Source organism: Emys orbicularis, chromosome 2 (genome assembly GCF_028017835.1).
Source record: "Emys orbicularis isolate rEmyOrb1 chromosome 2, rEmyOrb1.hap1, whole genome shotgun sequence".
Classification (NCBI taxonomy): Eukaryota; Metazoa; Chordata; order Testudines; family Emydidae; genus Emys; species Emys orbicularis.
This window is the reverse complement of record NC_088684.1, coordinates 285,611,055-285,679,306: the sequence shown is the minus strand read 5'-3', so window position 1 is coordinate 285,679,306 and position 68,252 is coordinate 285,611,055. Positions and strand designations below refer to the sequence as shown.

Below are 68,252 nucleotides of genomic sequence, written 5' to 3'. Positions count from 1 at the left end.
ATAGAAGATTAGGATTGGAAGAGACCTCAGGAGGTCATCTAGTCCAACCCTCTGCTCAAAGCAGGACCAACTCACCCTTGTGGCCACTGTCCTTCCTGTTTCCTCTGAGCCAGGGAGTTCTGCCACTCCCACTGCATCCTCTGGCCTCTGGAGAGTCTTTCCCACAGGACTCCTCCTGCCTCAGCCCCTGGACTCACAACTCTTTTCTCTTGATTAAGGGATTCCGCAGCCCTTTCATGGGTCTGTGCTGTGATTCAAGCAGGTTTTGCCAGCCCAGGCCACCAGAATCCAAGTTCTTGCTCCATTCTCTTTCACACAATGCACAATTAACCTGTGGAACTCGTTGCCATGAGATGTTGTGATGGACAAAAGTATAGCTGGGTTCAAAAAGTACTAGATAATTTTATGGAGGACAGGTCCATTAATAGCTATTAGGATGGTCAGGGATGCAACCCCAGGTGACCCTAAATCTGTCTGCTAGAAGACAGGAGGGGAAGACGGGGTGGATCACTCTAACTGCCCTGTTCTGTACACTCTCCCTGAAATTCTGGTACTGGCTACTGTCAGAAGGCAGGATACTGGGCAAGGTGGACCATTGGTCTGACCCAGTATAGCAATTCTTATGTTCTGATTCCATGGAGCCTCCCTTGATCCTTGGACTCACACACTTCTTCTCCTTGGTTCCAGGGCTCCTCAGCCCTCCTTCCTGGGGCTGGGCTGTAATTCAGGCAGGCTTCCCCAGCCCACCAGTCTCTGTTCTAGTTTGCACCCCAGGGAACAGCTCTCCTGACTTGATACTCCCCTGTAATTCCCTCTCCAGTCTGTCTTTTTTCCTGGGAGTCACCTATCAGCTGGGTTTTATTCTTTTAAGGAGGTAGCTACCTGATTAACACCAGGTAACCTACTGCTCCATTGAATTCCTGCTTCCTTAAAGGGGCCATGCTATAGAACACAGATTGGTCAGCTCTAGGTCCCACAACCCCTTAAAGGAGACACACTGTAAGAAGGCAGTCTATCAGTTCCTACATGTACCACAGTTTAAAGAACCTTTGCCTTAAAGCTTTCTGCAGGACACTGACATAGTCAGTTTCCCTTCTCACAGAGTTATCATCGATGGAGTAAATTTCCTGAAGGCAAATCCCTGACATTGCTTTAAAGCAGTGATATCTTTTCTCATTTACTTTCAGATAAAATGTGCCACTTTGATTTCTAGGGGCCTAGTGAATGCTTGTTCTGATAAATGCTAGGAGCTTCTTCACAAGCATTCTCTGGATGGGAATGTGAGTGTCGTTGTCAACCTGAAAGATGCGGTAAAATATGCTCACGACCATAGGACTATCGTTAGGAGAGTGAAGCCTCAAGACTCTGGAGAATCCACTTAGTAGCTTAGTGCTCCCAATACATGGAACATTTAATTTTCCGTTCATTTTTGCATGCCAAAGCACTAACACCATTGAAGTCAGCTAAGAGAAGAACAGGAACTGTCCTAAGTATTTGCCTAAGCAAATATAATTTTTCAGCAATTTTTCAGTGAGAGAGACTTCTTTTGAGCTAGGGAACACAAATGTAGGCAGTTATTAATGTCTTAGCCCAAGATCCTCTTTCTGGATGCTGAATTTTTTTTTTTTCTTGTTTGTCACTTTATTGGCAGGTAAAGAATTCCTGGCTAAGTAAATGCATTCCAATTGGATTGGTATCTTTAGCTTGACTGACCTTCATCAAAATAATATGGAGATAGAAGAGGACAGAAAAGCTTTATTTTTAAAGTAAATGTCAATATTGGTTTAGGGAGTAGGCCAAAAGAGTCTGGGAAGGGTCTCCAGCAAAAGTTAGTTTCATCTCGTAATCTTTGACTTCTCTTGTTGAGATGTCTGTTGAGGGTTAGCGAGAGATTGCACTTGGATTAAAACAAGGATTGGGTGGTGAACTGATGAAATTTAAGTTTGGTCTTTATTTATGAATCTTGAGTACTCAAGAGTACAAAGAATTGTGCTTAAATGCAGCATTCTCAGATATTTTTCTAATCTAAACACAAATCATTTTACCTTGCATTTTTTCCTGAGTTAAATTTTTCACTCTAATTGTTGGACAGTTTATCTAGCTGTGAATGCAGGTGACCTGTATCATTCTTTTACAGGACGTAGAACCCACTTCCCCTGCAGCTCTAGCTGGTCTGCAGCCCCACACAGACTACATTGTTGGATCAGATCAGATACTTCAGGAGGTAGAGCATAGTTTTCCTTTTTTTGGATCTAACTATTGCAGTTCTTTGTGCGTATGCTGTGAAGTGTGAATTGCAACTGCTTTAATTGGTTATGCATCCCTCAAATTTACGTAGCTCTGGGAGGAGGCAATGATAGCCACCTCTTTATGACCAACTTAGTCATTACCTCTTTATACCAGACAATGAAATTAGCTGCCTTTCAAGATCAAATGTCACCAGCAATTTAGTCCTCTTCTTTAATCCTTTGGAGTAGTGAGTGTGATCTTTCTCTTCATTGATAACTGCTTATATCTGCAAAGTGGGGAGCTGGGGATAAAATAACCTGTTTTAAGAGCTAACACGCTATCTTTTTGTGATCAGTCAGAGGATTTCTTCTCACTGATTGAATCCCATGAGGGGAAGCCATTGAAGCTGTTGGTGTATAACACGGAAACCGATTCCTGCCGAGAGCTATTCGTAACTCCCAATGGAGCCTGGGGTGGAGAAGGAAGGTATTGATTTGTGATTAGTCTTTGCCTGATTATAGGGTATGTTTTGTAAATAAATTCCTCTGTAAAATAACATCACCAGTTGTTATAGCTTTCCACTTTTCAGTTGAGTCTTATTTTCCTCAACATTCTCACATAAAATTTCTCTGCTCTGAGGTTTTAAATAATGGAGAGCAGCTGTGGAGTGTGAATTTGGCATAACGGAGGTCTAATCCTGCTCCTGTTGAAGCCAATGATAAAATTCCCATTGACTTCAATAGTAGCAGGAGTGGACCCTTTATGCCCTGCCATAGTGTCTCATTTGGAATTAATTTGGGGTTTTTCCTGCTCTCAGCTCCTGTATTTTGTAAGGATGGTGGAAATGAAGCGCTTGAGGTTTTTGAGTCACACAAGGCTAAAGCTGAACTGCAAAGTACTTCGTGGCCTCAGTATTGCAACAGTTAGGTTTGGTCTACACGACATACTTATTTCGGTATAACAGTTGTGTGAAAAATCCACATCCTGAGGGATGTAGTTATACCAACCTTAACTCCCCCGTGTAGACAGTGCTATGTCGGCGGGAGAGCGTCTCCTGCTGACATAGCTACCGCCTCTCGTGGAGGTGGAGTTATTAAGCCGACAGGAGAGCTCTCTTCCGTCTGTTTAGAGTGTCTTCACCAGATGTGCTACAGCAGTGCAGCTGCATCGATGTAAATTTGTAGTGTGGATCTGGCCTTAGTCATGACTACAATTCCTGCAATGCCATATTTCTTCCCATAGGTTAAGAAAATTAAATCTCTACCAGGCTTCTGCTTAGAGATTCCTAACTTAAAACACTTACAAAGTCAGCTGTAGAAAAGCACACTGTAGTCTATCAGGTTTCTTTTACTTTGCTTTTCTCATGCAGTTTAGGATGTGGTATTGGATATGGCTATTTGCACAGAATTCCAACACAGCCTGTTATGCCAAAGAAGAAGCAAGAAGAAATCAAACCACCTTCACCTTTGCCATTGGAAGACAGATCCCCTGTGCCATCTACAAATGGCTACATAGAGGTACATAAGAAATTTGTTCATATCTGCAGGGTACCTTCTGAGGTTATTTGGGGGGTTTTATGAATGTCTAACAGGTGAGGTTCCATGAGCTAAAGGCTTGAGTAAAAGTAGGCTTGGTGAAGGCCAAGCCAAATGAGAGGTGATACTACTAGAATGGGGGATATGACAACAGAGGAGATTCCATCAAGCTGTGCCTTTTATCACTCAAGATTGAAAGCTGAGATCCTCTTAGATTCACCGTACTATGAATACTTCATGTTTCACCTGCAGTTGGTGAAGAGATTGCGAGCTTTCTTTATGTGGATAAACATAACCAGTTATCGATCTGACTGAGGCTAATGTGCTTCACATGGGTCTACCCCTGAAGACCATTCTGTCAGAAGTTTCAGCCCACTTAGCAATGCATCTTGTGTGCTACATATTATACCTGTTCTCCAGAGAATACACTGGCTTCCAGATGGTTTCTAAACCCAATCCAAGGTGCTGATCATGATTATTTAATGCCCTTTATGGTTTTGGGGCATGTTGGAACCCATCTCTCTCCTCTTTTATCACTCAGCAGTTAGAGCTGCTGGGATGCTCAAGCTGACACCCCCTGAATTTGTTTTTGGGAACAGTGGGGCAGAGCATTCACAGTGACAGACCTTTGTCAGATTGACCAGAGATGGTGTGAACCGGAAACTTCTCTGTTATTTTAGGCTCCATTGTTGGCACCTAATTCCCAAAGGCACAGCTCTGACGAAGTTATGAATTTGGATGAATCCACAGGTCAAGAAATGAATATGTATTCAATGGAAAATGCACTTCTCCCTCCTCCTCCTCCTCCTGTCCAGAGAGTTATGGATCCAGGTAAGCACTTCAGTTATTCCTCTTCAGTAAATACAGTTAAATTTGTAATTGCAGTTTAATTCTCACTTCCCCTAGCCTCCAGTCCACCATTTTTTATTTAAATATAGAATAAGCGTGACCTTTGATGTTCTTACTAGAAATCTGGCAGAACTTTAACACTCAGGTGTTGATTATGGGCCTGATCCAAAATCCACTGAAATCAATGGGAGTTTCTACATTGACTTCAGTGGACTTTGGAGCAAGCCCTATTTCAGAATGGTACCTTCTGTGAATTCTTTCTTGGTGCTTTAATAGCTCTATTGCTTGCAATTACTCAGGGGGGAGGAGGGGGAAAGCTGTGTACAGGAGGGGGAAAATCCACTGATTCCAGGAATCTGGGTGTCATTTTTCTTGATGGTCTAGAGTTTCATACTGTGTTTAAAGGACCATTGTTGATTCCTCCTTCAGGTTTTCTAGATGAGTCTGGTGTTTCATTTCCTGAAATTGTTGACTTAACGAAAATGCCTAACTTACCTTCCTCTGCCCCCTTCAACATGTCAGCTGCAGAATCTTTGGCAGGGACTGAAAGTTTAATACCTAACGATGGAACAACTACTTATTTTGGTGAGTTCGTTTAAAATTGTCAGCCTGTTGGCTTGATATTGGTGACCACTCAGGAGACTGTGGAGTTCATGACTGAACTACAGAGTCAAACTTTTGGGGATGTCTTATATATTATTCTTAGGAAAACCTCCTTCTAGCTGAAAAATCATACAGAAAGCACAGCTAAAATGAGAGGGAGATAGAATTAGGATATAAAAGACAAGGAAAATGGTAGCCAAGCATGAATGGGTTAGCTAAAGTCAGCGGATTCCAAATTTGATAAGGCCAATGTCATAGGTTTTTTTTATTTTTGTTTTTTTTTTTAATATCAGGAATATGGTTTGCTCTTTGAGACATTTATTTTCAGAGTGTGGTAAATGTGAGGATCCCCATTCAAGCGCTTAGGTCCTCCCAATGCGAGAATTAACATACAGATCTTGTAAATCTTTGCTGCAAGGAGATTTTCATATGAAGCAGCCCAATTTTCACAGAGCTGGAAAACTGTTGTTTTAGCAAGGCTGCTGTCTATTTATAATGAATGAAAATGTAACTAAAAATATTCAAGAGTATTTCACTTTTTATTTTAAAGGAAAATTTCTTTGTAGGAAGACACTGTTCCCTTTTTTAAGGGGGGGGGAACATTCCAAGAATAAAGACAAGATTTTAGCTTATAAAAACAAAATTGGGCCCTTTGTAGTGAGGCTGAAATGTCAAAAAAGTAAAGTAAAATGTTTAATTTAGCATGTCTTCTAATCTTAAAATATTGAGCTGTACCTTCTGGGGATCTGAATTTTAGAAGTACTGAGCATTCACAGCTCACTTGTCTTTAATGGGAGTTGTGGGTGCTCAGCATCTGAACACAAAAGGCTGCTCATTTCTGAAGGATGATGATAAAGCTTTAGAAGAATCATTAAGTAATCCTTGTGTATTATCTTAGTGCCAAGGAGTTCTAGTCATAGATCAGGAACCCACTGTATTGCTGTGTATTAGAGTAGTCCGTCAGCTGCATTGCATCCAAGCTTATGCTATAGAAATACAGCCACAAAATTAGTCTCTGGTAGGTGTCTGGCAAGTTTTGGTTTGTTTGTTTAACTTACTCTTTTATTTTCTCAGAGCCTGCCATGGCTTCAGTCCCTGCAGATCTAACCACATATGCTGAGGGCTCACTTACACAGTCACAGTTGGACCATTTAATGCCTTCACTGTCCCCTTTACCATCCTTTGCTCTTCCTAATGATATTTCTTCAAAGGCAACACTAAGAACAGATTCTGATGCTCAAGAAACTGAACTACTTGAGGGCTCACTATCCACTAACCCACTGAAACTTGACAGCGATGAAAAGACACATGAACTGAAAGAAGCTATACAAGACTAGCACTAAAAAGGACACTTCCTTATGTCGTCAATCTGCAGTCTGCCATATGCTGTCATGCTACATCTCGAATGTTGACTTTTTGATCTCTAGAGATAACTACAACTATTCTATTTTGTTAGCATAGGCAATGCTGTAAGAGTATATAGGTCCCATACGCAGCACTTGTTCTCTTATTATCTCTTCTTGGCATTGTTTGATAGATGGAACTTTTATTTAAATGTTATGCAAACTCGGATTAGTCTATTGATCATGCATCTATTTGTCCTTTCAAAAATATCAGTTTTTAAAAATTGAATAATCTGCTGGGGATTAGAAAAACTCACTAATTTTTCCTCTATTAACAAGCATTATTACAATTGTTTTTAATTTGTTGATCCAAAGGCATAATTGCCTTTATGTAAAGAATAAGCTAAATTTTAATGACTATATTTCCCTGGTATCTTTTACAGCATTTAAGAAAAATGCTAGTCATAATTTTGACTTTCCGGAAAACAATTTTTACATCTTGACCCAATTTTCCTGAACACACACATCACATTTTTAGATCATATAGTTCCAAAAGAAACTTTGTTTTATACAGACTTCTTAATTAACATGAAAGTAATGCAAACTTTATTTAACTTGTTTTGGAACTAACTAAGTGTTCCACTGCCTTTCATTTAGGGAGTCAATGGGAGTGAATTTACTGGTTGCCATAAAGTTATTTTTGCAGGAAATAGTATACGTTAGAAAGTGCAACATATACTGGGTGACACAGAACTGCAAGTGGCTGTGATTGGCATTCAATAGATTGTTCATTGGTCTAGATGGTGGTCTTTTACAAAGAACTTTTTTAAATGAAGAAGTTGTAAGGGAAATGTTTTTGTGGAGTTAAAAATTAACTAAATTGATTTCTGTTTAATCAGACTATGGTTTTAAGATGAAGCACATGGTTTGCTTCTGGGATGACTAAAATTTTATGTTAAATGGACATGAATATTCTGTTAGAGGTAATGGGTTGACAGTGAATAGTCTTGGTACTGATTTTTATTAATCTATTGTGTATTTTCCCATTTCTTAACTATTTTTGATATAAATCTATGTAAAACACTGGAATAGAACATGTTATGTAATAATCTGTACTGCTTTTATAGATTTTGTTTTGTTTTCAAACACTTCCTATACTTTTAAACACTTACCTTACTTTATGAATATTTGCTATTACTGTTCAGCCAATTGTCAAGCTACCACCAGGGGATCCTTCTCATTACTTAGGTGACAACTTCTTTGACATTTTTAAGTACAATGGAGTGGTTCTAATTCTCTTCTCAACAGGTGTTAATCGGGAATAACTTCACTGTGGTCATTTGTGCTGATGTAAATCCAATATAAATGAAGAGAATGAGGTCCAGTGAAGTCTAAAATGCATCCTAGTTGGAAAACAGTTTGTAGCAATGGAAAATGTTAACTGGCATTTTTCCACCATCCTACATAAGATATTGTGTATTTCATAGATATTGTGTATTTCATAGGATAATGTCTTTGAGCCAGGCTGTCTTGGTCAGATGGCTTTGTCTGTTGTCCTCACATGTAGTAATCAGGATTTAGAAGAGTGTTGTAGATGAAGCCACAACACAAGGAGGCAGATCCTGAGCTAGTGTAGGTCGTCATAGCCACAGTGGAGCTATGACCGCTTGCATCAGTTGAGGGTCCTCTGCAAAGTTCCTTAGATCACTGTGCAATTTCTTATTAAACTCTAGTTTGACAGGACATCTGGTATCTGTATAAACAGGATGGCCAACATATTTTTACCCTTTATAGAGAAGAACATATCAAGCATTAAGTACAGGGGATTTTCAATTAAAATATTTGCAGTTATCGTTTGATATGCATTGCGTAATTTGCTTCTCACTCCATTATATTAGCAGAATACTGTATTTGCAAAATGAAAGCCCACATGAGTGAATATTCAACGTTTATAAAGTAAAAATCATACAACTTAAGCTACTGGTCAATTTATTTTTCTTGTCCAGTCCTTCTGTTTTCAGAGCGTGGTGAAAGAACTAGCCACCCTTATGTAAAGGAGGATCTAGGTAGACAAGTATCATGTTCTCATTAACAGGTGTGGAGTGGAGTTTTGGTTGTGTTTTTTTTTTTTTTTTTTTTTTTTTTTTAAGCTAATGGCAGTTCAGCTAAAGGAGTGGTGGGGATTTTAGGTCCTTCACAAACCTAGAGCTACTGCTTGGCACCCTAGATATAGCAAGAGGTCCCTTTTTAGGAATTCCAAAACAGAACAGGAAATATCAACCCTAATCTTAAATTTCAAATATAAGAGTAATAAATAGCTTAGCTACTTATATGGTGTTTTGGGTGTTCACAGCATTTAACATTAGCTAACCTAGGACTGGTTGAAAAACAGAATTTGAACTTTTTTGTGACAATTACAAAGATCTCATTCTTGATGAAAAATTATCTAAAATGTGAATTTTGAAAATGTCTGACCTACTCCAAACTTTTATTTGACTGTAGCCCCTAGTATTCTGAACGACTGATTATCTTAGCCTCTGCCTCAGGCGCTTCATCTGTAAAAATTTGTGGGTTGAAGCTAAATTCACCATTTATAAAGCACTTATGCTGAAAGATCTCTAAAGATGTGAAGTCTTGTTTTTGTGATTTCCTTATAACAGATAAGCTGTGAATTACGTTCTTGAGAACAGCTGAACACCCTTTGCACCGCTAACATTAATGAAAGATAAATTGATATTTTTGTGAATATGACTTCAAAATTTTAACTCTTCCAGCATAGAATTTATGTCTAAGTATCAAGTTTGAAAAATACTTAATTGTTGCTCTATCAAGTCCCAAGGGTGCATGGTCTGTCAGATAGAAGGTGTGTCCACCTGGCTAATACAAATGCTGGAGTTAGTAGGATGTGCTAGCTGGGGGTGTCTCTAGTGCTCTTTTCTGTAACAGCAGAAAAGTTCCTTGCCAAACATTTACTCATCCCACTGCCCTGCCTGGCAGATTACCATGCTGGAAAACACCTGGACAGGACTTGACATAGAATCATAGGGTTAGAAGGGACCACAAGGGTTGTCTAGTCTAACCCCTGCCAAGATGCAGGATTTGTTATGTCTAAGCCTTCCAAAACAACTGGCTATCCAGCCTCTTTTTGAAAACCTCCAGTGAAGGAGCTTCCATAACCTCCCTAGGCAGTCTGTTCCATTGTCCTACTGTTCCTACAGTTAGATTAAATCTCAGGAAAAACTTCCTAAATCTGCTATGGCATCTTGTCCTGCCCTCTGTGGCAAAAGAGAACATTTTTTCTCCATCTTTCTTATGGCAGCCTTTCAAGTATTTGAAGACCGATATCATGTCCCCCTCCTTAACCTCCTCTTTTTCAAACTAAACATATCCAGTTCCTTCAGCCTTTGCTCATATGGCTCGCATTCCATCCCTTTGATGATCTTGTCTTTCATCTCTACATCCTTTCTATATAGTGGTGACCAAATTGGACACAGTACTCCGGCTGAAGCCTAACCAGCGCCAAGTAGAGCAGTACTATCACCTACTCTGATTTGCATGCTCTACCTCTGTTAATGCAACCCAAAATAGCATTTGCTTTTTTTTTAAATAGCATCGCATAGTTGACTCATGTTGAGGCTGTGATCCACCACAACTCCCAGATCCTTTGCAGCAGCACTGCTGCCAAGCCAGTTATCCCTAATTCTGTATTTGTGCATTTGGTTTTTCCTCCCTAAGTTTAGCACCTGACATTTGTCTTTGTTGAATTTCATTTTGTTGTCTATAGCCCAGTTCTCCAATTTATCAAGCTCTCTTTGAATTTTAGTTCTATCCTCCAAAGTGTTTGAAAACACCCCCCACCCCCAGCTTTGTGTCATCTGCAAATTTGATCAGTATGCTCTCTATTCCTACATCCAGGTCATTAATAAAGAGTTAAATAACACCTGACCCAGAACAGACCCCTGTAGAGAGACCCCTTTCCAATCTGATGTCATTCCATTAATAGTTACTGTGTGTGCAGTTGTTTAACCAATTATGTATCCACATTTGTGAAATGTCTGGGGAAACCACAGAATTCAAATATATAGTGTGAGAGAAGTAACTAAAACGCCTCTTTTATTGTACTCCATTACTACTTGCTTGGACTACATGTCACTTTCTTTCAGACTCTTCAAACAGCAGGGCTAAACCTATTTCTCCTCCCGCTGTATTATACGTTGTACAGCACTCTGGTCCATCCTCAGACATTATACAAGTACCAATGTCTCCTACTCCTAGTATTCGCCACCTCTCACACTCAGAATTCCCTCTCCCAACACCTTAGTTCCTGTTTAGCTGTTGGGAGTTTCCATGGCCATCTGCAGCAGCAGCAGGACTCTAAGGTGGAGAAGTACATGAGGCTCTGCAGTGGAATCAGACTTTAGGGAAACCTCAGACACACCTGCTCCAACAGCAACTAACTTAAGGACAACAGCAGTTCCTTCCAGATATTGAATTACACGAATAAGCAAACACCACACATATTCATGAGTATATTCCCCTACTGTGTTGGTTGGTTCAAAGAACAACTGAGTGTTTTAATGCTTCTGATTTTTTTTAAGTGTATAGAAGCACTAATGGGGAACTGCTTTCATATGGATGCTAAAAATAGAAGTATGACCCCTGAAGTGGTTGGTGGCTTAAACTTGCTATAATGCACATTTTAAACAGTCTAAAATATTCACTTATTGTTCTCCTGTTTTGGTTAATGACTTTTTTTCATGTTCTTGTAAAACCTTTATAAATATCTAAGTTTCATGTCACTGATTTATTCAAATGCCTTGTGTTGCTAAATTAGTGTGGGTAACTTTCTGCATTGCATTGTTTTAGGAGGATGTGTGAAATGAAGCCAATCTAGGAAGACTGTAGAGAGGTGGGGCTGCAGTTTTGATCATTTGCTTGGAATGCATTTTCAAATTCACAGTACTTAGGGGCAAGTGATCTGTTTTAAAACTCATTATGAAGGCAGAAGGAGTTGTTACAATAAGTAATGATTTCAAAGTATAATTCTGTGTCCTAAGCCCGAAGAATCCAAAACCAGCTTTTTATATTATATAAAGGGGATAGGGGAAGACATTCAAGTGAATTTGGTCCAGTGTTTAAGTTGTATAAATTTAAACTTCTGAAACATATACCCAGTTAATCTGCTGCAATATCTTGGAACACGTTGTACAGTGCCAGTGCATGAGAAGGGGGGGGGGGATCCAATCTTAATAATCTCTGCTTGTAGAAGCAAAGACAAAGGTCTACTTCAGTGGAGAGAAGCATCTTCCTTCCCTCCCCACATCTGCTCTGTATATTTAATTTGTAGACACTCAAGTAATTTTGTGCTGATGACAGGGAAGTGTGTGTAAGGAAGTGAAACAGTGATTAGATGAACTTACCTCATGTAAGATAGTACAGACTTAGTGTATTTAGTGGATTATGTATATCACATATTAGCTAATAATACATAAGCAATATAATTGTTAGCCTAGTTTTTAGTGTGGTTAATAAGATCTTTGAATAACTGTTTGGGGAAAGGAGTGCAAACAAAACCTTTTTGCTTTACTAGATACGCTGCTGTTCAGTTTTTACAATGTCCCTGATTTGGGTACAGGACAAGGATGAAGTTACTGTGACCTGCCAGGGGGATAAACAAGGAAAGTCCCTGTCAGATAATGAGATTAATAGCTTGTTATTGCTAGTAAGTAGATACACACTAGATTATATAACATGTTTAATGTGGATTTTCATATTTGGTCATAATTTATTATATAATGAATCGGGGGGGGGGGGGGTGATAAAAGTAGGGGGTCATCTTGGGTATAAAAACATTGTACTGAGACTTAACCTTGTTTGTGTACATGTAACCACTCCATTGGCCTATCACCCTCAATTGATCACTGGGGGTTGGCATTCTGTACCTATGCTACAACAAACTTCTTCCTTGGATTTGAAGTTAGAGTTAGCAGTGGTTTTTGTCTGCTACAGCAAGCAGTGGTGGTCTGCTTTGCTGTGCCTTCCTCCCTTATACAGCTTCCGCCCTCCTGCCACTCACCAAATAAAAGGTAACATGCAATGGATGCAAGTCTGACTACCTTGGATATTGCCACTAATCCTTAAATACTCTCCAGCTCTGCTTTTGTCTTACACCAGGGGTAGTCAACCTGTGGCCCCGGAGCCACATGCGGCTCTTCAGAGGTTAATATGTGGCTCCTTGCATAGATGCCAACTCCAGGGCTGGAGCTACAGGCGCCAACTTTCCACAGTGCTACACAGTGCTCACTGCTCAACCCCTGGTTCTGCCCCAGGCCCCGGCCCCACTCCACTCCTTCCCCAAGGCCCCCGCCCCTTCCCCTGAGTCCACTGCACCCTTGCTCCTCCTCCTCCCCTCCCGCCCCCCGAGCCTTCTGCACACCACAAAACAGCTGATCGCAGTGAGTGGGAGGCGCACAGATGGATGGTGACTGGCGGTGCTGCTGGCGGGTGGGAAACACTGGGGGTAGGGGTGGGGGGAGCTGACAGGGGGTTTCTGACATGTTACTGTGGCTCTTTGGCAATGCACATTGACAAATTCTGGCTCCTTCTCAGGCGCAGGTTGGCCACCCCTGTCTTAAACCATGGTATTCTCAGAGACGCATCTGCTGTAATTCCTTCTGTCAGTTTCATTCTGGAGATAGACCTTAGCCTGAAGAATCTTTAAAAATAAGCCTGGCTGTGGTAAATGTTGTGGAAATGTTAAGTTTTTAATGACCAACAGAAGAGGCTTTTGTCCCTGTGATGGAACACACCTCTGTATTCGCATTCTCTTGTAATAATCTTACCTTACAATGCATACCTTGTACTATCATTTGAAAACTCAATGTGCTGGTCAGTATTGTCCTGGTCACATACAGTGTTGCCATACACATTTTAAGTTATAAGATTCCTCTGAATAATAACACATCTTCCAAACCCCACAGCCCTGCCCAAGCAGACATTGGCAAACAGGTCTGTGCTAAACAAAGGAATGTGTGCTTGCCTCCATTTGCATTTAAGCAGTAAACAGTCATCAAGCAGGAAGGGAAAACAAAGGAAGTTCAAACAGGTTAAATAAAACTCAGCAGGAAATACCCTTCCACCTCCACTCTTTGTCTTTTAGTTCTCACAGCTGGGCCTAGTCTAAACTGGGGGGGAGGAGAAATAGATCTAAGTTACACAACTTCAGCTACATGAATAACATAGCTGAAGTCAACATACTTAGATCTTCTTATCGCGGTGTCTTCACTGCAGTAAGTCAACGGCTGACGCTCTCCCGTCGACTCCGCCTGCGCCTTTCACCCTGGTGGAGTACCGGAGTTGATGGGAGAGCGCTCGGTGGTCGATTTATTGCGTCTAGTCTAAACGCGATAAATCGCCCCCCACTGGATTGATCGCTGCCCATCGATCCAGCCGGTAATGTAGACAAGCCCCTGGCAATGTTTTTCAAGAGGGGGACAAACTATAAAAAGGAGAGATAAATGCCTCTCTCCCTGCCCACCTCATTCTCTGCACCTGAGAAGACAAAAGGAAACAGCTGTTGGACTCTGGGGGCAGGGTCCTGACCTGAAGAGTTTGATCAGTAACCTTGCTCGAAATGGGGTGAGAAAGTTTGCTTTACAATTAAGTTAGTTTCTTAAGTAGATACTAGTAAGCGTTTATTTTTCTTGTAACCATTTCTGACTTTTATGCCTCATTACTTATATGCACTGAATCTCTTCGTAGTTAATAAACTTGTTTTGTTTTATCTAATTCAGTGAGTTTAATTTGAAGTGTCTGGGTAGCTCTTTAAGATAAAGTGGCATATTATTCCCCTAAAGAAATGGATTTAATATATTTGTACTGTCCAGCAGGGGCTGGGAAGTACAGGACATATTTCTGGGGGAAGATCTGGGATTGGGTGTGTGTTGGGGTCACCCTGTAGTATAACCAAGGCTGTTGAGAGCCAGCGTATAGCTGGCAGGCTGCAGTTATACAGACACTCAGCGTGTGACCTGCATGCTGTTTCTGAGCAGCCCAGATGGAGAGCTACAACAACAGAGCAATGTGAGGCACCCAAGGTTGCAAGGCAGGGGGGACAATCCCCCCCTACTCTGAATTGCACTCCTGGTATGTCACAGTCCCCCATTAGAAATTACAGGTAGCACAAGCTCTTCCCCCTTTGCCTGGTACAGGCCTCTAGATGGTGTTCCCTATCAGATGTCACTTCTTACAAAATCAGAAAAACAGTGCAAATATTGCAGGAAGTGTTGGTGCAGACATTGACTAGCTCCCTCTCAGAGCAGCATTTAATTTTTTGCTCATCAATTATAGTCCTTTCTGGCCTTCTGGATATGCTTAACACAGGCCATAGAACTTCACCCAGTAATTCTTGCATCAAGCCTATTACTGCTGGCTAAACTAGAGTATTTTCTAGACAGATGCACAATCTTGATTTAAAAATTAAGTGCTGGAGAATCCACCACATCCCTTGGTAAATTCCAATGGTTAGTTACCCTCACTTAAAAATATGTATCTTAGTCCCAGTGTGAATTCAACTTCCAGCCATTACTCTTTCTAGTTTGCTTGAGCCCTGCTGTAAGTTATGTTTGCTACCTTTACTATGAGTGTTTATCAAATCCCTTCAACTAGTGATACAAAATTGGGGCTTGTCTCATAGCAAGTGGTCCCTCTGAGGCCTAAGATATGGCAACAAAGAAAAGGAGACTCAAATTTAACCCAGATTGAACTGATTCTGGTAAGAATGGATATTACAAGATACAGTGATAGGCAAAAATTCCTAGGGAATCATACCTAGTTAAGTCAGCCTTGCAAAACTCATTAAAGTTCAGCAGCCCAGGCAAGGTTTAGCCACCTACACCAATAGATAATGAGTAAAAATAACAGCATTAACTTGCCTATCAAAATTATTCCCCTCCCCCCAGGCAAGCAGAGTTTTGCAGGGTTGCAAGAAGCTAATGTTAACCCTGTGAGTATACTAGGTCTTCCAGAGTTTCCTTGCTAAATATACTCCGCTATGCTGGTGAGACCCAGTGAAAGGGCAGAATGCTGGAAGAACAGTAGCGTGATGTACTACACTGTCCTGTTCCAGGTCTCCTTTACAGTGGAGCTATGCTGGCTTACACCAATTGATGATTTCACCTTGATGGTCTGTGCCTGGTTATCTTAGATCCCACTTCTTTCTTAATCTAAGGCAGCAACTGAGATGACTTGTGATTTTCACTTGACAGAGACCAGGCTGAAGCTCTTGCAGGCTAGGAATTTACAATGGAAGGTAACAGACTATGGAACTTACTTCACCAGAGATCAGGATGTGCTTGAATCTTGCTACATTGGAGCATAAAAGTAAAGCCCATGTCTTTGCAATATGTCTTTCCTTCCATTACCTCAGAATAGTTCAGTAATATTTTCCTGAGGCACGAAGGGGAACGAAACAGGGATTTCTAATGCACACAGAGTTTATGCTCCCTTCGGATATAATTCACTGCTCTCCCTTAACTTCCCAAATTCAGCTAGGACAGAGATACTCAAACTTTTTCCATACAGTGGATCATAGCTTGAGTCTGCATCATGAGCACCTCCCTCTTCAGGATGTAATAACATGTTAAGGTTTATCTTCGCTGGGAAACTTCATTTAAATACTTACATTTAACAGTCTAGGTAAGCAGCATGCTGATCATGACTGACTAGCTGTGTAGACAAGAACAAGTTCAGCATCATGTCAGCTGCTCATTGGTAAATGCTGATCAAAGTTTACCAACAACTTGTGCTTGACTATGAGTAGTCAGACGTGGTCAGCATCGTATCTTCTAACTTGATTGTTAAGAATCATGTTTGAACTCATTTTAAATGACTGTTCATACATATTCCATTCTTGGTGCGCACACAGTCCACATGCTCAAGATCGGAAACCTTTTGCCAGCGGTGTCAGAACTTCTGCTCCAGAGTCATGCAAGCCCTGGCTCAGATGCTTTCCTCATTCCCTGCATGCTGGGACAACATAAGCATGTTTGCCAATTTCTTAACTACTGAAGGTCTTGAAAAAAAACAACTCAGGCACCACATGGTGGTAATGATCCTGATAGCACCACATTGGCCCAGACTATTTTGATGTCCGGATCTAAAAAGACCATCCATCCAACAATAACACTGCTTCAGATTATAATCTCCCAGAATAGACAGATCCCTCATCCTGACCCAATCTCATTGCATCTCACAGCATGGGTGCTGGCTAACAGAGGTGGAAAGATGCTCATGTTCAACACATTTTAACTCAAAGCAGAAAAGACTCCACATGACTGACATATAGTTAAATGGAAAAGTTTCCCTACTTGGGCAGAGCAGTATCACCTTTCTCCCATGGAGACTCAGACCCCCTTTGTTTTGGACTATATCATCTTAACTCTGATCTATTAATTCTATCACAGTGTACCTGGTAGCAATATCAGCCCACCATCCTCCAAGTCAAGGTCACATGATATTCTCACATCCACCAGTAGCTAGGTTCCTCAAAGGCCTAGTTCATGTATTTCCTTCAGTCTAAGATTCCCTCTTTCCTAGGATGTTAATGTGATTTTTAACTAGATAGGTTCCCTTTCTCCCCCCTCTTTGAGCCCTTGGCATCATGCTGGCTACAGCATCTTTCAATGAAGACAGCCTTTTTAGTGGCAATCACATCATCCCAAAGCATAGGGGAGATGAGGCACTTACAGCAAGGCCATCATACACTGTCTTCCACAAAGTTACCCTTAGCACCCATCCTCGTGTATCTTGAGATCTACTTCCATCTGAACCAGATAATCTACTTGTTTTCTTCCCTAAGCCAGATGGCAATCAACGGGAGGCTAGGCTCCATACTTCAGATGTACTCTGGGCTCTATCCTTTTGCCTTGATAGAACCCAAACATTCAGGGTCTTACCTAGAGTGTTTACTACTTTTGCAGATAGGGTTAACGGTCAGGCTATATTATCCCAAAGACTTTCAAAATGGGTCTCCAATTGCAATAAACTATATTATCTAGCCAGTTTAGACCTCCCCATCAAAGTCAGGTCAGAGCTCATTCAGCTAAAGTGCAGGCAGCATCCGTGGCTTCTCGAAGAGGTGTTCCAATCTCTGAAATGTGTAGGGCAGCTACCTGGGATCAACACATACCTGTACAAGACCCTATTCCCTTGTAGAGGCATTTAGGTTGGATGCCTGTTTTGGCAGAGCCATTTTAGTTATTTAGATTCTGAGCATGCACCTTCTGTACATTAGGTTATTGCTTGCAAGTCACCAAGAGTTGAATACCTATGGACAATCACTTGAATAAAAAACAATTACTTAACTACAATTACTGTAAGGTCTGAGATGTGTTGTCCATATATATATATTCCATGGCCCACGCTCTTTTCCCACTAGTACGGAATCTGACAACACCTGGATTCTGTACTTGTGAAGGCACTGTGAGACAGTTGGCCTCGCTCTGCTCTTTATGCTGTTGGGGACACAAGGGCATTCAGGGCTCAGTGCTAGCCAAAAGACAATTCTAGCAAAAGATTCCTAACTCAAGTGTGTTGGGCACCAAGAGTGGAATACATTTAGACAGCACATCTTGAAGAAGTACAGTTGCTATAAGGTAAGTAGAAGTCTTTTTCTAGTCATGGCAAGCAGCAACTATAGCCATTGCTTACATGAAAAAGGTGAAGACCGTAGTGTATTTGTAGATGTCTTAGTGGAATTTAGGAGCTGAAAATGGGAACATGTGACCAAGTCCCCTCTGCTGGCTCACCAGAGGTCCAAAGAACAGGGTTTGGGAACCTCTGTCTAGGAAATTAAAACAAGCCACTCGTCTGTAAACTTTAGTTTGTGAAAATATGAATGCTGACAGCAAAAGGATTGTGAATTGCTCGTTTAATGAGCTACAACTCATGTTTTAATGAAGGTAAACACTTGTGATTAATTACAATACAGTACCACCCTAGGGCCCCCACCCTCCATCAGGGTCTATAGCAAGTGAACTTGTTTGTAAACGTATTCTTGGGTAAAGGAGAGTTTAAACTCAGCTCTGCTGCCTCCTCCCATTGTACAGATGCTTGGGGTAAAGGGCTACTTTGGCAACAGAGTAGGGACAATGTCTTTGGGAAAACAGAGCTCTGCTCCCAGGGTCAGTAAGCCTGGGATGAACCACACGCTAAGGAGTCTTTTCCACTTTTTCCTGCTTATGTTCCCTTATTTTGTTTTCTTGTTGCAAGCATTATCCCTTGAGAAACAACATATATTTTTTCCTGTAGTCACATTCAACCATCTTATGCTGCATTACAAAATCTGCATAAATTACTGTGTGCATTTCACTGCAATTATTTTTAAGCTACTGGGAACCCGACTGAGCAACTTCTTTAAAAATTAGAGAAGGATTTATATGTCCTTTGGGAAAAGGGTGAAAAAAATGACAACCCCAGGGTTGCATAAGCGAACCAACGAATGATCAAAACAACTTTTAAATATTTTAACTAAAGCCTTTTATTCTGTACAACTGTGAAATACAGATCATTTACCCTTTTGGCATTGCAGACTCCCTTCAATCTTTCCTGAAACTGCATTATTGGGATGGTTGGAAGTGTAACCTTGGCTGATTTCAGACAAAAAAAAAAAAAAAAGAACGAATGAACGAACGAACTGGGAGCAGTTACAATGTATACAAAGGGACAGCAAGACAACCAGAAAGAATCACTGTCTATTAGAACAAAGCATAGAACTCTGCTATTAATAAATACAATTCAGGACAATTTAGTAATAAAAGTTACACAGTTCTGCTAAACATTTTAATTCACAAATATCACTAAAAATGTGCAATATAGCACAATTGTGTCAAATGGAGTATGCACAGAAATGGGGCTTAAAAATTAAATTTGACTTTCTTTCAAGGAAGGGAAAAAGACATGCTAGCTTAATTCTTAACCATACCCTCTTGTTTAAGTGGTGACTTTGTCCAGGACATAATGTATTTGGATATTTTTCAAACAACATATGACAGTGGAAATTTTTTTTTTTGTCATTTGATCACTATAAAATCCCAGTAAACTAATGTATCTGGGACTTTCTGTAGGCCCCAGCCTAAATCCTGATAGCAAAACACAGGAAGGGCAAGAGCACATGTCTCCTGAAGAAACTTGAATAAATATACTGCCCTCTGAAGGCACTTGTGCTTCTATTTCAGACAAGAATAATATTTTACACAATTTTGTGGTGAGGATTTTTAATTTGTTTTGGCTACAAATAGTCTTTTGGGACAGTCCCAAATTTTCTTGCCAAAAGCTGAAATGCTTCCCGCCCCAGTAAGTTAAACTTTATACAAGGCTACTATGAATATATGAAAGCCTTAGATTTTTAGAAAGAACATGAAAAGAAGATGTGTACAACTATAACAAAAAAATCTGCATATAAAACTTGGGGAAAAAAGAACACAAATGCTTTTATATCATGGATATGAAATTTGCTGCTGACATCAACAAATAAAGTTAAAATTTTCAGAATGGTCTTAATTTTTTTAACAAAATGCCACAGAAGTATAGAGCACAGTTTCTTGGAATTCCAAGTAGCGTGTCTTTAAAACAAGGACACAGTGCAGGAAGAATTATATTTTTTAAAAAAATCTATTAAATTTTGCAAAACATGTTTATTCTATTATGATGCACAGCATCACTGGACTGACCCTGCTATAATATTTCTCTAGTATTCTTAATCTGAATGTCAATAGCTCTCTATAAGAACGTTTGAACTGCAGTATTAAAACAATTCTAATTATATTAACTTTTGACTTACAATTAAATGGGCTACTACTTTCAAGTGTGCAATAGTGTTTGGTGTTTTTTGAGATTTCTCTAAGTGGTAAAAATTATTTTTATGAATAACCTGTGAAAAATTATTGTAGGTAATGTACGAATGGAATGTATTAAAAAAAATACAATGCATGCATTATGAACATAGTGACTAATATGGCCAAAACAGTGTTTCATATCAAGCCCGAGCAGATGAAAATTTAATGCTCTGGAAAAAACAAACAAGAAGGAAGCAAAAGTCTGCACTGGATCATCATCTGTTCTCTGTACACCTCACACAACATGAAACACTAGGGACTTCTCATTTCACTTGCTGTGCCTTAACTAGGACAGACTTTAGTTTAAGTCATATAGATTTTTTCCTCTATATTACAGATCTATTAGTCACTTCAATTATTAAATGTATACTCTCTGGTCCATACTGAGTCATTAGAAGTCTCATCTACCTTAGGGTTCAGTGGGCTTCTATAGTACTACTCTTGGAACCAGTACAGTAAGGTCAAGTAAATGAACAACCATTTGAGTCCATCATTCCTTTCACGTTGATTTCTGTCGGTAGTGAAGTGTCAGATCACCACCACTCTTCCATATGAAGTGCTTAACAGTTCGAAGGTCCATATTTGGATCCAAAACCTGCAGTGTAAGAGAATTTATATTTTATTGCAGAAGACTGGTAGATATGTTAAATCTTTGGATGCTGGAAGTTTTGGTTTTCAGACAAGCATATTCTAGGCTGAGAAGTGGTACACCATACTAATGAGGACTGGTGCCAATGGACTAACATACATTAGAGAGCACCAACAGCAGCATATATAGTCTTGGAATGATCATCAGTAAATGTCAGTAAACATCAAAATGTATAGATAGGCAAATAAGAAAAATGCTGCTGCTTGAGTCCCACCTTACTGTCTATAAAAATCTACTGTAATACTGGTATTAGTGGAGTTGGAACAGGGGTGCCATTTAGGTGACTTTAACTTATTGAATCTGAACTTCTGCTGTCTTCCCCCCATAACTGAGACTATTACACTCCTTTCACTTGTGATCCAAGGAAGTTTGAAACCTGCTTCCAAAGTAGCAATGCCTCTTGCTGTGCTATTGCACATATTGCCACTAAATAATTTTACTACTAAACCTAACAGGCAATATAAAAATATGCTCTGAAGTTAGACAGATTTTGAACATGACTAGAAATGTAACAATATTCTAAACCCCATAGTTTATTTGCTTAGTTAATCTTAATGATGTTATACAGAAGTGCGATTACAATTTATTGCAGATGAGCATTCTGATTGATATCAAATTCTAGGAGGCATACAATAGATGAAAATGTGAAATGATTTTTAAAACTAATTTGTTCCTAGTCTGGTTTTACAGCTTTCTAAATAATTTTGTCTGGAAGAGAGGTATACTCTACACAACACTCTAAACACTGGCATCCAACAAACATGAGTAGCTTAAGGCCCTCCTCAATGGAACTCTTCTTTAAAGCCTGTGATCTCTGAGAATAACAAAATACTGTCATCTGTGTTTACTATTCATATCAATATAGCTAGTATATGGTTAATATGATTATTAGCATGAGCAAGAGTTTGGAGTATTAGGCCCCAAAAGAGAATACAGTTCAACAACCAAAATTCTGTGATCTAGACATTTGGTAATGCAATTTATCCACTGTGACAGGGTCAGGCCAGATGGCTAAAGGAGAGTGTTCCTATTGGGAACCAGGCCGCCCGCCCACTGCTTAAGGACCTCCCCCCCAGCCTAAGGGGAGGATTCACAGGGCCTGGAAACCAAATAATTCTGGGGGACAACTAATGAGATAACAGGGACGGGAGTGAGGTCAAAGGGTCAAACAAAGGGAACCTGACGGGGACACCGAGCAGAGAACCCCGGACAGGGCCCACTGCTCCTCGAAGGCGTCAAGGGAGCCAGCGGACGCCGCCCAGAGGAACTCTGCCCGGATGCGTGAGCGGATGGAGGATCGGAAATAGGCCCCACAGTCACAGGAGACCTCATCGGCCAACCTCCTCTCCCTGGTTTTATAGATGGCCGTTTTAGCCAGGGCCAGGAGGAGGTTGACCAGGAGGTCCTGTGGCTTTGTGGGGCCATGGATGGGGAGTGCATAGATAAGGAGGTGAGGGGAAAAGTGGAGCCCGAAGCGTAACAAAATATTTGTGAAGAGCCGGAATAGGGGCTCCAACCTGGCGCACTCCAAGTAAACGTGCGCCAGGGTCTCTCTCCCTCACACCGCAGAAGGGGCAGGTGTCTGGGACGGGGGTAAACCGCGCCAAGTACATGCCTGTGCTCACAGCCCCATGAAGGAGCCGGAGAGTGTTCCTTTTGAGTACCGGGATGTGGGCGAGCGCTAGCTCGCCCACTGCTGAAAGCCCCTCCTCCAGCCTAAGGAGGGGCTACTAAACCCAGAGCCCAACTGAGTGCAGGGGACAACAAAGGCAACAAACAGGCGTGGGGGTTAAAGGGCCAAAACTAAGGAACCAGAAGGGGACACAGAGCAGAGAACCCCAGACAGCGCCCACTGCTCCTCGAAAACATCGAGAGAGCCGGTGGCCGCTGCCCAGAGGAACTCTGCCTGGATACGTGAACGGATGAAAGAATGAAAACTGGCCCCACAGTCACAGGCCCCCCACCCCCGCCAACCTCCTCTCCCTGGTGTTACGAATGGCCACCTTGGCCATGGCTAGGAGGAGGTTGACGAGGTGGTCCCGCGACTTCGTGAGGCCTCGGATCGGGAGTGCATAAAGAAATAAGTGCGGGGAAAAGTGCAGCCAGAACCTCAATAAGAGGTTCTGGAGGAGCCGGAAGAGGGGCTGCAGCCTGGCGCACTGAAGGTATGCGTGCGCCAGGGTCTCCCTCATGCCACAGAAGGGACAGGCTTCAGGGACAGTGGTAAACCGCACCAAGTACATGCCCGTGCTCACGGCCCCATGAAGGAGCCGGAGAGTGTTAGAAGGCAGATATATTAGTCCCAGATGAAGTATATCCCTTTTCCCTGGGTAAGGTAACAGGGGCAGTTCCAGAACAAGCAGGAACTTGCTGGAACCAATTAAGGCAGGCAGGCTAATTAGGACACCTGGAGCCAATTAAGAAGAAACTGCTAGAATCAATTAGGACAGGCTGGCTAATCAGGGCACCTCCGTTTAAAAAGGACCTCACTTCAGTTTGTGGTGTGCATGCGAGGAGCTGGGAGCAAGAGGCACTAGGAGCTGAGAGTGAGAAGGTGTACTGCTGGAGGACTGAGGAGTACAAGCATCATCAGACACCAGGAGAAAGGTCCTGTGGTGAGGATAAAGAAGGTGTTGGGAGGAGGCCATGGGGAAGTAGCCCAGGGAGTTGTAGCTGTCGCACAGTGGTTCCAGGAGGCACTCGACAGCTACAGTCCACAAGGCCCTGGGCTGGCACCCGGAGTAGAGGGCAGGCCCGGGTTCCCCCCAAACCTCCCAACTCCTGATCAGACACAGGAGGAGTTGACCTGGACTGTGGGTTCCACCAGAGGGGAAGGTCTCTGGGCTGTTCCCCGACCCACATGGTGGATCAGCAGAGACTGCGGGGATTGTTCTCCTTCCTTTTCCCCATGCTAGCCGGTGATGAGGTTATCGGAGTAAAACATCAGATTTGAGCCACAAAAGTGGCCAAACTGAGGGCTGCCGTGAATCTCTGAGGCGAGTAAATCCGCCAATAAGCGCAGGACTCACCAAGGTAGATGAGGAACTTTGTCACACCACCCATGCTTTATATGCAAAAAGCAAAATAGTACTATCAGTTAACATTTGAGTTCATAACATAAAATTTAGTTTCAAAGGCATCTGTTTTAAAATAATTTACCTGTAGCACATTTTAAGAACAGTACCTAGAGGTTCACAAATGATTTACTATTGATCATCATATTTTTGAAAGAAGGCCTAAATGAGTGCTTATGTCAACTTACCTGGTCCTGGCACAAGAGTTCAATCTTTTCTTCTGCTAACACAGCAATGTCCTCCTCTTTCTCTTGTTCTCCAGCTTTTTCATTATTGGAGGAGCTAGTTGTCTGAGATTCATTATCCAGGTTTATGATTTTCTCATAAACATGCTCCATCACTTTTCTGACCTGCAGCATGTCACTAGCTGACAATCGATCTCTGTACAAGGTAATTAAAAGTTGTGAAACACCAGATTTAGCCTTTCAAACACTTATCTTCACAGTATCATGTGCAATGATGTTTGCTATAGCAGTTATTTGTTTGTATTATATATTGTTTATAATCTAAAATAATATCTTTATAATAATGCCTTTATATAAATCAATGGTGAAGACTCATCACCATCTGGAATACTGTGTGCAGTACCAGGCACCTTATCTGAAAAGGATATTGCAGAACTAGAGGTTGTTCAGAGAAGAGCAACAAGAATGATCAAGATCTTGCATGGCAAAACTCAGATGAAGAGAGACTGAAAAGACTTGGAATGTTTACCTTAGAAAGGAGATGAATAATAGGGGAGATGATAAAAGTATATAAAATAATGACGTGTAAACAGAAGGGAGGTCAGGAATTTCTGTTTTCCCTATCTTATAACACAAGGGACATTCAATAAAAGTTAAAAAGGTAGGAAATTCAAACCGATAAAAGGAAATACTTTTGTGGGCAACATGTAATTAAACTGTGGAACTCATGCCACAGGAAGTCGTTGAGGCCAAGAACTTATCCAGATTCAAAGAGGGACTGGATGTTTATATGAAGATCAAGAATACACACAGTTGTCATAATTAAAAGACAGCAAACATTTTAAAAAACTCATGCTTCAGGGCTCAAGCCAATCTCTAACTATTAGAAACCAGGATGATGTCCAATGTGAGGGGCAGGTTCTCCCAAGCCTGCCTACTCTGGCGTTTCTTACACCTTTCTCTGATTAAAGCATATGTTTGAGATAGGATACAGGATTAGATAAGACATTGGGTTTGATCCAGCCAAAAATGTTATGGCACCAACTCAAACCTCGTTATTAATACTAAGGTAAAACCTTCTAAAGTACAATTAATTTAAGCCACTGCCATTTACAACTACAATATCTCCTAGATCTTTAAAATATTTTTATATCATCCAGTATAGCAGGATATTGTCCTGTAACACTAAATACCTTCTCTCCCAAGAATTGAGACAGCACGTTCAATGTTGTTGTCTGGATTAACCAAGGGTACTGTTATTCTCTTTGGCATACCCTTTTACGAGTCTGCTAATATCAGTATCTCTGAAATATTAAGAGTCAAAAATATATACATACTTTTTTAAAGTTTTTGCCCCTGAAGACGAATGAGGTTGAAGGTAGAAGGGAATCTTATTGAATTTGGGCATATTTTTCTAAAAGGAAACAAAATGTTACATTTAGTACCAATTGGCATCACACAAATTATATTCACTTCATTATTTCCCATTGGAAAGTGTGTTTACCTAATGTGTATTATTATATCAAATAAAAATGAGATTTTCTCTAGCACAACCATTGAGGACAACTTTTCTTTGAATTGCTTAAGCTTCTGAGGTGCTCAGATTTATCTGATGCAAGTCCTTTGTTTGCCTAGCTTTTATATAAGTTGGAGCTCATTTCAGCAGAAGCAGGTGGGTGTAAAGTGTACAGCACTTCTATACGATAAGAAGTCAAAACACTAAATATTTTGTTTAAAAAACGACTAAGTTTTAAAAAAGAAAGACTGAGTATCTGGAATACAGCATCAGAAATCAGGTTTCTTAGAAGGTGATTTGTTAAGAAATTGAATCAAATTCCAGACACATGTGAAGAACACTTCACCCCAACCAGGCTACGAGGGACATTTAGTATGGTTCTAACTCAAAAAATGTACCTTTTCTTCTCTTGGACTCCCCCAAATTCATCTTATTTCAGTATGCCAGCAAGCGACACCCCAGTAGACACTACGTTGGTCATTTCCCCGTCAACCAGGAGACCCCATGAAGCTGGCTTGTTTGAGAGGAAGCCAAGGTGGTGTTTAAGATAGAGATCTTCACAGGCCTAATTTTAAAACCTGACCCAGACCCAAACTGACAATGCTGAGTCATTTTCAGAACTGATGCAACCTGAACCCAACACTTTCCCCCCAAAACCTGTCAGCACCGTCAACCAGCACCTGGAGGCTGTGATTTGTCAGCATGCTTACTTCATTGCACAGTGGCAGCAGCCAGCAGAAGTGGGGCACACAGCTTCTACCATGCCAAGCCCACAGGCGGAAAGCAGCTGGAGACAGAACACCGACATGGGGAGTGGCAAGCCCCCACTAGGCCAAGCCCCATGTGACAATGCTGACATAGGTTTGGGGGTGGGGAGTGTTGGGTTTGGGTTGGTTCTGAAAATGACAAATTGACACTCCTGGATTGGGTTTGAGTCAAGGCCAGGCTTTAAAATTAGGTTGAAGGAGACCTCTATCTGACACATCACTCTGGTTCCTATTGGTTTATGGAACATAAGCCCAGTGCATGCTGGGAAATAGGGATTTACAATGGGCAGGTGCCAGCAACCTGTAGCGAGGCTGAATTTCAATGGTATATGAGAAGAGTGTTTTGAGCTAGTAATGCCTTGAATACCCCATTAGGTCTGATTACTGAAGATATTCAATATACATTACTTGAGATGCTGGAGTCTAGTTAAATTCCTTTGCAGTTCACCTTTAAAAGAAGGGGAAAGTCTATACCTAATGACACTTACATCCACAGTGATGTCAATTACCCATTGTGGCACAGTTTCATTAAGCAGCATAGATTCAGTTTCACCACCTGAATCCCGACATAATAATCTAAAATATACAGAAATGAGTTTCATAAATAATACATTTAAGCATTGAGAAGAAAATTGCTGTACAGCACATAAATTACAGAACCTAAATGCAAAGATCAAAAAAGTGCACAAACAGTGATAGGCAAATACAGATATTAGTAAAATAATCAATCAGTTAATCAGATGAAAAAATAATAGTTCCATAGCCACCAGTTAAGCAACATTAGTGTTTTAGGAATTTTGTTTAAATGAACTTTAAATTCAAAATAAATTGTTTAAAAAAAACAAACAAGTATATACATTCTAGCAGTTTTGGGCTCCAATCCTTCAAGTTTGATGTGTGTGGGTGTACCCTTGCCCTTGTGTAGAGCCCCACTGATTGAATGGAACTTTCTGTAGACATAAGCATCTGCCAGTGCAGATCAAACTGAAGGGCTGGAATCCTTAGTTAAAATTCAAAAGGATTAAGAGCTGCGGGAATGGGGTTCATTTTAAATTGAAAATGTATGCTCATTTTACTTGAATAACCTGTGATCTGAAAGTTACACTGCTCCCAGGCTTGGGATGTGCTATATTCAGTTCTGGAAAACGAAGAAACCTAGACTGAAAAACTAGTCTTAATTTAAGAACAGATATATTCAGTTACCAGGGATAAACATGAATGCTTTACGACATTCAAAAGCCTGGCATCCCAGGGATATTCATCATGATATATTAGGTGCTAAAGTCATGCTGGAATCAAAGTGGTGTAAAAGACAAGATGGATGGTAATCAGAGTGGCATGATAAGATCTCATATTACTTGACTGGTCAGACCTAAGAGCACTCTGATAGACCAGCAAATATACTTTTAGGAGAAGTTCCCCAGACCAGTGGATCAGAAAAGAAAAAAAAAAAAATCTCACCCCTGCAGACTAACACTGCAGCACCATAATAAAAGACAATTATACACTAAGCCCTGCTAGAACTTAAAGTACATTAAATAGTCTTAGGAGGAAAATGAATCAGCTTTTGGTTGCCATTAACTGGTCTATAGGAAAGATGGTGTACAGGAAGTGCTCTCAGAGCTATAAATCAACAAGTCCTTGTAAGAGTTACTGTAGAATTCATGACCTTGTAATGCACCGTGTCTTGATGATTTGGAATCTAGATGTTCCTAGTCTGACTATGGAATGATATTATCAGCCACAAACCAACTTTGTATGGTCAAGCTTCTATTTCCTGGACATTGATTAATTTCTGAAATTGTCCAAGAGCCAAAAAGAAAATAATTCTATTGCTTTAGCCACACTGCATTCTCTGAATTTCTGTACCTGAACAAAGTGCGTCCTCCAGCTTCACCAAAGATAACTGGTGTATGCGGTGGTACCTGAAAGTATCCATTTCCTTTCTGTACTCTGTTCTCCTGCTCACCATTCACTATGGAAAAATATACAACAAGACTATATATCTAGTTTTAGAGCCAAGTATACAGACTAACACAAGTTATTGTCTCTTTTCAATACAGTGATGAATTAAAAAAAGGAAATAAACAAAACACATGCAAAGATGAAGTGTTGATTTCTCATAAACCAGAATTTCCAACACTTAAATATTTCATGAGAAATACCAAAGCACAATTAATACATTATAACTCTGTAGGAGGCAGATCTCAAATGTCTGATGTACAAGACAATAGGGGCCATGAGTGGGACATTGATTTACTATCAGTTTTCCCCAGTTTCTGAGCAATACAGAGGTGTAAGTATCTGGGGGAATTGAATGACCCTTACTTTAGAGGTGAGCAAGAAAAAGAATCATTCTGCAAAGGCAATTATTTCACATCCAAAGCAACGTCTTAACAAGCATCGTCTTTGCTTTCCAACCTAACTACCACTCTGAAACAGAGGACCAGGAGAACTTGACAGAGACATCTTGATTTCACTGCACTGTACATTCCATTAATTATTGATCAGGTTCATGTCTATGGACTATACAACTAGAAGTGACCGATGACATTTCAAATGCAGAGGGTCAGATTAAAAGAGCAGTATTGGTGATTCACTTGTTACAGACTGACTACAGCTTTCAAAATGAAATTATTTGATAAATAATAATTATTTTGCAGTGCAATGTAAAGTTCTCTGAAAAATGTGGGCAAAAACTGTTGGGTGCAATGCCTTTCAGTCAGAAAAGAACCCAGACTTACTATGTGGTATCTGAAATCCACCAATTACCAACTTTTAATGTTCTGTTGAACGCTACAACATACAGTACCAGAAAATTGAATAATATGGGTTCCTGTGGATCATATGGGTTCCAAAAAGACTGCTTAGCTCATTTATGAGCAGAGCATAAAATAAATGGAGGATCAGAATTCATAGCCAAGAGTAGAGTCTAGAGATAAGACTATTGTATATTCCCATGCCCGGAGCTCATCAGAAACAAAATAAAATCATTCTAGAAATTAGAAGGGAGAAATTTGGGGGTTTTAGAAATTTCTTTAAAATAATTTGGTGTTACCCCCCTGAGTTGTTTATTTTTTAAAAAAATCAAACTTTTTTGGAAGCAGTGGAAATTTCAGCTTAAAAAAAAAAAAATCCCACTGGAAGTAAGGTAGGGGAATGGTGCTACCTCAGCATGCATCAGGACCCTGTTCTCAAATGCTTCAAAAACACAACATAGATGCCAAGAGACATCCCTTTTTGTTAATAAGCAGATTTCAAACCCGTGTCCTCCAACTTATTTTCCATAATGCTGACTCCAGGGAAACTATGAACACTTTTCTCCCCGAGTTTTTTCCCCAGACTACAAAATTAATGAAGTATTTTATTTCTAAAATAGTTAGTATTCAGCTTGCCTATCTACAGTCTGTGTGTGGTCCCTCAGCTCTCTATTAACAATATCACTGATCCAAGAGACCCCCAGTGCACTTCTGATTTCCCAAGCCACTAGTAAGTATTTGCTTTGTATTGTTAAATTTTAATATTTTAAGAGCAAATTTAGAACCTGGTTTTACAATACTTATTTACCTGACTAGTCCTACTAAAGTACAGTACTATTCACGAGTCTATAGGAGAATCATGTCTCTAATAACCTGGAAAGTTTGTAAATTGCCACTCCTTATTCTTCCCACCTCAAGACTAAGGGCTTGTCTACACTACTGCTTAAGTTGATGCAAGTTATGTCGCTGAGGGGTGTGAAAAAACCACCTCCCTGAGCAACGTAACTTACATTGACTTAACATGGTGTCTACACCGCACTATACTGGTGGGAGAGCATGCTCCCGTTGACGTAGCATGTCTTCACCAGATGCGCTAAATTGACGCGGCTGCATCAATCGCAGCAGCGCCAATTTAGCACGGTAGTGAAGACAAGCCCTTAAGCCTTCTAAATACACAGCACAGGAAGTAACAATGCAAGAGCCTCCAAAATAGCCTAACAGAGTGCCTCAACCCCATTCTGAGACCACACTGTGAGTGAAATAGTAGCTAAACCCACATAATCTATAGGAACATAGGACTGGAAGGGACCTCCTAGGTCACCAAGTCCAGTCACTTGCTATAACAAGCAATTTCATCATATAATCCCATTCATAATTTTATCAAACTGCATCTTAAACCTAGTTAGATTGTCCCAACTACTCCTATTGGAAGGTTGTTCCAGAATTTCACTCCTCCAATCGTTAGAAAACTTTTTCCAATTTCCACATTAAATTTATTCCAACACATGACAAGGATTTCAGCTGAAGGCCAATCTGATAAAAGAGCCAAGAGATTACCAAAACTAATAGTTTTGTAAGGTAAACAGCTGTAAGACACCACCTCATTTTATGATGACCATTAAATAGCCAATGGACACCGAAAACTTTTGAATGGCTTTGGCCCTGGCTGGATGTGAACTTGTGTCCCAGTGAAAGGCTCTACCAATCAGCTTCCAAGCCTTTAAGCTACAGTTTCTCTTATTTTCTGCCAAATCCACCCACCTATCTTGTTTGCCATTTACATAACCCTGTTGTTAACCTCACCTTTCCTTTGTAGATTACTCCAGAAAGTAGCCTCCTGGGTCAGTACACAATTCTATTTTCAACACCCATTCAGTATAACACATTCCAACAAACATGACTGCTATTTATTAGTTTATACTACCCAGTAATGTCTACAAGCAAATTAGGCAATGTGCCCTGGATACTTACCCAGAAAAGCATAACTGAATTACTCCCATTCCTCTGCCCTGTCTAGAACTTAAGGAATTTATTCTCTCCCTTAAAAGCCCAGCCTCTTAATTTTACCAGAATTTTTTTTTCACTGCCAACTAATAGCATTTCTGTAAATTCACCCTCAATGCAGAATCAGCTTTTCAATTGTTTCCTCTTTATTGTGGAGTTCCAAAGGCTTTTAAACAGCACTATTGTCAGTGGAGGAGTGCTACTTGAAACATTCCAAAGCAATGTTATATTAAAGCTATTGTACGTGTAGAGACAACTGTAAAAACTCACATAAAACAAAATAGCTATGAATGATAGAGACAAAAGGACTGAAAGATTCCTATATTGTACAGGTGAACACTAACCATGATTTATTTCATTTTCCTCTTCATCCATTGGATTGATGTGTGTTCTAGGCCAATACTCTAGAAGAGCTTGTAGTAGAAGCCCTCCAAGATTCACTATAACACATGATTAAAAACATAGAATATAATTATGTAAAATCACTGACAGTTTAGAAAAAAAGACAACTCTCCATGTTTTTAATTCACAGCTGGTTAATATATGCCAATTGTTTGTATTTCTTATCAAAGCTTAAGAAGTTAATGCAAGAGAAATTAAACATTTAAAAAAAACATTGGGTCCCAATCCTGCAATGAACTCCATGCTGGCACTGAGGTCCACTGATGTGGAGTTCATCTCAGGGTCAGGGGCTTAGGCCCAGATCCACAAATGGAGTTAGGTGTCTAACTCCCACTTTAATCCTCAAAACCCTGGCTACTAACCCTGAAGGTGCCTAAAATCCTTTGGCACCTAAATTTCCAATAAAGTCTTTATGACACCTAAGTTTCTATTTCTGGGTACGTGCACTGCTGCCTCACTCGAAGAGCTTGAATACCCATCTCATGCCTAAGCCCCAGAAGGATCTTTGAACCATGTGAAACTAGGCATTCCTTTGACTAACTTGATGGCTGGGCCCAATCTGGTGGACATGCTCTGAGCACATTAATTCCAAACAAAACTGCGAGGGGGAAAGGAGGAAGAGGAACCTGCAGCAACCTCCCTAACCTTTAGTCCAGTGGTTAGGGCAGTGTTTCCCAAATAGTTGATCCCAATCCACCTGTGCGTTATGGGAAAGTTTTAGATGGTTGCCACATCCAGGGCCAGATGAACTTGTCACTTGACCCTGACCTAGGCAAACATACACTTCACCTGGCCTGGCCAAAAAGCCTCAGGCGGGGGTGGAGAGAAGAGGAGGAGACTGGTGAGCAAGCCTGCCTTGACCTCATCCCACAGTGGGGCTGGGCCCAGTTCCCCACTCTGGTTGTTGCGACCTGGCACACGAGGCTGCAGCAACCACTCAGGTTTGGCCTGGCCAACCCTCCCTCATGAGAGACCTGAGTGGTGCTGAGACCTTGAGCGTCAGGTTGCACAGGGCAGGAGAGCTTGCCCTTCAACCCCACCCCCACCCATCTAGGTCTTCCCTCTATGCTGGGCCAGGATTAGGGTTGTGGTAACAGGGCAGAGGGTGCATATACGTAAATGATGGGTCACAAAAGAAAAACAAAGCTGTTGGTGGGTTGCCTTTGGTAAAACATTTGGGAACCAGTGGGCTAGGACACTCACCTGAGACATGAGAGAACCCTGTTCAAATCTTCTCTTCTTTCAAGGCACAGGGGGGAATTGAACCGGAGTCCCCCATTTCCTGGGTGATTTCACTAACCACTGGACTAAAGGTTATACAGATGGCTGCCACTTCCAGTACCCTCCCCACTCACACACACCCCCTCGGGCTTTTGCATGGACTTAGGTGTGTGCTGCCATTCTTCTTGTAAGAAACAGCTTAGGTGCCTGACTCCAAGAAGGGATCTATAGCTAGGAATCCTAAGTGGAGATAGGCACCTAATTCCCTTTGAGGGACAGGGCTTAGGACACACCTTTTTCCTTGGCATCTGCTACTGGCTAGCTTAGGCAGCTCCTCACCTAGCACTTTGGCTTTTGTGGATCCCATTCCTAGGTGCCTAACTCTCTCCATGCACTAAGCAGGGAGTCCTATGTCCAACGCTGGTTTGTGGATTCCACTGGGTTGCAAAGCACCTAGAAGTTAGGTGCTCCCGTGCTCTGTGTTGCAATGCCTAAGTTGTTTTGTGGATTTGGGCCTTAAGTCTTTAGTCTTATAGAAAAAGCTAATTTTGCTATAATGCCCGTCAGCTTGAATAGTTTTTAACAATTATTTTAAGATACGAGTTTATTACAGTATTATTCTCTAGTTCAGATCTTTCATGTAATAATTCCAGTCTAGCATTTTTCATTTTGCTTTTTGAAGGAAAATGAAATGGACAAATGAAATAGACAAAGTGAACACAAGATTGCCATTATAAAGCATCTCAGTGCATTTTCATTGGAGTCTCATTTGGAAGATTTAGTCTCAAGAAAAGTGGGGAAGTCCAAGCAAGCACAAAATTACCATCTACCAGAAATATACTAATTTATGTAATGGGGTTTTGTATTGTTTGAATGAAATGTTAATTTCAATTAAAACTCACATTTTGGATCAGATCCATCTGGACTGCTAAACCCAGCATCTTTTGCTGAGACCCAAGCTGCAAAGCAGTCACTCTCATCTAAAGTAATTGTCAACATCTGTCAAAAGAAGACCATTGGGAGGAATACAATATGAATATTGTATTAAGAATCCTGCAGGTTTCTTTTATATATACAGAAGACACACTAAACTGCAACTACAAAATATGGCAGTGTTTGATTATACACAGACTGTCTACAAACACTCCATTTGTCAAATTTTATTACATTAGTAATTGCAGTGTACAAGATTAGTTTAAACCAACATTATCTCCTTACAAAGAATTCTGTAATTAACTACTTTTCAAGTTATCAAGATCCAAAGAAGCATTCACTGACATGTTGATTGAAAGATAAATTATACATCAGATAATCGAAATATAGTTTATGCCACACACACATTAAATTAAATTTTAGAGTCAAAGCTTTATATGGCTCACAGAAGGCTTGCTTAATAAAGTATATATGTGAATGCTTTCATGAATGGTCATATGAAATGACAAACGCCCAAATTAGGAAAGAATTTAAGTTGTCTTACCCCAGTTTTTAAGTCTACTGAGAACCAGTTTGGCACATACACCATTTTAAATCTCTTCTTAATTTCTTCTTCAAAATCTACTTTCCCAAGGTCTTCAACTTTACATGCCTGTACACCAGAATATTAAAAAAATGTGGAAGTTTCTTAATACTGAATATGCAGTCAAATCCACTGTTAAAACCTTTAATTTGCATATCAGAAATTGTATGCTAAGTAAGCTTTTTATTTTTTTTGATAGCTTGATGCCACTGCCCTCCAAACACTAAAACAGAGAAGTATGGAAGCACTACTTCAAAACAATATAAACTTCTTCCCCAGTGTTGAACGTTGCCTTGCCTTGAACTGTAGTTCATTAAAAAAAAAAAAAAAACTTTGACTGAATCAAAGAAAAAAGGAACAGAATGAATATTAATACTATTCATTACAAGTTCAGCATCTACTAGTTCTATAAAAATGATACTCTGATAGTGGTATTTATTGATCTATTGACAAATTAATACAAAAATGGATTTTGAAATGCTCTTTTTATTTTTAACTTCCTTTTTAATCTGAAAGAATTACTTACCTGTTCTTAGACTTGTCAGTAAAGACACCCTCCTCTCCTCCCCCCACTACTGGAGTGCACCTGCACGCTAAGTTTGGAACCTCTAGTAAGGTCTGAGCAGTGCTATGGCTCTCAGATACTCTCTTGAGTCATGGAAAACTCTGGTATAAGACATGACCCTCCCCCCACCAAAACCGTCATTTACTCTCAGTTCCTTACACTCTCTCAGAATCGAATGTAGGTTCCAGGCAGTAGGGATGGAGGGTGGAGTCATAAGTGAGTAACTCTTCTCTCTTTGCTTTAAATATACTCAGTACAGATCCCCAGTTTTAGAGTGGACTGAATCTATAGAGAAACTTCTTGTGAGCTAGTGGGTATCCCAGTCCCTGAAGGCAAGGTGCATTCAACTACATTTAGGGCATGCCTTTGGAATGTTCCAATAGTGAAATATGTAAAGATGCTATCAGGTGCTCAGTTAATCCTTTACGCAACACTGATCTCTGGACTTGGCCAAGAGATCTAATGCCCACCTCAGGAGAGCAGTTTTCTATAGTTGCGCGATTAGATAGCCTCCTCATCAATTTCCTACTGCTAGTGAATCTCCCCAATTTGTACTGACAGTCTACAAAGGGAGAAAGAAAAGTTACTCACCTTTCTCTGGAATTCTTCAAGCAGACTGTTATTACAAATACACTCTTCAACCTCCATCCCTGTTTCTTCAGTCTATAATGGATTCTAAGGCACTGTAGGGTACCGCACTTTGTTATAGAACCTTGTCTGGAGCATTCCATGTATCAAGAGAAAATGCCAATTTCTCAAAAGCACTTACACGCCTTAAAAGCCCATATCCCACTGACATTTGGAGAGACTTAGGAGCCTAAGTGCCAGTCACTTTTGTAAATGGAATTCAGGCATTTTTGAAAGTGTTACCAAAGATCCAAGCAGATCCCACAACAGTCAGGTTTTTTAGAAGGTATATGCAACCTGAACTGGCATTTCCTGATTTATGCTGCTTATTGATGATAATTAAGGATAAGATTTGGTCATGGATATTTTTAGTAAAAGTCACAGACAGGTCACGGGCAATAAAGAAAGATTCATGGAAGCCCGTGACCTGTCCGTGACTTTTACTAAAAATGTCCATGACCAAATGGGGAGCTCAGCTGTGGGGCCCCCACACCACCCACAGTGGCTAGGCAGCTGCAGGGGCCCACTTGGAGCTCCGTGGGCCCCTGCTGCCTGGGAGGGCCCCCGCGGCAGCTGGGAGCCACGGGGAGCCCCCACCGTCCGCAATGGCTGGGAGCTGTGGGGGCCCCCCTCAGTTCCTGGCCACCGTGGGCTGAAGTCACAGAGGTCACTGGAAGTCATGGATTCCGTGACTTCTGCGACCTCCGTGAAAAAATCATAGCCTTAATGATAATATTTTAACTGATGTCCATCTGTTTCCCTCCCCCCCATGCATTGTTGTGTTCAGTGTTTTATTTTAAAGACAGAATTTTAAACACATTCATGTAAGAATGAACAGTAATGCAGCAGAAGAGACAAATATCATCCCTTATCAATGAGAGTCTTTAAAAAATACTTGCACTATGTTTTGTGGCACAATGAGGACCCTATTTTCTCCAATCATCACCTCACATGCAGACAAATAGCAAAGGAAACAGAAGACCAGAAATCCATTAATACATGTCTAATCCAAAATTTTACACTTACCTTCAATACATCCCAGTATGCCACATTGTTATTTGTATCTTTGGTTAATATACGTCTCTTGTCATTAAGAATGTGGCACTGAATAATACTAGCACCCCCTAGCAGTTATAAAGAAGAAATAAAGTCAGCAATGCCTTTTCATTTAATTAAAAAAAACAACAACGTTAGACTGCTACAAAAGTAGAGGCTATTCCTCAGCTCCACCAATTTGGCATGAAGCTATTTCAGCACATAATGAATATATGGCATATCTGCATGTGTTTGAACAATGATGTTGATATATTGTACAGTCAATTGCTTAACCCACTTTGGGTTGTTATGAAATATACTCAAAAGATAAAATAACCAATTTCAGTCAAGTTTATTGCTATACAGCAGGGGTTCTCAAACTTCATTGCACTGCGACCCCCTTCTGACAACAAAAATTACTACATGACCCCAGGAGGGGAGACTGAAGCCTGAGCCTGCCTGAGCCCCACCATCCCAGGTAGAGGGGGGCCAAAGCCCAAACCCCGCTGACCTGGGCAGGGGGGCAAAGCTGAAGCCCAAGGACTTCAGCCCCAAGTGGGAAGCCTGTAACCTGAGCCCTGCTGCCCAGGGCTGAAGCCCTTGGGCTTTGGTCCCAGGAGGTGGGGTTTGGGCTTGGGCTTCGGCCCCGGCAAGTCTAACACCGGCCCTGGTGACCCTACTAAAATGGGGTCGTGACTCACTTTAGGGTCCCAACCCACAGTTTGAGAACCGCTGCTATACAGCAATGATAATATAATACAGGAAAAAGGTTCTATACAGAGACTATAATATGAGCTTGATCCAAAGCCCCTTGAAATCAATGGAAACGTCCATATTGACTTCAGTGGGCTTTAGAGCAGGTCTTACGTCATTTATAGGCTTTAACTATGACAATGATTTTGAAATTATACTTAACAGGGAGCAGTATTTGATATTTATCTGAAATAACTAATCACATTTCCAACTCTTAATAACTCACAGATCTTACATTATGGTCATAGTTAACAAAGTACCAATACAATAACCCTAAAATCAAAGGCTGAGAAGGGTTAGTGAATTTTTTTTTAAATTAGATTGTTCACCTCACAAGCTAAAAATATGCCTGACACACACAGTTGTAGGATACTATTATACAAAACATGCTATTTTCTGTAGTTCAGGTTATAGCAGAGACAAAATACCAAGGCATTCATGCACTTAATTTATTATAACTTTATTAAAATGTCTTCTCTGAATATAAAAAGTTAATACTTTTTAGATGCTAAATTTTTTTTTTTTTAGCTAAATTGCCCTGGTTATGATTGACATGTATATTTATCCATCTTCACATGTGGTTTGGTCATATCGTTTATCTAAGGTACTCAAATGCATATAAGGCACTCAATCTTTATTTATCCTCAATACCCCTGTGAGGTAATGTAAGGAAGTAGTATTATGCCCATTTTAGAGAGACTAAGGGTATATCTACACTTAAGAAAAAAGTGTGTTTTTAACTGAGGTTAGCTAACTCAGGTTACAGTAGCAGTGAAGACACAGCAACTCTGCTTTTAACTCATGTCAGCAGCTCAAGTTCAACCCCAGGTTTCCTTATAGGCTTTATCTTGAGCTGCTAACCCAAGTTAAAAGCCAGGTTGCCACGTCTTCATTGCTTTTTAAACAGCATTAGAGAACTTGAGTTAGCGAACCCAAAAACCACACTTTTTTTCTGCAGTGGAGACATATCCTAAGAGAATTGCCCAAGGTCTCACAGGAAGAATGTGATGGAGCAGGCTAGCACCCAACTCATGGGACTGGTCCCTTATTTTCTCAAAGGCCTTGACCATCAGCTCTGATAGACCAAGTTAGAATGAGCAACTGGGTTGAACGGGTGATATCTAGAAGAGCCGTCTCCCAAACCCCTCCCATTCCAACACATTCCCGCCCCACTAAGTTTATAAGAGAACAGTTTAAATGCTTTTAGTGGAAATTTCTGTTGTTGTTCTTCCACTTAATGTTCACATACCATACTAAATTTTTATATTGCAAAATTTTTATATTGCATTTTCAGATAAATATGGGCCTAACCCAGGGCCCCATGAAGACAATGGAAAGGCTCCAAAAGAATTGTATGTGCTTTGGAACAGGTCCCGTATTTGTCACGCTACCCTCTTCACCTGCCATTTTTGCTAGCAATATTAATTATTTTTTGAGATGTTCTGAAAGATCCATTTACCTTTGATAACTTGGTCAGGCTGTGTACAAAGAGGTGTTATAGGATTAGTACAGTCATTGTCATAGTCCCCAGAAGCTCTAAAATTATGAATTCCCTTCAAAGTCTAAAAGAAGAGACAAAAGCATGACAGTCATAATTTGCAGAGATCATTAAAACCTATGAACACGGCTAGCCAAGGTGAGTGAGGTAATATCTTTTATTGGACCAACTTCAGTCAGTGAAAGAGACAAGCTTTCGTGCTAACTCAAAAGCCTGTCTCTCACCTCATACAAGTCCACTCAATCCTACTTCTTGTTCAGCCAATCGCTAAGACAAACAAGTTTGTTTACATTTACAGGAGAGAATACTGCCCGCTTCTTCTTTATAATGTCACCTAAAAGCCAGAACAGGCGTTCACATAGCACTGTTGTAGCCAGTGTTGCAAGGTATTTACGTGCCAGATATGCTAAACATTCATATGCCTGTTCATGCTTCAACTTGTAGGCTCTAAAGTTTTATATTGTTTTGTTTTTGAATGCAGATGTGACGTAGTGGGGATTTTCCCTTATTATGTTATATGTGAGCCTATGTGAGTCTTATTGTTTTGCATGAATGCGGTGTGTGCCTCAGTTTCCCTGTGTATTGCACCAATGTCTAGGTGGTGGGAATAAGGGTGTGTGACTTTTTTGCGGGGCTACTCCAGCTGCCTGAATGGATGCTCTGGCCGCCCCTTCGTAACCTGAGACCCAGGAGGGGGATGCGACCAGGTGACTCTTGGCCCGGGAAGCGAGACAAAGGCAGAGGAGGAGCAATGGGCAGGGCAGGGGCCAGGCAGCTGGAAGTGAGTCAGTCTCAGCTGGCTTGGGGCACAGGGGGAGGACCAGAGCGCAGGCTCTGGCCTCCCCTCCCCCCAAGATGGACTTGGATGAAAGTCACTGATTTCTGTGCTAGCAAGTTCTGTTCTACGCTGTGTTCCTGTCAACTAATAAACCTTCTGTTTTACCGGCTGGCTGAGAGTCACGTCTGACTGCAGAGTTGGGGTGCAGGGCCCTTTGGCTTCCCCAGGAACCCCGCCCGGGCGGACTCGCTGTGGGAAGTGCACAATGTGGAAGGGGATGCTGAATGCGCAAGGTCAGACCCAGGAAGCTCGAAGCTGTGTAAGCTTCTTGCCCTGGAGACAGTATGTTCAGAGAGAGGAGGCATGCTCCTCCAGAGTCCTGACTGGCTTCATATGGTGTAGTTCCAGAGCATCGCCCCGATGACTCCAGGACAGCAGTTACGTAAAAATAAATTCTACATTTGTAATTTGCACTTTCACGATAGAGAGTGCACTACACTTGTATGAGGTGAATTGAAAAATACTATTTCTTTTATTTTTACAGTGCAAATATCTGTAATAAAAATAATAATATAAAGTGAGCACTGTACACTTTCTATGCTGTGTTGTAACTGAAATCAATATATTTTAAAATGTAGAGAAAACATCCAAAATATTTATAATAAATTTTAATTGGTATTCTATTATTTAACTATGAGATTAAAACTGAGATTAATTGCGACTGTTTTTAAATCGTGAGATTGTGATTTTTTAAAAAAAATTATTTGACAGCCCTATACTAAACTCATACTGAACTTAAATTTTAGCCATATAATGGACAAAAGAAAATCACTCACCCACTTATTGACAGAAGATTTAGTTGTTGCAACCCAAAGGGCTGGAGGAGGATCAGCTGATCTATCAAGTTCCATCTGAATAATTAAACCACAGAACACTTTTAAATACCCTAAGTTTAACTTTTTTCTTTTCAAGAATGTTTTGCTTTCGAGTGACCTCCAGTCATTGCCAGATGTGCTCCAGAAACAGTACTACCTTCAAGCTTACTGAAGAGATACAAGTTTCAATACAGTAAACAGCTCATTGTAATTTTTAACTTTATCGGTGATTTTAAATTTCATTACAAACAATAAAAACTATTTTAAATCTCTAAAAACATTTTAGATGTGACTAGAAATTGTGTAGTTTAAATAAATATTTAATATGTTTAAGTTGTTTTTAGCTAATCAGCTGTGGTTTAAAATGTTTTGAAACTACAGTATTTTTATACATTATCTAAGATTTTAATATTTGACAGGATGATCATTTTTAAAAGATACACTTAAAGCTCAGTACCACTAAATATGTAGAATTTCAGAAAATTAGATTCACTTGCTGGTTTACTATAGCAGTAGTGATCCATCCTCGTTAAGGATTATAGAACATTTCTATTCTAGCCCTATGTGTGATCACAATTTTTTTAATTTCATTTTCAGTTGAGATTTTCCAGGTTTTGACCCCTTTAAAAACTAAACTTTAGATATGCACAGTATATTTTGAATATGTTTCTTTTGCTAAGCCACTAAAGCATGCAGCTAAGGAAGACCAGACTGCTCATGCATTTTAGCTGTGCATTAGAATATACACCTCTTGGGGTCCCAGCTGTTCCAATGGTACATAGTCAAATAGTGATCAGCTATGACATTCTCCTTCCCTCATCTTTTTTCCTTGTTTTTAAAAAATAAGACCTTGGATTTTTGTATTCAATTTCCTAAATTAAGAGAATGTTACTGTTGCAAAATTAGTTGCTCCAAAGCCCTATACAACCTTAACTCTGCTCTCCTTTGTGAGTATGCATCACAGTACAGTCTAGTTACATGATCATATACAATTTCTCAAATACAATATACATTTTTTTCTTCAGACTTAGAAAGAAGAAATTTACTGCTGTAAATTTTTGTAATCCCCCCTCCCCTTGAATACCTACATTACCAGGTACATGGATACATCCAAAGTGCATAGGTTTTTTTGTGTGGAAAGCATTTAGGGAAAAACACGGGTAAGTTAAGAGTATCTACTCCTGAGGGAATTCTGCACCAAAAAAATAAAAATTCTGCATACAATATTTTAAAACTGCAAATTTTGTCAAATACATGTGGAGGCTCCGGCATTGCACTGGGGAGCACAGGCCACTGGCTGTACAGAAGTGGGAGATCATTGTGCAGTTCCCCCCGGGACACAGACTCAGCGGTGAGGCTGCACCCAACCCTGACATAGCACAAGGACCAGGCCCGATCCAGAAACACCCCAGGGCCTTGCACCTCAGTGCCTGGTGCACCAGGTGTGGACAAGCAGAATCCAAGTGTAAAGGGGCCTAGTGTGGGGGGATCCAGGTGTGGGTTGAGAGGGTTCTGTGTGGGTCAATCTGGGTGCAAGCGGTTCAGTGGGGGATCCGGGTACAGGGGGAGGGGGCGGGATCTGGATGCACAGGGGCTTGCTGGGGGAAGGGGGGGGGGTTCTGGATGCAACAGTAATGGGAGTCTGCAGGGATGGTCCAGGTGAAGGTGGTTGGGGCTCAGCGGGGGGGTGAGGGAGGGGGATCTGAGTGTGTGGGGTGGGATAGAGCTCAGCAGGTGGGTCTGGGTGTGGGGAGTTTGGCGGGGTCCAGATGCTGGGGGAGTGGGGCTCAGTGGGGTGAGGATCCAGGTGTGGCGGGGATCTGGGTGCGGGTGGCTCATCAGGGTGGTCCAGATGCACGGGAACTGGGGCTCATGGGGGGCTGTGTGTTTCTGAGTGTGTGTGTGTGGGGGGGGGGGGGGTCGAGGCTTGGCGGGAGGGTCTGGGTATGAGGGGTCTGGATGGATGGGGGTTGGGAGGATGGGGGAGCAGCTCCCTGTACAATGATCCCTTCCCCTGAAGCTGAGGAGCGACAGGTGCAGGAAGCTGGGGGAAGGAGGGGAGTTTGCAGAAGGAAGGCATTCAGCAAGCAAGCAAAAAACAAAACACAAAAAAACCCCACATCCCTTGTACCTGTGGATGGGTCCAGGAGGATTCCCTCATCCCAGATGTGTCTATGACTAATGCCCTGGAAGGTTACAAGGTCATGAACTGTATCTCTTTTTGCATATTATCAGGATACAGCTAATAGTTCAGTAGCTCAAGGACATGAGTGGAATTAGGACTTTCTTGCTAATTGGATGCTGTGCAGGGGAGTAGGCTCATCTGAGCCAATGATGTAGCAATCTCCTCTCAAGTCTGGTAAGTGGCTTCACATATGTACAGGCAGACATATAGCTTAATAATGAGAGACAAGTCTGTACCGTCATAGCTGGCTGCGATTTCACATTGTTCAGTAATCACTAAAAGGGAGGGGAATCTGTCTTCTGGCAAGTAAGCCCTTGCAGTTGTGGACTCTATCCTGGTTCACAATTTACTCTATTGTTTGAGACAGGATAAAATAAATGATAATTTCTTGCAGCTCACCAAAAGGCCCAGCTATGTGAACATAGAGAGAGTGTAGTTGAGTCGTGTCAGCATTCCTTGATGCGATTCTGTCTTTGATCAGCCAGTCATCTATATACAGATACACATAGATGCACCTTTTCCTTAGGTGTGCTGCCACTATGGTGAGGCATCTGACAGAGACTCTGGGTGCTGTGCAGAGTCCAAGGTCAGTATCTTATACTGGCAATGATTTGACCCCAGCATAAATCTCAAGTACTTCTTATGGGCCAGGAGAATGGCAGGATGAAAGTATGCAACCTTAATGTCAAAAGTTATAAACCAGTCCTAAATCTGAAGCGGTAGAATGATGGAGCAAGTGTTACCATCCCAAATATGAGGCAGTGTATGCATTTTGTTCAAACTCCTCAATTGTAGGCCTAGATGAAGATCCCCTTGTTCAGAATAATGAAATATTGGGAGTAGATGCCTCTTCCCCTGTACTCAGGGCATCCTCAAATCCTTGAGGGAATGGAGCACATCATATGTCTGCTTGCTGAAGAGCTTCATGCCCTTAAAGGGTACATCCTCTACTGTCACCAGGACTTTTCAGAATCCCAGAACCCTGTAACTAGGAAACATGGTACATTGCAACTGCTGTAGCCATGGATCAAGAGGCCACCGACTCATCCATTGCCAATAGTAGCGTGGTTTTTGTTACCATGTGAACCTCCTTGATGGAGTATCTTGCATCATCCCCAAGTCCTGAGGAAGCCTAGCTAGGAAGGGGATCACCCTCTCCCTCGTCAATCAGAAAACTGCATTTCACATACAGGGCTTGGTAGTTCACACTATTGAATAGGAGAGAGGTTGATAACTAGGCCTTTTGGCCAAAGAATTCATTTTTGGAGCACTTATCTTTTAGAATCCCCTTGGTGGACCTGTTTTTTTCCCCTTGGACCTGCAGATAACACAAGAGACCCTTACGTTGGTTGCACATAAAATGTTTGAAGCCCTCAAACAGGACTCGATAGAGCTTTTCTACTCACTTTGAAGTAGGAGAAAGGGAGACTGCAGTATGCAACAGACCCTTTGCTGAGTCCAATATATTCTCATTGATTGGAAGGACAATTCTTGTCAGCACCAAGGAAATGAGGTAATTGAACAGGTCTGTGCTTGTTCTTTTGAATCACCATTGTCTCAACATCCAAAGTTTCAGCTATCCTCCAAAACAGATCTTGAGCAGCCCTAAAGTTATTGATGACCAGAGTCAGGGCTGAGGTGACAGCCTCATTTGGGGAACAGAAGGATTCGTTAGATGGGGGAGGCAATAAGAAAGTGTCCTAAGCCACATCTGCTCCATCACAGGGAGGTTCTTCTGGTTCTAGTGTGGAATTCCTAGCTACTAATGCGCATGGTGACTGAGACCTCCTCTTTTCTGGCACACAGATGGAGCTCTACTCTGGGACTTGTGGGCCCCAATAGCACCAGTAAGGCCCCAATGGTAAATTGTACACTTATTGGCCAAACTGTCTCCCGAACCTTCTCTGTGGCTGATGGCTTGCTTCCAACCCTTCATGTTGAAAAGGATTTGGAAGACTTGTCTTTGGAGGAACGCTCTGAGTCTTCCTTATGGGATGAGCCCACTGTGCACTGAGCTGTGCTTGTGCTGAGTGTGGGTACGTCACTTGGTGTCTGAAGTGGATGGCATAGGAGCCAAGTCTCTTTGCCCTGGGGTTGATGCCAATGCACTTGGCGCTAAGGCAGTCTGTGCTGATGGTGCCGGAAGGGTCAGCACTAGCACCAATGGTCTTGGCACCCTTTTAGGGCTTCTTCTCCCTGCTGGCATCAGAGGCACAGTGCCCAGGGGCACTTGCCATAGCTAACTTCCTCAACTCCAGCTTGGAGGATGTCTCTTCTCCAGGATTGGACATGACCTTTATGGATTGCTTTGAGTCCCATCTCTCTCAATTTTAAGGTGTGGAGCGAGAAGCAGTTGCAGAGGGAGCACTTGTCTGGGGGGTGTTCTCTGAGTCAGAAAAGTCATCTATTGTGCCCAATGATTAAAAATATAAGATCATCACATGGTGGGCTAAATTTATACCCTGTGGCTTTACAATCTGCCATACTGGTGGTTGGTATGAACTACTTCACCCTGCTGTGAAGCAGGGTATAGAGGGTCTCCCTATCCCTTTTTCTTTGGAACATCCAATGAGAAATAAGAAAATAATGAGGGTGAAGAATTTCTTCACAAGAGGGTTGAGACTGAAGCTCTAAAAACTACAGTGGGTTGGGCACTGTCCAAGTTCTGTCTTGCTGCCACGGGCAGTAAGAGGGAACTGAGGCAGGATTTCCACTGCTCTGCCCTTTATGCCCTTGGATGGAAGCACAAGGGGGAACAAGGTGCATACACAGCACCCAAGGACACCACTATTCAAACAATTCCGAGCTTGTGTCCAGGACACACACACACACCTATAGTGGACTATGTTTTACAGTATACACTTTTCATATGAGTGAGTTATAGATTGTCTAGAACAGAGGTTCTCAAACTGTGGTCCGCGAGCTCCATTCAGGTGGTCCGTGATAGTTCTCTCTAAGGTGCGCACCTGAGAAGCTGCGTAAGAGAGAATGAAGGGCCACCCACTTTACTAGTGGAGCCGGGCAGGCATGGCTCCACTAATTAGGTGCCTGGACCTTGGAGAAGACCCACATGTAAGGTGAGGTGGTGGCCTTGAAGGGAATAGGGGGTAGCTCGGAAGGTGCAGTGGGGTGAGAAGAGGGGGCGGGGGGAATTTGGGACATGCAGGGCTGTGGCAGCCAGAGAAAGAGGCAACTTTCCCCAGCTCCAGGGCTGCGGCTGCTGGGGAGAGACGGCTCTCCTTCCCAGCCTCAGAACTGTGGCTGCTAGGGTGGAGGAGAGACCCCCCCCACTCCTTTCCAGCCCAAGCTCGGGGGCTGCTGCGGCAGGGGAGAGAGGGCACATCCATTGCATTAGAAAGGTAAGACTACTGATATTAAAATATGAGTTGTGTGCTTTTATTTGTAGAACCAAAAAACATTTAATTTTTTTTTATTTAGCACTTTTATCCAAAGCGCGTTACAATAGTTAGCTAACGGCACAAACAACATTTGGAAAGATCATTACATGTCCTGCTGAGACCCTCAGCAATTTTCAAGTGGTCCGCGAAAAAAAAAGTTTGAGAACCACTGGTCTAGAATACTGAGCAGCATACAAAACTACCAGTTGTTACCCACATCTGATATTGTAGAAAAAAAGCATCCAATTACCGTATTTGAGGAATAGCATGTAACCAACACTGTAACTACAGGATGTTGAAATAAATACACACCAAGGGGGAGAGCCAAGCTGGTTTCCAAATACATGAGTACTTAACCACTAAATCTAACTCTCTTTCCATAATTCTTAATGGAAATAATTCTCAGAGCAACTCACTCTCTAATGCAAGGCTCTAAAAAGTCCTTTTCAGAGAATGAAAATCTGCAAATCGTCATTAGTGTCAAAATTTTACCAGGGATCAAAATTCTCTCTTCAGGACTAGTAATTAGAAAATTTTACTGGTCCTAAGAACAAATGCAATGGTCCAAAGGGTTTCCAGCTTTGTTATGTTATAAGATGGTGTACCTTAAACATCAAGGTCATTCCATTTACCATCTTGCATTTTAGGAGCTACCAAAAGCTCTTATGGAAGATCAAACTTGTAGCAATCTTAAGTAAATCAATTACCTTAAGAACTGGTGCCTTTTCTTCACAGATGAGCACACGGATATCAGGATTTCGTAAATCTGTGCAATAAATCTTTCTGTCTCTTCCTCCTGAATAAACATGAGTGAAGGGTTCATTGACCTGCAGAGCCCAAACACCTTCATCGTGGACTCGATATGTGGCTATACATCTCTGCTGGCCAAGGGACCATAGACGAATAGTTCCATCAGAGCTGCCTGAAAGACACTGAGCAACAAACATTATATTTAAACTTAAACTATACCAGTAACTACCTGGAAAAAAGTGACTATTAAAAAAAAAACCAAACCAAAAAACAGTTCTTATATGGAGGCTCTAGAAATCTTACATTCATATTTTTCTATTAAGACTGTGTTAAACTGAGAATTGCAAATTAAAAATTCTGGTCACATTTTTCTTTACCTGATGCATATATTGTACATTATGTCAACAAGAGAGACGGAGACAAAATAATATTAATTGTTTTATTCCCCCCCACAAGTCTCCCTCCCCCAAACACGAACTAACCTATATTAGTTTACAAGTAAAATAAAGGATAAAATATAAAGATGTGAATTCACAAACTCATTTCTTTAACAATATACTTATGGCAATTCTCTTAGCTACAGGTCACAACTATGCTTCAAAAGTAAAGCGAAAAGTTAGATTATTAATTTAGTTTAAAATATTTAGATTAGAGCACTCACTTTTAGACCAACTTATTTTAAGTTTTATTTAAAAGACTTTCTATATTCTACATAGAAAAACTGGAAAAACTGTTCTGTACTGAAAAAGTGTAACATTTTTTATAGAGCTTTAAAGAAAAACCTTAGTGAAAGATATTTGTGCTTCAAATGAAAACCCATACCTGTGTGCCATCTCTGTTCAACAACAAAGCTTTTACGTTATCCGTGTGCCCTTTAAGTTTCATCAGCTTTGCACAAGTCCTTGGATCCCATACCCTTAAAACCTGTCAAAGCAGATAAGATAATTACATATGTCGTTCTTTTCACACAGGCATTGCCTACATATGGGGAGATCTTTGAAGTAACTCCCATTTCTTCAAATAAGTGATTATTCCAAAAGTTTAAAAAAAATTGATACTTTTGCAAGATACCTATACTTTATTAAACTCACAAACACCTAACATGTTATCTGCTATCAGGAGTATTTGCAGCAGGGATTTTTTTATGTTTTTACAACAAGACCAATTTACTTCAAATCATGACACAAGCTAAACAAGAGGATATTTATTGCAGAGTCAATTCAGAATTAGATTAGAACTCAGTGTCTAATAATATTAGCAATCATTTTACTAAGGTTGAAAGAGTTCTACCAGGTCCTGCTTACCTTTTCAGTGGACCCTGATACAATTACTGTTCCCATTTGATTCATTGCAAGGCTGTAAATGGAATCTTTGTTCCCACTCAGGGAAGAAGCTATTGCAAAATAAGATAACAGTATTAATGCTTTGCTTTCTCCATTTGTCAAAAAGCAAACACTTACCATACACTTGAAAATGCTACACTCAAGAGCCAACTGCAGGTTTTGATTCAGAATGATGGTCCTATATGAAAAGACAGCAGTGTCCCCACCCAACTATCTAGAATTACTTTTAATAGAAAAGAATATGGATAACATATTGCTAGAAAAAGCCTTCTCAATTCCTGATTTGCAATTCTGTAAAAGAATCACTATAATCATGATACCACTGCACCACCACTTATTGGCATTAGGATCATTAGAGTGCTGTCTGCAGTTTCTTCTCTGACCCTCTATGTTAACTCCACGCAGACTATAACATTTTGCATATGGAAATTCAATCCCACCACTTCTAAAATTGTATTTTATAGATTAAGGAACCTTTTCCTTAGTCCTGTGGAGCAGACATAGCACTTTTAGGTTAGGGATGTGTGCACCTGGGAAGTTGTAGTGTGGGGTGGGGATGTGTGTGTCAAAGAACTTGCTGTTTCTCCAAAATGTAGGGGTGTGTGTAGAAGGCTGTAAGGATCCCATCATCAGTGGAGGAGTGCAGGCGTTCCATTCCCCAATACTGGAGGAGTAGGGACACAAAACATCAGAGGAGTTCAGAGTCAACCATCCCTCAAACTTCCTCAGTTTCAGAAAGAAATTCAATAGCTAAGGCAGGGGTCGGCAACCTTTCAGAAGTGATGTGCCGAGTCTTCATTTATTCACTCTAATTTAAGGTTTCGCGAGCCAGTAATACATTTTAACGTTTTTAGAAGATCTCTTTCTATAAGTCTATAATATATAACTAAACTATTGTTGTATGTAAAGTAAATAAAGTTTTTAAAATGTTTAAGAAACTGCATTTTAATTTAATTTTAAATGAAGAGCCCCCCGGATCGGTGGCCAGGACCTGGGCAGTGCGAGTGCCACTGAAAATCAGCTCGTGTGCCACCTTCGGCACGCATGCCATAGGTTGCCTACCCCTAAGGCATAGGCACGACTAGAATGGTGGTAATGGCACTTGACAGCAGTTATCATAGTGTTTATTGCAACAAAAGGTATTGTAGATATTTCTGTACAGTACATAAATTCTCCACCAGGTTTTTAATACATGGCTCACCATGCAGCAGCATAAAGATTCTGTCTACTTGAAAAACTTGTGGCTTCATTTCAGTATCCTCTTAATCATCTGGTATTGTTATTTTAAGTGTAACCTTTCATGCAAAGCCTTTTTTGTCATTTATAATCAATATGCTTTGGCTCAGACTCTTATTGCAGAACCAATGGAAGATCAACAAACAGGACCAAACCCCTCAAGATGAGATTTGCCAACTCAGTCATTTCAAAGTTTATATTAGATGAAAACTGGTCTTACTCTGTAAGTCTAGTCTACAGATATGGAGCAGACATTTTTCTCTTTGATATTAAAAACCCATGTGCTCCCAACTTTGTATGTAATCCATAATATAGATCAGGGGTTCTCACAACAACATTTTTGGTGGCCTCAGAGTGCGGCCACCAACTCTTGCTGGTGGCCGCTCTGACAATTTCCCCTAAAATACTCAATTAACTTTAGGAAAAACAGATAAATATGCACATATACATATCCAAATCATTCTAATTTATTTATGTAGAGCTTTTTTTGCAGACTCAATGATAAAAATAATGTACAGTTGTTTCTCTTCTTTACTGGACTTAATCAGAACAGAAACACAAATAAGGTGCTGTGCACATTCTTGTCTTTTTTTGTTGTTGCTATTTTTGCTTTTTAGGTTACTTTAAAAAAAAAACTTGCTAAGCTAGTAAGTCTGCTGTTGCGAAAAGCAATATTTGTATGTTTGTTAATATCACTTTTCACAACAGACTTACTAGCTAGCTGGGAGGCTGTGAAAAGTGATATTAACATACATACAAATATCAATTGTCACAGCAGACTTACTCAGCCCTGTTGAGCCAGGAGACAAATTAAGCCCTGGATGGGGAGGCGGGTAGGGAGACAGAAGGGCCCAAGGAGGTGAATGGGGGGCCAGGAAGACAGCAGGGGCCAGGGATGATACGGGGGGTGGTAAGCCGAGGGCCGGCATCCACAGCTGGAGCCTGAAGCCCCACGACTGGAGTCTGCTGCCCATCCCTCCAGGGCTGAAGCCCGAAGCCAGAGCTTCACCGCACCCAGGAAGGTGGGGAATTCACTGGCTGCCTGCTTCTCTGACCTTTGTGGCTCCAGAGGAGGGCAGGCCACTGCTTTCACCCCTTCCTACCCCCAGTCATTGCCCATGAGGCTGTGGCAGCAAGAAAAGACCCTGGTGACCACATTTGAGAAACACTGAGTAGATATGCCACATATGTATAGCAAAACAACATGCCTGATTTCACTGAACTTTGCATACATATATTTATATTATATGATATTAGGAAATTACTGTTCTGTTTGCTCAGCAGCCATAATCATATTGTGGTAGGATATTACCAGTCAAAAAAAATTATTCTTCCAGTTTCATAATATGCAGCATTTGATTACATACACAAGTGGGCAAAGGAGAATAGATATCGTGTCTTTTCATTGTAAAGCATCCAAAAGTACAAATCTTGCCAGAAACAGAAATTTCACATCTTCCCTCTTGAAGGTGGCCTTCTTCAGAAGTAAACACTTTTCCATCTGAATTAGAGTGCCTACATCTAGAAAGACTGATGGATACACCCTTTTAACAAGGGTTTGTCTACTATCAGGTTCCTTATACTGTTTCCTTTCAGTCTGGTAAGAAATTTAGGGTCAAATTCTGCCCACATTTACATTTATAAAACCTAGTGAAGTCTGTAGAGTTAGGCAGGAAGAGAGGGTAGAATTTAGCTCTACATCTAGCCCATGTTTCAAAGGGTGTCTGGGGCATATAAGGTATGTTTTTCTCTAGCCCATTAGGAACATTGTTTACTGAACAATCAAGTGCTTAAGAAGAGTGATAAACCAGAGCATTGCATCCGAAGAAGTGAGGTTTTTACCCACGGAAGCTTATGCCCAAATAAATCTGTTAGTCTTTAAGGTGCCACCAGACTTCTTGTTGTTTTTGTAAAACCAGAGCATTTTTTCTTTTGGGAATCTTTAGTGATTGAACTCCACTGGCACACATTTGTTTCTACTGCCTTTGAAGCATTCTCTCTACCTTCTTTGATCTCGGGTCAAAAAATGGCCCTTGAATTATTTATAGGAATGTTCATTTGTTTCAACTTGGCCCAATTTCACTATAGAAGTTTCTAATAAGCCCATCTTCACTTGATCTACAACAGCCTTACAATGTTTTCCTATGAGACAGCTAGTAAATCTCTAAGCTACTCTTGCATCCGCACCCATTAGGCTAGAAGATGACCTATCCACAGTTACTTGTGGCACCTTAGAGACTAACAAATTTATTAGAGCATAAGCTTTCGTGGGCTACAACCCACTTCTTCGGATGCATATAGAGTGAAACATATATTGAGGAGATATATATACACACATACAGAGAGCATGAACAGGTGGGAGTTGTCTTACCAACTCTGAGAGGCCAATTAAGTAAGAGGAAAAAAAACTTTTGAAGTGATAATCAAGATAGCTCAGTACAGACAGTTTGATAAGAAGCAAGTGTGAAAATACTTACAAGGGGAGATAGATTCAATGTTTGTAATGGCTCAGCCATAAATGGCTGAGCCATTACAAACATTGAATCTATCTCCCCTTGTAAGTATTTTCACACTTGCTTCTTATCAAACTGTCTGTACTGAGCTATCTTGATTATCACTTCAAAAGTTTTTTTTCCTCTTACTTAATTGGCCTCTCAGAGTTGGTAAGACAACTCCCACCTGTTCATGCTCTCTGTATGTGTGTATATATATCTCCTCAATATATGTTTCACTCTATATGCATCCGAAGAAGTGGGTTGTAGCCCACGAAAGCTTATGCTCTAATAAATTTGTTAGTCTCTAAGGTGCCACAAGTACTCCTGTTCTTTTTGCGGATACAGACTAACACGGCTGCTACTCTGAAACCTATCCACAGTTGTCAGCAAAGATTACTTGGAAATAGAAACTCCCAACTACTTCAGCAATAACCAGGTTTCAGAAAGAATTACTGGAGTAAACCTTCAAAAACAAAAGCAAAAGAACATTGCCAGACATTTGGGGAAAAAGATAAAATATCCATCTGCAACAACACCAAGAACTGTATACATTCTCTGTCTTTAAAAAACTCGATGTTCCTGCAAACTGTTTATATGTTCTGTTACATTACATTCATTCCAAGCACACAATCTTTAAAACAGGGCTTGAAAAAAATCCACCCACCAGTGATCAGTGAGATACTCTTCTCTAGCGGAGCCTCAGCCATAAATTTCTGCAGAATATTAGCTTTCATTTTAAAAAAAAAGTGTTTCTACCCCTCATGGTAACCTAATCTTCCAATGTGAATTTAAACCAAAGCGACATATTCTTCCTGATTCTACACACACACAAAACTTCAGTGTCTCTGCTATTGCTCACAGCTTTATCAAACAGTGCAGGAGTACACTTAATGAAACAGGTCATTTTCATTGCTGTTATTCAGAACCCTAGGGCAACAACATAGGAGAGACCCACCCATCTTCTCAGCAGCCAGAATGCTCTAGACTAGAGGGAGGAAAAAGAGAAAGTTTCTCTCTTAACTGCTTTATTTTTTAGTGCAGGGGATAATGCTTTGTAGTGCTTCATGTAAGACATCTGCTAAACAGAGGCTGATATTAAAGACTGATTCACAAAAAGATGATCTACAAAAACGAGGAGTCCTGTGGCACCTTAAAGACTAATGGATTTATTTGGGCATAAGCTTTTGTGGGTAAAAAACCCACTTCTTCAGATGCATGGAGTGAAAATTACAGATGCAGGCATAAATATACTGACACATGAATAATAGAATCATAGAATATCAGGGTTGGAAGGGACCTCAGGAGGTCACCTAGTCCAACCCCCTGCTCAAAGCAGGACCAATCCTGTCCAGGGGGGCATTGGCTGGCATCTATCACATTAGTAGATGTGACAGATGCCATCATGTGCCAGCAATGCCCCTCTGCCATGTACACTGGCCAAACCAGACAGTCTCTATGTAAAAGAATAAATGGACACAAATCAGACATCAGGAATGGTAACATACAAAAGCCAGTAGGAGAACACTTGGATCTCCCTGGACATTCAATAACAGATTTAAAAGTAGACATACTTCAACAAAAAAAAAAAACTTCAGAAACAGACTTCAAAAAGAAACTGCAGAGCTACAATTCATTTGCAAATTTAACACCATGAATTTGGGCTTGAATAGGGACTGGCTGGCTCACTACAAAAGCAATTTTCCCCTCTCTTGGTATGGACACCTCCTCATCATTGGGAATGGACCACATCCACCCTGATTGAATTGGCCCTGTCAACACTGGTTCTCCACTTGTAAGGTAACTCCCTTCTCTTCATGTGTAAGTATATTTATGCCTGCATCTGTAATTTTCACTCCATGCATCTGAAGAAGTGGGTTTTTTACCCACGAAAGCTTATGCTCAAATAAATCTGTCAGTCTTTAAGGTGCCGCTGGACTCCTTGTTGTTTTTGTGGATACAGACTCACACGGCTACTGCTCTGATAAATAAAAGGATCTGTTGACAGTGCTTTTCCCAGTAGCTGGGGTTAACTGGGATTCACCAGGGCATTGCTCCTAGACCTCCTCAGTGTTCACTCCCACCTTACCCCGCCCTCTCCTTTTGTATCTATATCTGCCTATATCTGTAGACTATAAAGCTTTAGTCCTTCCATTAGTAGGCATTAGGTATGTTTATCAAGCTCTTCTTTAAAAGATTAATTGTATTCATTTCTGCTTCGGCCTAAATACAGAAGATGGGAAGTACAATATGCAGAAAAAGCACTAAACTAATATCCTATGGGAAAAATACTACAATGTATTAATTGACAAGCTAAGAGCTTTTGAAGCTAAAGCTCTATTCAGTCTAGATGAAATACAGGCTCATTACATTACGTTCAAAGAGATTTTCCCTGTATTCTAGATTCTGTAATTATCAGCTGCTCTAGATTTTTAGCTAAGATTATGTATTGCAATAAACTGAGATTGATTACTTTTTTTATTTTAATGATGAGAATTACCTGAATATTTTATATATACTATTAGTACCTGTTAGCAAATAACAATGCTTTTAGTATATTAAATTCATTTACATATTATTAACTACTCTCCCAAAATCTTTAAGGTATTAGCAAAGAGTGTATTTGAATAGTAAGGCCAGAGTGCTGATCCATAACCTGTGAATAACTTATATTCAGGAATTTCTTATGATTATTAGACTATAATCCATCATTGTTGGCACCTCCTCATCTGTGAGAAAACAGATGTCCAGGACAGAGTCCTCCTCAAACTACCGAAAGGGTCTACAGAGATATAAGCAGGATTGATAAGGAACAATTGTTTTTCTAGAAGTTTTCTGCAATGATGAAATGGGAATCCATTAAAAGATGTTTTGGGAAATGTCGGTTGTCCTAGCTGTTAGGGATAATGATCAGATTAGAATTCCCTTTTTGCTTATCAATCATGTAACCTAAAGATACCATAAAGGAAATTCCATAAGTAACGAGAAACAAAACCATTAAAACATAAGATATAGAGAAATTGATCATGGGAAAATATTTTTCCATCCACAAAAGGGGTTTCTTTGTCTCATACCCTATAAAAAGACAGGTACTGGGAATTAGGTAGAGGATGCAAAATCGTTGGCATCTTACCAGATACAGAGAAGAGAAAGACAAAGGTCATCTCTTTGCCTTACACCAAGTGTGGTAATGCAGTGGCTCTCAACCTTTCCCGACTACTGAACCCCTTTCAGGAGTCTGATTTGTCTTGCATACCCCCAAGTTTTACCTCACTTAAAAACTATTTGCTTACAAAATCAGATATAAAAATACAAGAGTCACAGCACACTGTTACTGAAAACTTGCTTACTTTCTCATTTTTACCATATCATTATAAAATAAATCAACAAATAAAAATATTGAACTTACATTTTAGTGTATAGTATATACAGCAGTATAAACAAGTAATTGTCTATATGAAATTTTAATTTGTACTGACTTGGCTAGTGCTTTTTAATGTAGACTATTATAAAATTAGGCAAATATCTTGATGAGTTGATGTACCCTCTGGAAGATCTCTGAGTACCCCAGGGGTACATATACCCCTGGTTGAGACCCACTGTGGTAATGTATCTATTCTTTCTGTATAGTGCTGTACTAATCTCCAATTAATAATCTTTGATTAAATAATTCCACTTGAACCTGTTATTTGATAATTTCAAATTATTAAATTCAAACATGTAACAATACACACACAAAAACTCGAGTTTACGGTCCTAAACTGAACTAGTGGAAAATGTTAATAGATGCGTTATATTTTAGTTTTTCCCATGTACCTACTTGTGACAGTGTTGTTTGAGGCAGTCAGTGCTGTTAGAGTATTTACATCCCAGAGGAATATCTGTCTGTCCAGCCCGGCAGATGCTACCAGTTCTTTATCTTTTGCATATGCTAAGGCTTTCACATAATCCTACAATAAAATGGGTACAGTAACATGACAATACAGAACCAGCAAATAACCTTCAGTATGAAGTCTGCATCTAAATATGTACACTATATTTTTTAGAACAGTAATGATCATTTATGCAATTATAATTCATGCTTTTTACCTTATGTGTCCTTAGTGTTGACATGCAAAATCCCTTATGTGCATTCCACACTTTAACAGTAGTATCTGAAGAAGCAGATATCACTAAATGGAAAAGATTAGTACATTTTAACAGATTATTTCATCAGAGCATGTGAAGCTCTTAATATCTTTTAGTTTCTCTTTAAAAATTAGAGGAATTGTATATCTTTGTTGTTCATACAATACACTTTACCGAAACTTATTTTATATACTAAGAAAGCATGCAAAAAGTTACAAGTTGTAGCAAGTGAAGCAGTAGGTAACAGTCATATACTTAATAAATTTTTGAATGCCATATTTTCCCATTTTATACTATTAAATACTGTACAAAGTAAATAGATACTTACATGTTTTACCATTGCAACAAAGTACAATATCGTTTACCCAATCAGTGTGATGTTCCATAGATGCTATATAAGGGTCTTGCTGGAATTAAAAAATAAATTGTATGAGGTCCCTTCAACACTGGAAAAGACTAAACTGGTTTTTGGATTCAGTTGTGATATCCCCTTCTACCTCTCATGTTGATTAGCAGTTACTTCAAATAGTCCCACTGAAGTCAAGTGGGCTACTTGTGATAAGAACTACCCAGCAATATGAGTAAGTGGGTCACAATTTGGTCTTTAGTAGAACTCATATTTTAAAATACTTTATATGTGGAATAGATGTTACATTAAAGTTTAATCTCATACCGTTTTAGAATTCTTATTTTTGTACAGCATGACAGCTGTGCAAGACACCAAGTAAACTTGAGGAAAGATTCCTAAGCAAAGGAGCTCACAACTTAAAATCCAGTAAAACTGCTGTGCTAAGGACCCTCACCACCTTGCAAGATCTGACCCTAATTAAGGCAGACAACAGGTTAGTAAAACAAGTAACATGCCAGGGGAGAAGAATGGAGACAGATCCTGATAAAATAAAGGGGAGTGGGAAAAGCAGAAAAAGGGGTCTCCTTAGGATACACACAAAATATATGATCAACCTAAATAGCAGTAACCTATGAAAAAAGTCTAGATCCTTCAAAATAAGTACATTAATTAGCAAAGCAACTCCATAATCTTACTTGATGTAATTTCCCCCCAACTATATACTTTTATGATCTACTTTTGTTGTATTCTCTTAACATAGAAAGTAAGCAATTTGGGTTATGAATCACATCTTGTTTGTAAAATGCCATGCAGTTTTTAATAGTATAAATAGTATAAGGATAGCTACAAACCCTTAGCAAGATGTCAACATTGTAGTAATCTGGTTTAAATTAGTCAATCTGACAGAGTCTGCTAATGTAAAAAGTGACTTTTTAAATTAATAAAAGACTAAGTCTCTTTGCTTACCTTGTGCTGATTGACACTCCATATCCTTATTATAGAGTCTCGACCCGCTGTGAAGAGTCTGTTTAATGCTGGATCCAGCTGGAGTGCATTTACACCATTTCGATTATACTTCTCTACCTCATCTCTAATCACATAGGAGACCTAAAATATATTTATACAAATCTGATTATGGTATTCAGATATTTAGTCTACATGACAGAAGTGACTCTATAGCCATTTCATTTTTAACAGCACCTTCCATTCAAAAATCTCAAAGAATTTTACAAACATTAAATAACCAAGTCTCAACACCCTCTGTGAGACTGACAACCATTATTCCCAATTTACAAATAGAATAACTGAGGCACAGAGAGGTTAAGAGATTTGTTCCAAGTCTCAAAGATGACTGGAACAAAACCAAAAGGAAGGACAGTTCAGTGGTTAAAGTGCTAGCCTAGGCATTGGGAGACATGGGTTTAATTCCCTGTTTTGCGACATAGTACATGTCCCCGGGCAAGGCACTTAGTCTGTGCCTTGGCTCCCCAGTTGTTAAGTGGGGATAACACTATCTCTTTACCTCGCAACATTTTTGTGAGGATAAACACATTAAAGACTATGAGGTGCTCAGGCAACGGGGGCTATAATATCTAAGGCTAGGTCTACACTACAGCGGGGGTCCGACCTAAGATACGCAACTTCAGCTACGTGAATACCGTAGCTGAAGTTGCGTATTTTAGGTCGGCTTACCTGGCTGTGAGGACGGGGGAAAGTCGACCGCTGCCGCGCTGCCGCCGACTCCGCTGCCGCCTCTTGCCGTGGTGGATTTCCGGAGTCGACGACAGAGCGATCAGGGATCGATTTTATCGCGTCTTCACTAGACGCGGTAAGTCGATCCCCGATAGACCGATTGCTACCCGCCGGATCGGCGGGTAGTGAAGACAAAGCCTAAGACTAAAAGAACACATCTCTCCTTACTCATAGTCCTGTGCTTTAAAAGGGACACAAACTTGAAAATTATTTCCTTCGAAAAAGTCTACTGTTACATAGAACTCATAAGATTACTATACATGAAAAATAGTTATTTTTCCAGTTTATTTACTTTTGCATTTGACAGCACTGTGCATATTGTTCATTAAACTATTTTGCTGATGATCAGCTGTATGTCTGTCTTATGCACTATCATGACATCACTCATGAATAGCAATGGAGGAAACGTACATGTTTGGTGTCAAGTATCAGGGGGTAGCCGTGTTAGTCTGTATCTACAAAAACATCAAGGAGTCTGGTGGCACCTTAAAGACTAACAGATTTATTTGGGCATAAGCTTTCGTGGGTAAAAACCTCACTTCTTCAGATGCAGCATCTGAAGAAGTGAGGTTTTTACCCACGAAAGCTTATGCCCAAATAAATCTGTTAGTCTTTAAGGTGCTACCAGACTCCTTGATGTTTTTACATGTTTGGTCTTCCACAATCTCTACAAGATGTAATAACATGATTTTAAGGTCTGTTATAATACATCCTGTCACAGCAAGAAACACGTGCATACACAAGTGTTTCCAACACCCGTAAACTTTTTACAAGAAGTAAACATTCGGTCCCTGCATTATTACCATATATACTTGATCATAAGCCAGTTCGTTTATAAGCCGACCCCCTCCTCCCAAGATGGATAAGTAAAAATGGAAAATATTTATGACCCATTCATAAGCTGACCCTATAATTCAGGGGTTGGCAAACTTTGGCTCTCGGGGCATCAGGATAAGCTGCTGGCGGGCCAAGACGGTTTGTTTACCTCGAGCGTCTGCAGGCACGGAGGTAAACCTAAGTAAATAAAGTGTCCCAGGCCACCAGCTGCTTACCCTGATGGGCCGCGACAGCAACTGGTGGGGAAATTTGGAGGGGTGGGGGAAAGGGGAGAAGCTGGGGGTCACGGGAGTAACCCTTGTGACCACCCCCCACACTCCCCATCCCATCCCTTCCCACCTTAGCTGGGGCGGGCCAGGGAAGGATGTCTGTGGCCTGGCCAGAGCTGCTCCGGCGGGCCGGGCCAGGCGGCGGGGCTGCAGCGTGCTCCGGCGGGCCGGGCCGGGCCAGGCGGCTGCAGCGTGCCAGCCCTGGAGCTGCAGCTGCTTCGGAGGCTGGAGGGAGTGCAGCGTGGCCAGAAGCAGAGAGACTCTGGCCCCGCCTCTTCCCTTCTGGCTCTGCTGCCTCTCCTTGCCCCCTCTGTTGGGGAGAGGGACTGTGTCCCACCTCTCCCTCTCTACACCTGTTCATAAGCCAACCTCCTTCTTTGATGCTTCCCTTTCTTACTAAAAAAATTTGGCTTATGAATGAGTATATATGGTACTTATCTATTACGACAGTGCCAGGAGACCCCAAACTAGATCAGAGACCCCACTGTGCTAAGGTCTTGAACAGATACCTATTAAAAATACAAAAAATAAAACATTCCTCCCCCCACAGTCTTCTTGTTCATCAGCCACCCTCCTTCCCTGGTATAGCCCCAAGCCCCTCTCCCACTTGGTTCCATCCTTTGTGGCCTGGCTCTCAATACTGCTAGATTCTCCCACCTACTTGGATCCCATCTACAATCTCTCAGCTCCTCCTACTAAGGTCCCCACAATATACCCTGCCTCCTTACTCCGTCACAACAATCCACCACCTCCTCCTGGGGGCTGGGCCCATCTTCTCACCTGCACTACCTACCACCCTGCTGTAAGGATGTTTTTTCCTGAAGCCATACTGTAAGGTCTGAGGCCTTTATCTGCAGCCAGATTAGGAAAGGAGCAGCCATGAGCTAAAAAGCAGAATGTGTCATCCTCACATTCCATCTAAATTACATTAAAACAAAGTAATAGCGGGCTGTTAAGAAGGTGATCCTGTCCTAATACAGACTAACACGGCTGCTACTCTGAAACCTGTCCTAATAGTAACCACCATCACCAGATAAAGAAACAGATCTTAAGATGGGTAAAGAAAACTTTGCTCGATGGCATTCTGTCTGGCAAGAAATCACTTATCAACGGTTGTGATGGTAAAATCTATCCTTCTATTGTTTTGCCTGCAGGGTAGATTTGATTTAAATCACTAGTCAGGAAGACTCGATTTAATCAAGGTTTTCTACATAAAAGTGCATTCTTGTTGGTTGTTATAACCCTAATACATATTCTTCACAACTCAGAGATAGATGTAAGTTTCATTTTTAGAAGGTATACACTATACATTTTTAAACAGTGATTTATTTTGAAAACTTTTCAGTTTAGTTTTACAGCTATATCAGAAAATGAATGATTGGTTATTTCATTTACCAAAAGTAATTGAAGCAGATATTTATGAAGTCATTGGGAGGTGAACTATCTCCAATTCAACAGGTTAATCATTAATATTTGGAGGATTTTCTTGCCATGCCGTACTGGGAGGAGAACATAAAATAATTTAAATGTCTGTCTGGTTATTTAACTAAAACAACAACGTATGTAGTCTGGATTTTTTTCTTCAACAGCAAACATATAATATTTTAACAAAAAAGCATATGTCCCTCGCTTCTCACATTTATCTCCAGACTTTTTCTTCTTGTCCAGATCTATTCCGCCCCCCAAAATCTTCTATTCATTGAACTTTTTGAAACTTTGCACTTTTAGAGAGAGGTACAAAGGGATTGACTCCGTGTACACAAATTTGCAGAGGGACAATAGAGTTGAGGTCTGTTGTTTCTCACCTCTCTATATTATTTATTTTTTTAAAAACATTTTTGCTGTTAACACACGTTACCTCTGGAGACACAAATCCAGAGTTTGAGAACTGCAAAACTAAGCATCTCTAATGGTATCTTCTAGACTGAGCACTGAGTCCCATTGGGTAGATAGAAAGATTAACCTAAATACAGTAACTCCTCGCTTAACATTGTAGTTATGTTCCTGAAAAATGCGACTTTAAGCAAAATGATGTTAAGCGAATCCAATTTCCCCATAAGAATTAATGTAAATGGGGGGGTTAGGTTCCAGAGAAATTTTTTTCACCAGACAAAAGACTATCTATCTATATATCACAGCAATGATGATTGTGAAGCTTGGTTGAGGTGGTGAAGTCAGAGGGTAGAAGAGGGTGGGATATTTCCCAGGGAATGCCTTACTGCTAAATGATGAACTAGCACATGGCTGAGCCCTCAAGAGTTAACACATTTTTGTTAATGTAGCCTCACAATCTACAAGGGGGCACTAATGGAGGGAGGGGAGACAGCATGGCAGACAGAGACAGATACACACACCGTGTGTGTGTGTGTGAGAGGTGTGCATTGCCCCTTTACTTACGCTGACACCCACTCTAAGTACATTGCCTTTTTAAGTAGATCAGCAAGTTGAGACAGCAGCTGCTGGCAGCAAGCTCCCTCTGTCCTGAGCCCTGTCGTGCCCCCCCCAATGGAGATGGGCTAGGCGGGGGGCAGGAGCAGAGGGGAGGGGGACACCCTGCACAGCAAGCAGGAGGCTCCCGGGAGCAGCTCTAAGGCAGAGGGCAGGAGCAGCACATGGCAGTGGGGGGAGGGACAGCTGAACTGCGGTCAATTGATAGCCTGCTGGGCGGCTGCTGCACAGGGAACTTAGGGGAGTGGGGAGCTGCCGGTCCACCCTGGTTCCAAGCCCCCACCAGCTAGCTCCAACAGGCTGCTCTTTCTGCAAGCAGTGGACAAAGCAGGCAGCTGCCAAACAATGTTAAAAGGGAGCATTGTGCAACTTTAAACGAGCATGTTCTCTAATTGATCAGCAACGTAACAACGAAATGTTAACCGGGAGGACTTTAAGTGAGGAGTTACTGTAATCTATAAAGAAGCCTGTGGAACCCCATAAGATTGGGTCCCTAATCCATTAACTATTAGAACTCATTTACAAAACTTTTTTTAAACCATTACATGAATATATTGTCTCATACTATAGAATTATAATTTATAATCCCTATTCCATGATGAGATATCTTTGAGCTATAATGTATATTAATTAAAACTATTTTTAGATTGCTTTTTGAGGGAAAAACCTTTTTTTATTTAAATCAGATTTTTTTTGATTAAAAAAAACCCTGATTTGTATCACTGATTTTTATCCACCGTGTTTGCCTGTATGGTTCCTCCTTCTCTATTGTTTATCTGTATGGCCTCTGTCTGGTTCTTTGATTGTTTCTGTCTGTTGCATAACTAATTTTGCTACGTGTACATCAACTATGGTGGTTGGGGTATGCTTGGTTAAATTGTTTTACAATGTTAAGATTGGTTAGAAAATTGTTTAGTAAAATGATTGGTTAAGCTACAGCTAAGAAGGACTCAAGTTTCACTATATAAACTGGGGTCCAAAAGGAAGTTCTTTGGAACCAACTCCAGGACACAGCCCCAAAATCAGAGCTGCCAGACCTCAATACTCTGCTAATGACACCGTGCAGAAGCTGGAGTTCCCCAGATGACCTGATCCTGACTGGCCATCAAGAAAAGTTCATCTGCCTTATTGGGAGTGGTGAGCATTGTATGCTTAGCGTGTGCATTGTTTTAGTGATTGTTAATAAATAGAGGTTAAGTAGAATATTACTGTGTAAGGCTCTTTCACTGGTAAAAGACCCCGCAAACCTGCCGAGTGTAAGGTTACGCCTTAAGCCCGTGGAAGGGTAAAGGTGGGTGCCCTAAAGCAGGGGTGGGGAACCTCCAGCCCACGGGCCAGCTCCGACCCACTGCTTCATTTCATCTGGCCTGTGACAAGGCTCCGCGCTGCGTGCTGGAAGCCCTGAACCTCGGCACCCCCCCGTGGGGCTGGAGCCATGAGCACCAGCTCGCCCCACTGCGGTGGGAAGCTAGGGTTATGAGGCTATTAAAAGTCTGGTCAGCTGCGCGCAGCTCCCGGAAGCGACTGGCATGTCCCCGTGGCCCCTCGGCACAGGGGCAATCAGGAAAGCTCTGTGTGCTGCCCACGCCCCCAGCGCCGGCTCCGCAGCTCCCACTGGCTGGGAACTCCAGCCAATGGGAACTGCGAGGGTGGTGCCTGTTGGTGCGGGCAGCGCGCACTGTGCAGAGCCCCCTGGCCCCTCCACTTACGGGCTGGATACGTCGGCCGTTTCCGGGAGTAGCGCAGAGCCAGGGCAGGCAGGGAGTCTGCATTAGCCCTGCTGACCGGGAGCTGTCTGAGATAAGCACTGTCCAGCCAGAGCCCGCACCCCAAACACCCTGCCCGAGGTCGGAACCCCCTCCCACACCCTAACTCCCTCCCAGACTCCACACCCACACCCCAACCCAGAGCCCGCTCCCGCACTCTAAACCCCTTGGCCCAGCCCAGAGCCCCCTCCTGCACCCCAAACCCCTCATCCCCAGCTCCACCCCAGAACCCACACCCCCAGCCAGAGCCCTCACTCCCTCCCATACCCCAACCCCCTGCCCCAGCTCGGAGCCCCCACGGTATCCATAATACAACACCCTCCCGCACCCTGAATCCCTCATTTCTGGCCCCACCCCAGAGCCTAGGGGAAGCGCCGAGCCTCTGTGCCTCCCCACGGGGCTGTATGTGGCCCGTGACTGATTTTTTTTCTGTGGGTCAATGGTCCCTGATAGAAAAAAGGTTCCCCATCCCGCCCTAGAGCGTAACGTTATGCCCTGAGCCCTAGGAACTGGGTAAAGGTGAGTGCCATAGGGTGTGCGAACAACAGAGAATTTTGTGCAGGTAACACTGCCATGTTCTGTCAGTTATGTGCTGCCATCTAGTATGTATTTATGATTTTCTTACGGCTCTAAATCAGCATCTTAAGAAGAAAGATGCTGTCAGTCTGGAGACACGTCTTGTTATCTTCAAAGATGACATGGACAAAAGTGTATGGCTTGGGGTAAGAGAACAAGTAAAAGGGAAGAAAGTGTGGGATTTCTGCCTACAGCATCAGAAAGCCTTGTGATGAACACAGATGGGTATAATGATGTTTCATTTATGTAGTTATTTTTGTAGCATAGGTGGAGGCTGTATAGTGTGCTACTCCTCTACTCCTTAGCAAAACCTGAACACACTGCCTCTACATTGTTAAGAGTCCTTGCTTGACTGGTTGAACAAGAGAACATAGTATTAAATAAAAGCCAGGTCTGTATAACAAGACAAAGCTCTAGCCAGCAAATAGATAGTTTTCAGATTATTCTTATTCAGTCCATGAAGATAGGCAACTTTCCTGAAAAACCAGAGTAGAAACAATTCACACTGTGTTAGCTACAAGATGCTGGGTACTGGCAGCTCAAACTAGAGGATCACGCTCATCAGGAAGAAACAGCCTTTCTCCTAGTGACATACTGCTATAGTTGAGATCAGCAGAGGCACTCAAGTTACAGCACCTCAATGTGAGAGGGAGATGCTGGCAAGGTGTCCACTATAAGTCATCCTTGATTTTGGAACTTGCTCCTCCTCCGGGGTCTTTCAGAGCCTAGATTAACCAACCTTCTAGGCACACGGCAAAGCCTATCATTTCCTCACCTCCCACTTCACTAAGGATGTTTTGAAGGGTATGGGCTGACGTGGACATGTTTATGGGTAGTCCTTTGTTTACGTTCATGTTGTAATTTTTAAATTTATGTGACAGGCACCCAGAGCACTGGATGGGCACCTGTAATTTTATTAAACATTAAAATTAAAAATAAACGATAGCCCCTTCCAGTAGTACCATTTGTGAAGAGTGTTTGGGGTGGGAGGATAACTGGTTACTTTTGCATGTGAGTGAGACTTTTATGAGATTAAGTGAAGAAAAGATTAATATATTTCTTGATCAAACCCACACAAGCAAACCTGCAAAACTTAATCTTATAGCTGCTTATCTCTTCTCATGCTAGGTTTCCCCACCAACCAGCATACAATTCTTATATACTACTGGCACAGATAAACTATGGTAATGAAATCATCTCGTACAGATAGGAGATAATAAGATAGTCATTTCTGCTTTATTCTGTGAGTGATCAGGCATGACAATTAAATTATTCTGCTCTAGAGGGTCCTTGAAATATTAGTTGTTGGCTAAGCAGTTGCTTTTCACATTGTTCCCTAATCAGGTGTGCATTTGAACAACTGAGAACTGTTAAGGACAGTTAACTTTTGTCACTAGAATGCTCATCAGGAAGAGACTGTACTTGTTTCCTGGTTTCATAAAATAGCAGCCATATAAAAAGATTTAAATAAGGGTCTCTCAAGTTCCTTTCAGCCATTAGACCTGAAAACATATTGATCTAAATTCGAAGTGAAAATACAGGGGAACTCAGGCAAACCAAGGCATGATACTATTAAGAAGCCACTGCAGACTAATACAGCAAAGCATTGCCTCTTTTTCAGTAGATTGTGCAATCGTACAATACCTGAATAAGTCAACAATTAAAGCAATCAAGACCAACAACAAAGAAAATAAAGACATAGCATCTTTATGGACAGAAATTCCATGTATGAATAATAAGAGTATAGGAGGACAAATATACTACCTACCACCTCAAAAGGATAGTGATTTTGAAATACTCAGGGAGATTAGAGAGGCTACAAAAACAGAAAACTCAATAATAATGGGTGATTTCAACTTTGCCCATATTGACTGGGTACTTATCACCTCAGGATGGGAGGCAGAGATAAAAATTTTAGACACCATTAATAACTACTTCTTGGAGCACTAGTCCTGGAACCCACAAGGGAAGAGGCAATTCTTGATTTAGTCCTAAGTGGCACACAGATCTGGTTTAAGAGGTGAATACAGCAGAACCACTCGGTAATAGCAACAATAATGTAATTAAATTTAACATCCTTGTAGGGAGAAAAATATCAAAAAAAAAACCCCACCACAGTAGCCTTTAACTTCAAAATGGGGAATTACACAAAAGTGAGGAGGCTAGTTAAATGGAAATTAAAAGGAACAGTCATAATAGTGAAATGCCTTCAAGCTGCATGGAAACATTTAAAAAACCCCATAATAGAGGCTCAAATTATATGTATACCCCAAATAAAAAACAAAAAACAGTAAGAGCCCCCCCCCACCTCCCCAATGCCACCATAGCTAAACAGAGTAATAGAGAAAAAAAGACATCCTTTAAAAATTGGAAGTCAAATCCTAATGAGTAAAATAGAAAGGAACAAACTCTGGCAAGTCATGTGTAAAAGTATAACTGGAAGATCAACTAGCAAAACACCAAAACTAACAGCAATTTTTAAGTACATCAGAAGCAGGAAGGCTGCCAAACAATTAGTTGGGCCACTGGACAATCAAAGCGCAAAATGGAAGACAAAATTCACTGTTGATAAATGCAAAGTAATGCACACTGAAAAACCTAATCCCAAGTATATGTTCAAAATGATAGGATCTAAATTAGCTGTTTCCACAATCTCTTGAATGCTGTCTTTTTGGATAGTTCTCGGAAAACATCTGCGCAATGTGCGGTGGCTGTCAAAAAACGCTAATGGACTGCTAGGTACCATTAGGAAAGAGATAGATAAGAAGACATAAAATATCATAATGCCATTACATAAACGTGTGGTACACCCACATCTTAAATACTGCAGGCAATTCTGGTTACACCATCTCAAAAAGATATATTAAAATTGGAAAAGGTACAGAAGTGCAACAAAAATGATGGGGGTATGGAACAGCTTCCATATGAGGAGAGATTTAAAAGACTGGGACTGTTCAGCTTGGAAAAGAGATGATTAAGGGGAGATATGATAGCCATCTATAAAATCATGAATGGTGTGCAGAAAGTGAATAAGGAAGTGTTATTTACCCCTTCAAATAACACAAGAATCAGCGGTCTCCCAATTAAATTAGCAGGCAGCAGATTTAAAACAAACAAAAGGAAGTATTTCTTCACACAACAGCACAGTCTACCTGTGAAACTCATTGCCAGGGGATGCTATGAAGGCCAAAACTATAACTGGATTCAAAAAAGAAAAAAAAAATTAGATATGTTCATGGAGAATAGATACATCAATAGCTATTAGCCAAGAGGGCAAAGCCTCTGACTGCCAGATCCTGGGACTGGATGACAGAGAATGGATCGCTTGATAATTGCTCTGATATGTTCATTCCCTCTGCAGCATCTGGCACAAGCCATTGCCAGAGCACAGGATACTGGGCTAGATAGACCATTGGTCTAACGCAGTGTGGCCATTCTTAGGGCATGAACGTAGGATACTTAAGACAGGCCTATACTAGAAGAGGTTTGCTAATATAGTTATACCTGGGGAAACTGGGGGGGAGGGAGGATATTATCCTCATTTTCCAGAGGGCGAAACAGAGGTAAAGAGGATAACTCACTTGTTTGTGCTCACATAGAAAATCCAGAAGACCTAGGAACAGAATTTTCATCACCTGACTACCACTTCAGGGCTTAATCACACGATTACTTTCCTCCCACAAGTGTCAAAGTGGAAAAAAGGGACTGTAGTGTCATGTGAACTTAACAGGTAAATGAAATGTTTTCAGAGCAAGAACTATCTGAATTTTTTTTTTAAAATAGAGACAGCCAGCAAAGTCTTGTCAGCAACAGCAAAGATACATGTGCTGAAGCCTACTGTCAGCAAGAGGTAATTTTGCTACTGTTGACAAGGCTCAAGAAAGCTTATGATAGGTCACATGCTCTTCAGATACCATCAGAAGGTAGAATTTCAAACAGACATTCCCGTCTCACCTAAGAAATCTTTACAACTTTTACAATACCTCTGTAGTAAGTTTCCCCCTCTTTAAAAAGAAAGCTATTCCTGACAAGTATATTTTAAGCT

The 68,252-nt window shown here is 41.0% G+C and overlaps 2 protein-coding genes across 3 annotated transcripts in view; one reads left to right on the top strand and one right to left on the bottom strand.

Annotated features, from left to right (window-relative positions):
- Window positions 1-6,673, top strand: part of GORASP1 (golgi reassembly stacking protein 1) — a 19,697-nt gene extending 13,024 nt beyond the window's left edge. The window contains exons 4-9 of the mRNA XM_065399699.1: window positions 2,138-2,224; window positions 2,585-2,715; window positions 3,599-3,746; window positions 4,445-4,595; window positions 5,043-5,198; window positions 6,291-6,673. Coding sequence (XP_065255771.1) covers window positions 2,138-2,224; window positions 2,585-2,715; window positions 3,599-3,746; window positions 4,445-4,595; window positions 5,043-5,198; window positions 6,291-6,553 — 936 coding nt within the window. The 3' untranslated portion in view covers window positions 6,554-6,673. The remainder of the gene's footprint in view (window positions 1-2,137; window positions 2,225-2,584; window positions 2,716-3,598; window positions 3,747-4,444; window positions 4,596-5,042; window positions 5,199-6,290) is intronic.
- Window positions 6,674-20,802: 14,129 nt separating this feature from the next.
- On the bottom strand, window positions 20,803-57,634 carry WDR48 (WD repeat domain 48). 2 transcript variants are annotated; one of them, XM_065399042.1, is made up of 18 exons: window positions 57,526-57,634; window positions 56,539-56,617; window positions 56,172-56,254; window positions 55,903-56,032; window positions 48,316-48,404; window positions 47,834-47,935; window positions 46,969-47,193; window positions 40,640-40,714; window positions 38,987-39,089; window positions 36,766-36,863; window positions 34,509-34,616; window positions 33,934-34,030; window positions 31,753-31,848; window positions 28,515-28,620; window positions 27,134-27,221; window positions 25,700-25,776; window positions 24,366-24,558; window positions 20,803-21,049 (listed from the first exon to the last, which is right to left on the bottom strand). In XM_065399042.1, the coding sequence occupies exons 2-18, from the start codon at window positions 56,594-56,596 to the stop codon at window positions 20,954-20,956; spliced, it is 1,824 nt and encodes a 607-aa protein (XP_065255114.1). In that variant the 5' UTR covers window positions 56,597-56,617; window positions 57,526-57,634; the 3' UTR covers window positions 20,803-20,953. The 2 variants fall into 2 exon arrangements, with proteins under 2 accessions (XP_065255114.1, XP_065255113.1); XM_065399041.1 differs by having other exon boundaries at window positions 56,539-56,613; window positions 57,526-57,611.
- Between the last annotated feature and the right edge of the window lie 10,618 nt (window positions 57,635-68,252).

What these genes read in the sequence shown, in the direction of transcription:
- WDR48 (XM_065399041.1), bottom strand. Translation starts at nt 57,547, where the DNA reads ATGGAGTGTCAATCAGCACAAG. An exon ending in GGAGTGTCAATCAGCACAAG is followed by an intron (nt 56,614 to 57,525) that starts GTAAGCAAAGAG and finishes AATTCCAGCAAG; the next exon opens with ACCCTTATATAGCATCTATG. An exon ending in TTGTTGCAATGGTAAAACAT is followed by an intron (nt 56,255 to 56,538) that starts GTAAGTATCTAT and finishes TTTTCCATTTAG; the next exon opens with TGATATCTGCTTCTTCAGAT.